At 38.8% G+C, this 72,089-nt stretch overlaps 2 protein-coding genes across 2 annotated transcripts in view; both read left to right on the top strand.

The window, feature by feature from the left end:
• LOC126814268 (uncharacterized) overlaps positions 1-7,375 on the top strand; it is a 10,017-nt gene extending 2,642 nt beyond the window's left edge. The window contains exons 3-9 of the mRNA XM_050539330.2: positions 271-397; positions 1,195-1,355; positions 2,722-2,793; positions 3,382-3,543; positions 4,298-4,418; positions 4,525-4,646; positions 5,637-7,375. Coding sequence (XP_050395287.2) covers positions 271-397; positions 1,195-1,355; positions 2,722-2,793; positions 3,382-3,543; positions 4,298-4,418; positions 4,525-4,646; positions 5,637-5,826 — 955 coding nt within the window. The 3' untranslated portion in view covers positions 5,827-7,375. The remainder of the gene's footprint in view (positions 1-270; positions 398-1,194; positions 1,356-2,721; positions 2,794-3,381; positions 3,544-4,297; positions 4,419-4,524; positions 4,647-5,636) is intronic.
• Positions 7,376-25,389: 18,014 nt separating this feature from the next.
• LOC130010306 (uncharacterized) lies at positions 25,390-66,399 on the top strand. Its single transcript, XM_056099671.1, has 4 exons — positions 25,390-25,941; positions 53,228-53,932; positions 56,292-57,128; positions 65,865-66,399. Exons 1-4 carry the CDS (start codon positions 25,905-25,907, stop codon positions 66,128-66,130), a joined length of 1,845 nt encoding a protein of 614 aa, XP_055955646.1. The 5' UTR covers positions 25,390-25,904; the 3' UTR covers positions 66,131-66,399.
• Positions 66,400-72,089: the final 5,690 nt, after the last annotated feature.

Genomic DNA, 72,089 nt, shown 5'->3' with positions numbered 1-72,089 from the left:
GCAGAGGTATAGGACATTAAACCCCATTTCATTTAATTTTGTCATCGGCTCATCTCCCTATTATTGTTATTATTTGATAGAAATGACCAAGTGTATGACTATTGTTATTATTTGATAGAAGTGACCAAGTGTATGACTATTGTTATTATTTGATAGAAGTGACCAAGTGTATGACTATTGTTATTATTTGATAGAAATGACCAAGTGTATGACTATTGTTATTATTTGATAGAAATGACCAAGTGTATGACTATTGTTATTATTTGATAGAAATAACCAAGTGTATACGAATGGTGATTATAAGGAAATCAAAATCCAGGATGAAAGAGATTCGTGTAAAAAGGAAGAAGAGGAACCCAGGAAGAAACGGGATTCAGAAGTTGGACGATTTGTAGAGGTGAAATATTTGATTTTTATTCGCTCTACAGGTTACATTGATATATGTTGAGAGACGAACAATCCTATTGAATTTTAACAGTGATTTGTAAAATCCCTTTCATAGTTGGAGCCACGGTGATTAAGTGAGTAAGACGCTGGCTCGCTAGTCTGGAGGTTGCGGGTTCGATCCCGGTATTGGCCGAGAAAGTCCATCGGGATTTTCCGGCATGGGTTCTCTTTGTCAGTGGTGCAGGACGGGGAGCCTGACAAGGAAAACTGTCTAGTCGTTCGGATGGGACGAAAACCGAGGTCCCACGTACACATTGACGTGAACCTAAACAATACCTTGGCAGTTGGCATTCGATAGAAGAGTAGGCCGTAGCGCCGCTGTCCGGGAAATGTTTCTCTTATAGCACACTGTATGGAGTATGCCCGTCTTCATTAGCCCAGTCGGAGCAGAACAGTAGGACGTTAAACCCCATTTCATTTCAGAGTTGTCGGCCCGTGAATAACATTATCATCCTTATATTAATATGAACAGTTTAGACATTATACTTTCAGACTTTGAATTGAATTATCTCTAATAATAATAATATGTAATAATTATGTAAGATTTAGATAAAGAGCTGAACGTTCTTGCTATAACAGGTTATATTTTATTAGCTATTAAAGAACGTTCTTGCTATAACAGGTTATATTTTATTAGTTATTAAAGAACGTTCTTGCTATAACAGGTTATATTTTAAGAATTATTAAACTGTATATTGTATTAGTTATTAAAGAACGTTCTTGCTATAACAGGTTTTATTTTATTAGTTATTAAAGAAGAAAAGTATACAAGAGAAATTGGTGTATGTGATATCTCTAACCACTATAGTTATACTGGTTCACGGTCTCTTCTCTGTTCAGTGGTTATTACCATATTATTATACCATTACTACACCTATTCTACTACTCATCAGAATTATCATATATTGGTAAGTCTGGAACACTTCGTACCACCTCTAATATATATATATATAGAGAGAGAAATGGGGTTTAACGTCCACTCGACACAAACTAGGTCATTTCGGGACTAACATATGGTTTAATTTTATTTCAATAATTCGCTTGCGCGTAGGGGTCTTTAGCAGTGGGAGGAAACCGGAGGACCCGGAGAAAACCCACGAGGTTAGACAGGCGACCCCACTCCTTGTCACGTACAACCGGGGATTCGAAACCACGCCAGTCGACTCAATGACAGACTTTATGATACAGCGCGCGCACGCTAACCATTCAGCCATCCAACCCCCCCCTCTAATATAGTACCATTACTACACACCCATTCGACACCAGGTAATTTCGGTTTAATTTTATTTCAATATTTCGCTTGCATGTAACAATATTAGCAGTGGGAGGAAACCTGGGGACCTGGAGAAAATCCACGAAGTTGGCCAGGCACCCTTACTCCTTGTCACATACAAGCGTGGAAATCGAAACCACGCCACTTGACCCAATGACAGACCTTATGGGTTCACGCACACGCGTTAAACGACTAGACCACACACTCTCCCACCCCACATAAGAGTCGTGGTTAATATTTGTAAACTATAAAACTGTAGATATTTTTTAACCTGGTCATTCTAGACTGTACAATAGACAAATTATTTCTGAGCTTCGTCAAATTCAAGGATGAGATAGGAGAAGATGGCTGCTCGATCCCTGAAGGTCGGGTGTTCGATCCCTGCATTGGCCGAGAAAGTTCATAGGGATTGTCCGACGTGGTTTCCCCTTGTCAGTGGTGCAGAACGGAGGGCCTGACAAGGACAACTGTCTAGTCCTTTGTATACATTGGAATGCACGTAAAATATCTCTTGGCAGTTGGAATTCTATATAAGAGTAGGCGATAGTGCCGCTGCCCGGGAAAAATTTCCCTCATAGCACACTGTATGGCGTATGCCCGTCTTTATTAGCCCAGAGCAGAACAGTAGGACGTTAAACCCCATTTCATTTCTTTGTTTGTGTTTTCAGGAATCATTCCGGAGTTATTTCCCTTTCCTTATAATATTGATAAGTAAAAATGAAATGACAGCTCATGTAGTCTACAACTTAATAATCGTTCGAATGGGATGAAAAACCGAGGTCCCGTGTACACATTGGCGTGCAAGTAAATGAATCCTTGACATTTTCCTTCATAGCACACTGTACGGTAGAACGTTAAACCCCATTTCATTTCATTTTCTATTATAAGGTTCCAGAGAAATAGATTTATTCCTTTTAAATGAGAGTTTTATATGTATATGTTTATTTTCAGGGGTTATAAATGGCAATATTTGAATTTTATATCTATATGTTTATTTTCAGGGGTTATAAATGGCAATATTTTTTGATAGATTTCTGTTACTATGGAAACATAATGTGGTATTCCTTTATATGGTGAGTACAGGGAAGGGGTTTTTATAAAGATCAAATTGTTTATAAGATTTTGATGAAACGTAAAATATATCTTTATATCACACAGAATAATTTCAGTCCCTTGCGATATTCGCGCATTTCGGACCGATTGTACGAAAAATAGCTTGTTCTCTATCTATCTCTTGCAAAATGTGGGCGTATCTTGACTGGCAACGGCTGGTTGAATGACATTTTGTTATTGAACATAATATAGCTATTTATTGTCTGTTTCAGGATGGCACCACATCAAGCTGAAATGTTTATTATCTGTTTCAGGATGGCACCACATCAAGCTGAACTATTTATTATCTGTTTCAGGGTGCCACCACATCAAGCTGAACTATTTATTGTCTGTTTCAGGATGACACCACATCAAGCTGAACTGTTTATTGTTTGTTTCAGGATGGCACCACATCAAGCTGAACTATTTATTATCTGTTTCAGGGTGCCACCACATCAAGCTGAACTATTTATTGTCTGTTTCAGGATGACACCACATCAGGCTGAACTGTTTATTGTTTGTTTCAGGATGGCACCACATCATGCTGAACTGTTTATTATTTGTTTCAGGATGGCACCACATCAAGCTGAACTATTTATTGTAGTGTTTGCGTTGGCTAATGGACCCATGGTGTGGGCGATGGTAGTATTCAGGAATTCTTTAGTTTTACACTGTATAGATAAAACTACCTCGGTTTATATCCATCTACTACCCGCTCTACTCTCTTTCGTGTAAGTAACATCCAATATCACTTCTCTTTCGTGTAAGTAACACTCAGTATCACTTCTCTTTCGTGTAAGTAACACTCAGTATCACTTCTCTTTCGTGTAAGTAACACTCAATATCACTTCTCTTTCGTGTAAGTAACACTCAATATCACTTCTCTTTTGAGTAAGTAACACTCAGTATCACCTCTCTTTCGTTTAACTAACACTCAGTATCACTTCTCTTTCGTGTAAGTAACACTCAATATCACTTCTCTTTCGTGTAAGTAACACTCAATATAACTTCTCTTTCGTGTAACTAACACTCAGTATCACCTCTCATTCGTGTAACTAACACTCAGTATCACTTGTCTTCCGTGTTAATAACACTTAGTATAACGTTTCCCTAATCTTGAGATCCCGTATTTGATCCCTTTGTTGACCTAGAAAGTTCAAGGTTCCCCCGTGTCTGGGTCTGACAAGGGACAATTTATAGGACTCCCAGTTTACTGAAATGACCGTGAAATGAACGCTGGAGTCCTGACACAAGGTCCGCGGGAGGAACATCGGGACTATTGATAGGACCTCGGGGATATTGACACGGCCATAGAATAAACTCCTGGATCCCTGACAGGCCTATAGAATAAACTCCAGACAGGGCCGTAGAATGAACTCCTGAAAGAATCCTCGGAATCGTGATCCAACGTTTGTTTGTATCTCAATCTTATTCATCAGTTTTATTTTCTAGTTTTCTGTGATGGTTATTTTTGTATTTGTTCAGAATACGTTGGTATCCACGGAAGTGTTCAATATACTGGTACAGTGAGTTTATACCCGTCATATTAGAATGGTCAATGTTGTGGATTATAATCATTCCTCTAGTCTGTTTCATTCTTCATAGCGTAAGTTATTTCCTTAGTTTTAAATACCCAGAGAGAGAGAGAGTGAGAGAGAGAGAGAGAGAGAGTTTGACCTAGTTTATCTAATTATAGAATGTTATATTTTCAGATGTTATATATAATTGTTATAAGTATAATGAAACCGTCTGATGAATATTTAACTAGTTATCGATACCTCACAGCTAAAACAACCAAATTAGTTTTTAAAGCTGTCAACATATTTGGACCCAGGTAAGATAATTGTAATCACGTGATTTAACTGTATTTTATTGATAAATTATTCACTCAAGTTTACTGGCAAACCATCTTTTACGGTTTCCTGATATTTGTGGAATATACTCGCATATTTGTGGAATATATCTGTACGTTATGTCTATAATGTTTCCTATAAAATATTCCTCATAGTCATCAGGAGAAATGAAATAGACATAGATCAACTATGGACCAATAGCTTCCCCATTGACTCTAATGTTAAGGGTTGAACCCTTTCTACCACAGATGGAGCAACATGTGTCAACCCCTTGTTCAAAACCAGATATGAGCTTTACTATGGAAAACTTCACATACACAAACTGAAAGTAGCCATACTAGTAAACATGCAATTTCTGCCCTACATTTCAACTTAACCAAACTCTCGTATCCTTCCGCCCCAATATCATGAATATTCACCAAAACCTGACAGACAATATAATAATATATTCAAATCCTTCTCTTCGATTCTACACCAAAAAGTCACCAAAAATCATCATGCAACAGGTGAAAAGGATGGAAAAGACAAAAAATAACTTTTGCACTAAATTCATTGGTAATCAGCGTAGAAATGGGGTTTAACGTCCACTCGACACAAACTAGGTGGTTTCGGGACTAACATATAGTTCAATTTTATTTCAATAATTCACTTGCGCGTATACGACTTTAGCAATGGGAGGAAACCGGAGGACCCAGAGAAAACCCACGATGTTGGATAGGCGTCCCTGCGTCTTGTCACATAAAAGCGGGGAATCGAAACCACGCCTTTGACTCAATGACAGACCTTATGATACAATGTGCAAAGTTTTGTTTTTCTGGATCAAAGATATTTCTCATAAACAGTGATTGAAAGTTGAGTAAATTCATAACTTAAAGTCTGAGAATACTTTATGAACACGGGGCCTGGTGTCTATTTTGATGTCACTGACTAATAATAATAATAATTATATTACAGTATTTTGTATTTTTCAGATGGCGATTGTTAATATATAATATATTCAACTGGTTGTTTTGTTTGATATGCGTTACCATGACAATCATATGGTATAACTATTTTATCGCTCACTGTGTCTTTCTTGGCGCCATGTTTTTAATCGTGTCCTACAATGGCGCCAGTTTTTATATGGACGTGTTCAGTGTCCGAGCAGAAGTATTTAAATGAGGAACAAACTAACTAACAAGTTAAAGTTTTACAAAGAATGATTCACTGTTTGAAGTTGTTACCATGACAAATGACGAACATGTTAACTGAAGACAAGAACACAAAAGGTTCAAGTTTTAAAAATGTCTTTCGGTTGGAAGCTGTTTTAAATCAAGGACTTACTGATGGAAGCTGTTTAAAATCAATGACTTACTGATAAAGCTGTTTAAACAACGACTTTCTGTTGGAAGTTCTTTGGAATCAATGACTTACTGATAGAAGCTGTTTAAACAACGACTTTCTGTTGAAAGTTGTTAAAAACCTCAAGAACATACTATTGAAAGTTGTTACCATGACAGTGAATCACGGATACACCACGCACTGGTTTTAGCCAAATCTTGTTTATTATACCACAGGTCGCCAGACTAACAATGACGGATTCAGGTGGGAAGCCTCTAACACCCACCCCACCCACACTAAATAACTGTATAAAAATTACATTTATTAGTATGTTTCTATGAAATGTGAACTGTTTGTATGGCGATGTTTTAAATGATGAAATTTGAACTGTCTGTATGGCGAAGTTGTTGATGATGAAATTTGAACTGGTTGTATGGCGATGTTGTTGATGATGAAATTTGAACTGTCTGTGTTACGATGTTGTTGATGATGAAATTTGACATTAAATACGACACCCCGATCTTGGAGTTGGACCTCCAAACCTAATACCCTGCCTCCGTCACTAACTGGGGTTACCATGGAAACACCCCCTTTATTGTGTAACATAATTGGTGGACAGTGTAAACCTGATACTCGATGTTTTAAGATAACTTGTTTTAAAGGAGCTATGGTTGAATCAAATCTGTATTCTAGAGAAGTCAATTGTTTGACTTAATTCCCTTAAACCTCTATGATTTAGACCATAATGAACTTTTGAGTTGGTCTGTTTCGATGGGGAGCCAAAAATACAATGACAAATGTCTGATTTGTAAAACAAATATTGATTTTAGTATAAAAATATCGAAATACGACAACAAATGAAGAAATAAGAATTAAGGACTATGGATTAAGAATTAAGAACATTGAATAAAGAGCTGTTTGGTCTTCCATACATTAAAAGTTGAATAATCAAGTTGAGTGTAATTTATCACGCTTCTACGTAAAAGGAGAAGGATTGACTAGGTCGGAAACGGGCGGTTATTGGGGTGTGGTGGGTTGGTATGTTTAGCAAGTATGTGTTTTTTGATCCGATTGTGGCAACGTCGACACCACCACCATTATGGATTCGCTTCTCTGACAGCCCCCTTCCCTCACCATTTATGACTTCTGACAACCCCCACTCGTCCAATATGGCTCCACTACGCTGGCAGCCCAAAGAAAAAGAGAAGAAAATTTGGATAGTTTGACTGCCGAAAACGCGTTGTGGAACCTAGCGTTAAGATGGTTGTATTAAGGGCAAGGTAAAGTGACACCATTTTGTCACAACACCTGAAAAGATGAAACATTTATTTCAAAAACCAGAACAGTGGCCCTTGGATACAAAAGTCTAAAATAAAAAACATTACTCACAGACCACTGAGGCGTAAATTTATGGTGAAAATATCGCAAAATGTCCAACAAACGCGGTTACACCTACAAGAATTATTTGAACTTTCTGACTTTACTTATCACATTCAACTATTGTCCCATGGTGTGTACAACAACCGTGGAGACTCGCTTTTTCAATTAACCTCTCTATTAATGTAATACATATTTCATTACGTTAGGTACATACTCGCATGTGCTTTAGCCATTTTGTTATTTCACCTCGCCCTTCTTCTCCAGTGACCCGCTGTTGACATATCACTGAAGCACGAAAAATCGCCGGGTTGATCGAACCTACTGACGGAATAAAATCGAGGGAAATCAATTATTTATATACCTATATATTTTTAAAAACCCTAACCCGTTGCAGTTTCTTTCTGATCACCCATTATATACAATCGTAGTTCCGAATACAGCTCAAACGACCTTCACCCTTTACAGGTATTACTCCACGTTCAATGAGTTTTTGGCTCAAGTTTATAATTTGCTGTAATAAGTGTCATATTATGTGGCATACTATTTGACACATATCAGTAAGAATATGTTGCTTGTATTAAAATGTGTTGGTGAAGTGTAGCTTATGGAATTTAAATTGGCTTTGCCGGACTATTGCCATTCGCTGCAGAATTTCTAGAATGTGTCATTCGGCCTCCAAATGTCAACAATTAAGAAATTTGGCAAAACTTTATTTCGTGAATATTTTGAGAGAAATGTTTTGTAAGGAGAAAATTTGAAAGGTACTGTGGCATTATGTAGCATCGATGTCATTTGTGATCGGATAGCCGATCTCTGGAGATGTGTTTTTTTTTTTAGAAAGATGGGACGAACTGTCAAAAAAGTTGGTACATGTGGTTTCGTCGTCAAGTGATCTCAAATTCGTTGAATAAATTTTATATTCATGTTGGTAAGTACACACTGCATTCTTGCATTGCAACTTATGTCGTGGTGGTATCAATTTGGAAAAAAAAATGTTTTTAATTGCTTATCCTGTATTTTGTTTGGGATAACGGAACGCCACAGGTAGCACATGCCAAAGACGACAGTCTTCAATTTATTTGCCTAATCATTTGGGCTTTTTGAAATTAAAACTTTGCCAAAATGCATTATTATCCATTGAAAATTATTGTTGGATATTTTCAATTTCTTCTAGTGATAAATTTTATGGGTTTATATATAAGTTAAAATTATCATGTTTTAGCCTAGGCCTATATTATTAAATTATTTTTTGTGTCTTACTTAATACTTTATTTAAGACATGGTTTGTTGGGTTTTTCATTTTTAAAATTATTATATAATAATTATACTATTATAATTATGTGTTGTTTATTTAGGATTTGTTTCATATAAACTTTTCACTGATATACCTTGTAATTTTTATTCTTATTTTACAGAATTGGACAAGATAATCTACGCAGATTATGGTGGCCGTGTTGCTTTAAAGTTAAAGGAGGTAAATCGCTAATATTTGAGACCTAGAAATTGACACAAATGGGTAGCAACGCATATAATAATGTAACTGATTTACATTCAATCGTTTCCGTTTTACTCAAATTTCAATTCAATTATGTTCAGCGAAATATGTCAGAAATCTCAATTGAATGACAATCTCTAGCGTCTGGTTATTCCAGTCTACAATAATAGTATTTATTGTGCATACTCTCCAGATAAGAATATGGCATCACCGCTTAACATGACTTGTGGAATATGTCTAGCCTCGTTCTTCGAGTACCTTATGGTACACGATACGTGTACCAATGGTAAAATGATTATTTTGTCTGAAATATCGGATATCAGAAGCCCATCTTTTCCCGGTAAGATCACAACGTCAATGTTGATTTAAACTGACAAATAATTTGTATTATCAAGGTGGAAGACTTTGGATGATATTGAGTTAGAGACTTGTGTAATTTGACAGATAAACAAGGAAAACTATGATTTCTATGGAATTTAAAGCAGCATTAAAATTTTGGGGCATTTATGATAAAAAAAAACCCTTTAAAATGGTACGTATTGTCAATTTATATGAAAAAACCCCTCAAAAACATTAAACATTCCGAGTCAAATAAAATAGGTGAATACATGTATGTGTGGATTTAAAATCCTCCAAACTGATGGTTTATGTATCTACAATGGTAGCTGTCTTTTTTTAAATCTAGCATACCAAAAGCAACCATTAAATACATGCCAATCAAAAACATTTCCTATCTAGACAGTTAAGTTATACTTTTGCAAAGTGATGAGTGTTGTGCATGGGCAAGGTATGCCCAAAATATCACTATTAATATTACACAAACCCTGTTGGCAAGTTTACAAATCTATGTAGGCCTTCTAGAAGACAGAAATATTGTACATCTGTGAATGGATGTGATTCATGTATGTCAACATCTAATTAACTAGAACATCTGATATCACTTCCCATTGGAAAGTTTGCAAATAATGCTGAATGTTTTACACATGTACATGTATATTGAGAATTTGTGTATGTGCTGGATTTAGAAAATGAATTGAAAAATACACCTTTACATTCTTATTATTTTTTCAGAAATATAGGCCAGGAACTGAAATGTGATTTAGGATTTGTTAACTTAAATATAATAACAGGTGGGTATAACAAATTGTAAATAGTGTGGATTATTCCATTTGATGTACATACATTAGCTGAATGCTTTTTAATTAAATTGGGTGGCCGAAAGTATAATGCGTGCACATTTGATCACAAGGTCTGTCATTGAGTCCAGTGGCGTAGTTTCAGTTGTCCACTTGTATGTGACAGGCAGTAGGGTCGCCTGTCAAGCCTCGTGGGTTTTCTCCAGGTCCTCCCACTGCTAAAGATCCCTGAAATGACCTAGTTTGTGTCCAGAAGACATGAAACCCCCCTCTCTCTCTCTGTCCCTCCCTTTCACACAAATAATACATTCATCATTATGGTATAACTATATACATGTAATAAGCCTTAGCAGACATACATACATTGTAGTATAGCCCTGTATTCAAGTCATGAAAAATCCCTGCAAAAAGGCTGCTATTATTGTAATTAGATGTCATATCCGGAATATGAAGGCTATTTGTACAATGTGTACCTCATATCATAGGGGCAATATTGCTGTCCACTGTGCCACTAGAGGGAGGGAGAGAGAGAGATAGAGGGAGAGAGAGAGAGAGGGAGAGAGAGAAAGAGGGGGGAGGGAGAGAGAGAGAGAGGGGGAGAGGGAGGGAGAGAGAGAGATAGAGGGAGAGAGAGAGAGAGAGGGAGGGAGAGAGAGAGATAGAGGGAGAGAGAGGGAGGGAGAGAGAGAGAGAGAGAGAGAGAGAGAGAGAGAGTTGTGTAATAATATTTGGTGTATTTAAAACAATAGAACATATTATTGTCATCAAATAATACAAGTCAATCATATTAACATTCCCTTTATTTATTTATTACAAAATGTCAAATATTTACTTTACATCTTCCATGGTTCATTAAATGTCATTTAATTTAATTAATTTGATGTTTTAACTGAAGATGTTAAAATGTATACATACTCGTCGGGCCGGGATTCCTTGGGTTGGTGGGGGGGGGGGGGGGCTGTAAGGGTAGAGACTCAAAATGGAGTTCCGAGGGCTTGTCCCTGGAAAGTTTTTAATGCTGAACTCTGTTTGTCGATAAGGTGTGAAGGCCTCGCATTACCTCACACGTAATTTGAAGGAAAATCGAAGTCTCTTTCGAGCTCATAAGGTTTTTGGAAAGGGGGGGAGGGGCATACGATAATCTTCAGTTTTCCCTTTTTTGTGTGTAATTAATAATTGATAACAATAATTTAAGTAAATCTATGATTCCTGAAAACACTTGACTACGTGGATGAAACTCAAATTAAAATTGCCACTTTGTCAAGAGAGAGGGGGTGCATGCCCTCAATGTACAGGTAAGTAGACTTATTTATCCTGAACATAATATAGAAACTGGATTATTTCATAGTATCTTATCTTTTTTTGTTTGATCATATTTTATTAATAAATAACTTTTGACTTTGAGAACGTTTAAAATCTCACAAGGTAATTTTATTTTCATAATGATTAATGTTAATATTCTTGGCGACACTTTAAATGGGTCATCTTTCAGTACTTATGACCGAAATAACGACGGTAATGCCAACAGAAACTGTGCTCTCCAATATGCTGGTGGGTGGTAGTTTAATGGTCTAAACGGTTGCTCCACAAATTCACTTACATCAATATTCACCTGTCCTATGGTCCAATGACAGTAAAACAGTTTCCAGATCACCAGTACATAAAACAATATTCAGTATGTTGAATTAGACATAAAAACCGACCAGTAAAAACGTGACTCGGGTCCCGCTATTTATAGACTCAGGTCCCGCTATTAATAGCTTCATTTATACTCCAATGACGAAGAGGTTTACAGAGTATTGACTATAATAATAGTAAACAAATAATGTATTAAACCAATTGATAAGATTAGGTTTACATCGAACAGGTGTAATCTTGTGTAGGTCTACTATAAGAAAGTCTATGAAACTGACCATGTTATAATTGTATATTTTATCATAATTTGACACATTATGTAAATGTAGATAGTTGCATTATTACTTCCTATGTTATTGTAAACATTTTCTAATTTTTATGTGTATGCTGATCTCTAGTGGTTCGGATTGGACGAAAAACCGAGGTCTCGTGTACACATTGGCGTGCACGTAAAAGATCCCTTGTCAGTTGGAATTGGATATAAGAGTAGGCCATAGTGCCGCTGTCCGGGCTAAATTGCCCTCATAGCTCACTGTATGGCGTATGCCAGTCTTCATTAGCCCAGTTGGAGCAGAACAGTAGGACGGTAAACCCCATTTCATTTCATTTCAACTTACCGTCCATATTCCGATGAAAGTACAATATAATTTAAGATAGGCTATTATCACAATAACTGTATCTCAATGACCATAGGACTGTATTATAATGACCATATGATAGTATCATAATGACCATTTGATAGAATCATAATGACCATATGATAAAATGACCATATGACTGTATCATAATGACCATATGATAGTATCAAATATCTCAATGAAAATATGATAGAATCTAATCGTAAATGCTCATTCGAGTCCTTAATGTTAAGTTTGGAGAAGAAAGCAATCTTGATATTGTTAAACTTTGAAGTAAAAAACGTAAATAATTGATTGTCTATATCCATTAGAATTGATAAATAAAAGTTCCCTAGATCAAAGGATTAATAAAGTATGTATATTGATAAACCCTATGTTTTTGTATCTATAACATTGTTCGTTTTAAACATTATTAATGTTAAACAATCCATGACAATCTGTGTTTTAAATTTATTGTTTTTATAACATTGTATTCCTCACCTTTCTTACACAATATACCACAATGTGATTATTTAATAAATGTAGATAGTCTAGACTCTTGTAAGGGTTGTCAATCAATGTTCTTTTGTTGTCTTTAAAATAAAATCATAGATGAATTTGCCTTGTGGTAGATCTAATTCATTTCATCATGAGAGCGAGAATAGGGGATTGAGGCTTGCTGCACAATATTGACTGTGATGTATTTTGTTTATACCAATAGTTTACTTGATTACCAGATATCACGGTTACTGAAGAGCAACAACTTCCATCTGTTGACGATCTATAAAACTTTAATGAAGGACAATAAAATATTACATTATATAAATTAAAGATAAACAATAGCTAAAAGTTATTAGATATGATTTACATAACACAAGGTACAATTTTATGGATACACAATTACTGAGTTTGATGCTAAGCGAATCAAAGAAGATGATTTACATAGTTAGTACTAGAGTTGACGTGTACAAACTACATGTATATCCGTACCCCATTCAGGAACTGTAGTGGTTCAGTGAGTACGATGTTGGTTCGCTTCCCAGTTCGGTCTTAATATTAGCAAAGAAAGTTCATCGCAATTTTCCGGCGTGGTCCCCTTATCCCCTTGTCAATGGTGCAAGGGGCAACGTTCGGATGGGACGAATATGAACACTCGGCAGCAGGAATTCGAATTAAGAGTAGGCCGTAATGCCGCTGCCCAGGCACAGTTTCTCTTATAACATAATGTATGGCATATACCTGTCATATAGCCCAGTCGGTGCAAAAAGACACCTGGTCCTTAGCATCATTTGGCGTATATCTGGGGTTACTAGACGTTATTAATTTGTTAAAACACATTGGTCGGGAAAAGATCCGCAATTAGAATCGATATTTTTAGCGCCTAATGAATCGAATACGAAAGTAAACGTCTCGCTTTCAGTTTCCTTTTTAATGATCGGTCATCAGATACCTCTTCAGCCTAGCTAGAGCGATCATTATAACCTTCTACAAGCCCGGGGTAGGATCGGATACCCTGACGATGACGATACCCTACAAGACCGGACTAGGCCCGGATACCCTGACGATGACGATAACCTCAAAGGGAACGAGGACGGGTCGGGGCTCCATAGCGCTAAGGCCAGAGCAGGTAACTTATATAGTTTTTAATTTACCATTTTTTCAACAAAAAAAAAAAAGTGAACTGACAGAATCCGATTCTAATTTTACTCATACAACTACCTTCCCATCTTATATAAATTGGGTCAACTGACTTGGTTTCGAGTTCCCTTGTTGTACGTGACAAGGAATAGGGACGCCTGTCCAACCTCGTGGGGGTTTTCTCCGGGTCCTCCGGTTTCCTCCCACAGCTACAGCGAATCATTGAAATAAAATTAAAAACCATATGTTAGTCCCGAAATGACCTAGTTTGTGTTGAGTGGACGTTAAACCCCATTTCTCTCTCTTTCTCTCTCTCACTTTCAGGAATGTCACCGGTTTCTTCTACTTCAGGAACAAGTAATGTATTACTTTATACCAACAATTCTTTTTTTAAAAATATCACTCGGCATATCTCCGGGTCCCTGGACAATTGTCCCAGCTGCCCCCCCCCCCTCCTCAAATCACGGGCCCTGGTTGTTTGAACTATTCTGTCGAATCGAGGGGGGGGGGGGTATGGATGTATCATGAAGTATGTCATTGCGTCAACTGGCGTGGTTTCGATCCCCCGGTTGTACGTGACAAGGAGTAAGGTCGCCTGTCCAACCTCGTGGGATTTCTTCAGGTACTCCGATTTCCTCCCACTGCTAAAGACCCCTACGCGCAAGCGAATTATTGAAATAAAATTCAACCATGTGTTAGTCCCGAAATGACCTAGTTTGTGTTGAGTGGACGTTAAACCCCATTTCTCTCTGTCTCTCTCTCTCTCTCTCTCTCTCTCTCTCTGGCTGTCAAATCTTGTTCATGATGTTGCTTTTAAACAATACAAAGAGTTGTTAGATCGCACAAGGATCCACCATGCACGATGTAAAAATCGACAACGTTTCAAACGCCACATTTCTCTCACCTAAAGACGGACTCATACATGGTACACGTGGCAAAATTTGACATGAATCTGATGTTTCTATCTCATGCACAAATTTAGCGTAGGCTATTCTTACAAATTCATCAAACCCGGAACTACGATGAATTATTTACTGCTTTAGATGACAACAAATTGACTCATTTGTTTATATATCAACCACCATGTTAGTTTTTCACAATGAGGTATTATTGGATGGTGTTTAGTTAGTATTGGTTAGTATTGGGTAGTATTTGGGTAGTATTGGTTAATATTGGGTGATGTTTAGTTAGTATTGGTTAGTATTGGGTAGTATTTGGTGGTGTTTAGTAAGTATTTGGTGGTATTGTGTAGTATTGGTTAAGAGTTAGTGGTGTTTAGGTAGTATTTGTTGGTATTGTGTTGTAGTATTCAGTTAGTATTGGATATTTTCACCTAGTATTGACTGATCATCCTGTCAGTTATTAATATTGTCATGGTTACGACTATTAACAAAATATGGTACCGCTATAATAAAGTCCATAGTGTGATAATTATAATTGGATCTTCTAAAAATAAACTAAATGTCAAACAAACCATGTTCTGTTTAGTTGCTAATTGTTTGACTAAACCCGGATGTACGGTTATTGCGGTTAATTAAGCAATTAAAATACTTTCTATTTGTTGAAAGGTCGATCTGCATTGTGCCTTTAAACACAAATAGCAGGTACAAGGCAGAAAATATAGTAAAGATATCAAAGTGGAAATTCAAGTCAGTGTCCAAATAATCTGCAAACTTGTGTAAAATCAGAGAGAGAGAGAGAGAGAGGGGGAGAGAGAGAGAGAGAGAGAGAGAGAGAGTAGAGAGAGAGAGGGAGGAGAGAGAGAGAGGGTAGAGAGAGAGAGAGAGAGGAGAGAGAGAGAGAGGGAGAGAGAGTAGAGAGAGAGGAGAGAGGAGAGAGAGAGAGAGAGAGAGGGTAGAGAGAGAGAGGGAGGAGAGAGAGAGAGAGAGAGAGGGTAGAGAGAGAGAGAGAGAGGAGAGGGAGAGAGAGTAGAGAGAGAGAGAGAGGAGAGAGAGAGAGAGAGAGAGAGAGAGGAGAGAGAGAGTAGAGAGAGAGAGGGAGGAGAGAGAGAGAGAGAGAGAGAGAGAGAGAGAGAGAGAGAGAGGGAGAGAGAGGGAGAGAGAGAGGGAGGGAGAGAGAGAGAGAGAAGAGAGAGAGTAGAGAGTAGAGAGAGAGAGAGTAGAGAGAGAGAGATAGGAGAGAGAGAGGAGAGAGAGAGAGAGAGAGAGAGAGAGGAGAGAGAGAGAGAGGAGAGAGAGAGAGGGAGGGAGAGAGAGAGAGAGAGGAGAGAGAGAGAGAGATGGCATTCACGTCCACTCGACACAAACCAGGTCATTTCGGGACTAACATGGTTCAATTTTATTTCAAAAATTCGCTTGCGCCTATTGGTCTTTAACAGTGGGAGGAAACCGGGGAACCTGGAGAACAGCCAGTTGATATAATGACAGACCCTATGATACAAGGCGCAAGCGCTAACCATTCGACCATCCAACCCCCTGGTAAAATCAGAATGAAATGAGGTGAATCAGCATACTTTTCAGCACCACATTCAGCTAATTAAGATGGGACTGTGGGGATAATTCGAATTAATGAAATGTCGTTTAATGACACAAAACATTCTCCCCCATAGTAAAATGTATGGGTTATACTCGTCTTCATTTGTCCGGTTGGTACAGAAAAATAGGACGTAAAAACCCATTCGTTTCATTTCTTCTTTAAATCACTGAAATGGGGTTTACCATGTTACTGATCAAACCGGAATAATGAATTGTAAATATGTTATCCGCCAATTACAAAGATAAGAAAGACCCCCCCCCACCGCCTCATACCCCCCCCCCCCATTTATCATGTTAAATCCAAATATTTAACTTAATTGAACTAACGACCAAGGCCAGCTGCAGATTTCACAAGGTCACGAGATGTAAACAGGGTTAGGGCACGTGATTGTTGCCGAGGGTTAGGGTTAGCGCTAGTCCTGTTTAAATCTCGTGACCTCGGGGAAATATGCAGGTGGCCTTCTGAAATAGACCTGTGTTGTATGTGGGTGGGTATGTGAGTATATTTTACATTGTTGTCATAGTGACGTTTAATACAATTTGTCACTTTTGTTTCATAGCACACTCCATCACATATGCCACTCTTCAATAGTCCAGTTGGGTCAGAGAAGTCGGACTTTGAACCCCTTTTCATTTCATTTGGTAAAACCAAATCTTTTGACAAGGTCTGGCTTTCGATCGTCTTTCTAAGCTCTATGCTGTTGGTGTGCGTGGAAAATAGTCACAGGCTTCAAGAATTGTATTTATGATATAGATCCCAACGTGCAGCAATCAAGCGAGTATCTTCAAACACACGGAGGAGTACCCCAGGGATGAGCATTGGGCACATTACTATGCATCATAAACAATCTTGCTAATGATTTAAATAAAATATACTATTTTTTCGCAATCGATACGTCGTGTTATCTTGTCAAATCTAAGAGATATTTACACCTTGATCTCCGAATTTTTACCAAAAAGACTTCTCCAAGGACAGGTGATTTTAACGTTGATAAATCACCATTAGCATCTCTGTAATTGTTTAGATAATTAAGACTTATAAATTTTAAACAGGATATTTATATTTTTGATAACTAATTTATATCAGCTCCGACTGGTTTTCGGATTCAATTATTGAATTGTGTATAAATGGATAGCGTTAAAAAACGAAAACTCGCACGGGTTGCACACACCTAATGAAGGATGTAACTGATACCTATATTGGCCAAGTGTTGATATATAGAATTCAACACACACACACACCCCCCACACACACCCACACACACTCGCGCACACGCACACTGCGTGCATTGAGCTGAAATGCACACTTTGCTTTTCCAGTCGTGTAACTTATTCCCGCAGCATACTTACAATAACTCTACAGGACAATTTTCATCCTTAGAGCTTAAAACTCCGAGAAAGCGACATGAAAAGTTAGGTTAATGGTGGAGTTTCCGCACACAACCGTCCTTTGATCACTTGCCGAACCGTATCGTAAAACTCCTTTACGCAAATGAATTATTGGCATACAAATATAAATTGATGTAAACAAATGTTTCGATGTATTCAACAATGTATTCAACCGATTGAAACTTAATCTGGTATTCATTTTTAATCCCCTTGAGAACGGCGGTGTTTTATGTACGTATTTGAGTCTTTCTGCTAATACAATTTCAATCTTTTAAGATATTATAAAAACTATTTGTTTATAATAATAAGTCGATTGTAACAAATAAAAAGATGAATACCTCAACTTATCAACCTTGCCCAGTTTTAATCATCGTTTCCATTTCTATAGATAGAATGGGGTTTAACTAGGGCATTTTGGGACGGGTTGTCGTCCCATCCGAACGACTAGACAGCTGTCCTTGTAAGTGGGAACCACACCGGAAAATCTCGATGAACCTTCTAGGCCAGCGCAGAGAGAAATGGGGTTTAACGTCCACTCGACACGAACTAGCCCATTTCGGGACTAACATATGGTTCAGTTTTATTTCAATAATTCGCTTGCGCGTAGGGGGTCTTTAGTAGTTGGGTGAATCCGGAGAACCCGGGGAAGGCCCACGAGGTTGGACAGGCGATACTATTCCTTGTCACGTACAACCGGGGAATCGAAACCACGACAGTTGACTCAATGACAGACCTTATGACATTATGATACAGCGTGTACGTGCCAACCATTCGGCCATCCACACCCCCTGCCCTCCATCTTTAAAGCGATAAATGGGGTTTATTCGACACAAACAAGGTCATTCCATAAGTATATAACATATCGGTCAATATTAATATAAGAAATCGTTAGCTCGTGTGGATCTTTAGCTGTATAGTCCCGAAATGACCTAGTTTGTGTCGAGTGGACGTTAAACCCCATTTATCTTTCTCTCTCTCGCTCTCTCTCTCTCTCTCTCTCTCTCTCTTTTTAGCTGTGGAAGGAAACGAGAGGACCCGGGCGTGAGAAAACCCACGAGGTTGAATAGACGACCATAGTCCTTATCGTTCACTTCACACAATGCCATACCATTCGGTCACCCAACCCCCTGCTTCTCGTCATATCGCTAGTCTGGAAATGAAATGAAATGAAATGAAATGGGATTTAACGTCCTCCTGTTCTGTCCCTAAACTGGGCTAATGAAGACGGGCATACGCCATACAGTTGGAATTCGACATAAGAGTCGGCCATTGTGCCGCTGCCCGGGTAAAATTTCCCCTCATAGCACACTGTATGGCGTATGGTCATCTTCATTAGTCCAGTCGGAGTAGAACAGTAGGACGTTAAACCCCATTAGTCCAGTCGGAGTAGAACAGTAGGACGTTAAACCCTATTTCATTTCATTTCTCGTTATATACCAACATGAATATTTAAAAGGGCATTATAGAAGTCAAATTGCTCCACTTTGAACCGAGATATTAGCTTTGGAATTTTAGGCCTAGCCTCGATCATCATTATTAAAGTCGGTACGTTAAAAAACATAGTCTCGATTATCCATTTTTGCATTTAATCACCAATGAGCGTTGAGCAGCAGATCGGATTCAAATCCAGTAAATATTGTATCCTCGCGATGGCATCGAGAGTTGATCATGGTCTGGATAAGTTAATTAGTGTCTAATTAATAATTTAGATAACATTTCAGGCCTTAAGAAAGACCTAAAATAGGCCGATTTAGCTCTTGCATAATGCATAGAATGCCCCAATCTTTATATATATGTACCTAAAGCGCAATCTGTATAAAACGATACGCCGACATTCCTTCTAGGAAAAATGATGCAAACATAATTTGTGAGCAGTCATTTGAAAAGTTCAAAAAACGTATTACTAATCATCAAAGGACTGAACACAATGGAATACAATTATCGTTAAATTATTAGATAAACACGCACCGTTCAAACTAAAGGGATGGATGACGTATCAAAGAGGGTTTTTTTTTTTAATGATGAAAGTAGGAATGTGTTGATGTATTGAAATTAAACAGCCCATAACCCCTCCACATCCGAACGCAATTTTTGCTGTCATTCTGACGTAACGAGGGACAGAGAGAGAGAGAAATGGGGTTTAACGTCCACTCGACACAAACTAGGTCATTTCGGGACTAACATATGGTTTAATTTCATTTCAATAATTCGCATGCGCGTAGGGGTCTTTAGCAGTGGGAGGAAACCGGAGGACCCGGAGAAAACCCACGAGGTTGGAAGGCGACCCTACTCCTTGTCACGTACAACCGGGGATTCGAAACCACGCCAGTTGACTCAATGACAGGCATTATGATACAGCACGCACGTGCTAACCATTCGGCCATCCAACCTCCCATACACCGAGGGAGAATGAAATGAAATGAAATGGGGTTGGGTTTAACGTCCTACTGTTCTGCTCCGAACTGGGCTAATGAACACGGGCATACGCCATACAGTGTGCTATGAAGGACATTTTGTCCGGACAACGGCACTACGGCCTACTCTTATATCGAATTCCAACTGTCAAGGGATCTTTTACGTGCACGCCAATGTGTACACGGCACCTCCGTTTTTCGTATCATCCGAATGACTAGACAGCTGTCCTTGTCAGGCCCTCCGTCCTGCATCATTGACAAGGGGGGACACGCCGCAAATTCTGGATGAACTTTCTCGGCCAATGCAGGAACCGAACACTCGACCTCCAGGCTAGCGAGCCAGCGTCTTACCCACTTAGCCACGTGACCTCCATACACTGAGAGAGAATTTGACATTGGCAATATCGCTATAAATCAAGGTAATATTCTTCATAATTGAAACTCAGAAAAAACCGTGGACCTACACTACTCCAACATCTAAAGGCCTGGACCGACACTACTCTAACCTCTAAAGGTGTGGACCTACACTACTCCAACCTCTAAAGGCGTGGACCTACACTACTCTAACCTCTAAAGGCGTGGACCTATACTACTCTAACCTCTAAAGGCGTGGACCTACACTACTCTAACCTCTAAAGGCGTGGACCTACACTACTCCAACCTCTAAAGGCGTGGACCTACACTACTCTAACCTCTAAAGGTGTGGACCTACACTACCCCAACCTCTACAGGTGTGGGCCTACACTACTCTAACCTCTAAAGGCGTGGACCTATACTACTCTAACCTCTAAAGGCGTGGACCTACACTACTCTAACCTCTAAAGGCGTGGAACTACACTACCTCAACCTCTAAAGGCGTGGACCTACACTACTCTAACCTCTAAAGGCGTGGACCTACACTACCTCAACCTCTAAAGGTGTGGACCTACACTACCCCAACCTCTAAAGGCGTGGACCTACACTACTCTAACCTCTAAAGGCGTGGACCTACACTAGTCCAACCTCTAAAGGCGTGGACCTACACTACCTCAACCTCTAAAGGCGTGGACCTACACTACTCCAACCTCTAAAGAATCCCCCATCTTCATTAGCCCAGTCGCGAAAACATTAGGACGTTAAACCCCATTTCTTTTTATTTTATTTTATTTTATTTCTAAAAACTCCTACATTCAAGCCATTTTTTGAAACAAAAATATATTTCAGTTTATTGATTTTTCGTTGAAGATTTGTTTTTCAAATAAATTTCTCATTTGTATACTAAATATTGATTTTAAGATACAAATGTTAATTTTAGTATACAAACGTTACAGTAAAGACATAAGAATATAAGGACTTTGAATCAATAACTAAACGGTACGAACACTGTGGTTTAACGTCCACTCGACACAGACTAGGTCATTTCGGGACAAACATAATATGGTTCAATTTTGTTTCAATAATTCGCTTGCGCGTAGGGGTCTTTAGCAGTGGGGGGTGGGGGTGGATGGCCGAATGGTTAGCACGTGCGTGCTGTATCATAAGGCCTGTCATTGAGTCAACTGGCGTGGTTTCGAATCCCCGGTTGTACGTGACAAGGAGTAGGGTCGCTTGTCCAACCTCGTGGGTTTTCCCCGGGTCCTCCGGTTTCATCCCACTGCTAAATGAATCAACGCGCTCGCGCTATCCATTCGGCCATCCACATCCACCCCCTTAATTCATAAAGGGCGACTTTATCGTGACAAAACTTTGTCTTCTTAATAAACCGAATTCAGCTATTCTCAGATTTCGCTCTATATGGGTCGCAACGCATATAATAATGTAATATATATGAATGTATATAAACTGATTTACATTCAGTCGTTTCGGTTTTTACTCTAATTTCTAATCAGTTACGTTCGGCGAAATAAGCCAGAAGTCTCACTCGAATGGCAATCTCTATTACCTAATTATTCTAGTCTACACCGATAGTATTTTTTGCGCATGCTCTCCAGATAAGAATATATGGGTCATGACATGACTCGTTCTTCGATTCCCTTGTTACAAATGGCGCTGAAACGCATTATGGTACACGAATGATAAAATGTTTATTTTGTATTAAATATTAGATATCAGAAGCTCATATTTTCCCCGGTAAGATCAAAATTGACAACTAATTCGTGGAATATGTTTAGCCTCGTTCTTTGAGTCCCTTGTTACAAATGGCCCTGAAACGCATTATGGCACGCGATTCCTTTTCCCCAGATTAAAATGTTTATTTTGTTTTACATACTGGATATCAGAAGCCCACCTTTTCCCCGGTAAGATCACAGCATCAGTGCTGATTTAAATCGACAAATAATTGATGTTTTCAATGTCGAAGATATTGAGTTATAGACTCAGCTACTTTGAATACAAGATTTGGTTGAGTATTGAATTAATACCGCATCATCAATATATCCAGGAATACTATTCCCAGTTCAATCACTAAATGCCATTCAAACAAAATATTATTCTCATATAAATACACAAGTAAAGTATTTATGAAGATATCAGGAGTAAAATCCCGATTGCACGGCTCAATTTGCTGTAATACCGACGTGTGAATCCATTCAGCAAGTAATTGATTGTCTCCGGTTGGTTACGGCTGAAATTCGTTAGGTTTGTTACTTCGTCATATCTAGGGATAAACGGAGATAAGCGAGGACAAGGAGATGAAGGTAAGTCATGCTATCTTTTCTTTTGTCTTTTTTTGTCATTTTCTTTTTTTAAACCTTCTCCACCGATTAGTGATGTATTAAAAACGAAAGTATAAAATTGTTTTGTTCCATCTGCATATTGTAACCATTTATTTATTTGTTTTTTTTGGGTTTTTTTTAGGGGGGGGGGGGGTCCCCTTGTCAGTCAGATCTGATGTTGAGTAAGTAAGTTTGCATAAAAACGCCCATACAATTACAAAATGAAAGAAAAAACACATAAGAACAAATATACATGAGTATAGATAAACTTTTACTTGTTCACTACTGATTCAAGGGCAACGTGTAAGGATGCCTAAATCGAACATGATACCTAATTCAATGTTACAATGTAATTTAGAAAGTACGCTTATAACAAAAAGAAAGAACAAATATACATGACTAGAATCTATACGAATACATATAGAATATATTAGAGCATTCAATATATTTAGTGATATTTAAATACACATTCGGAAAGGTCCTGTCAGGTAACATCTCTTGAATTAAGAGCAGAACACACAAAGCGGCAGATTTCGCGAGATATACACCTTGGGGGGTTAAATAGACTGATGAAAGAGTAGTTGTGGTCATCAACTTGATATTGTAACCTTATAAAAAATAAAATGAAATGAAATGAAATCGGGTGTAACGTCCTATTTTTCTGTTCCAAACGGCAGTGTGAAGTTAGCTCGATTTTCGTTTTTCGATATTGGCGAATAATGAAAAACAACTAGCTCGTTATTCGATATTGGCGAATGTCGAAAAACTCGCCACTCGTTCACTGGCTCCCTGTTTCTTTTCGCAACGATTTCAAAATTTTGTGTCTTACATATCTGTCAATCAACTGTCCTGAATCGCCTGTATATCTCAAAGATCTTCTTAACCATTATAAACCATTATAAACCCTTACGCCAACATCGTTCTTCAAATCTTCACCTCCTAGAGATGCCAAAAAGTAAAACACTCTTCGCCCAACGCTCCTTTTCGGTAGCAGCACCGAAACTTTGGAACGACATATCCTTTAAAACAAGGACCAGTTCAAGTTTCGACGTTTTTAAAAAGAACAGAATTTTTCCAAAAAGCCTTCACGTAATTTATCTATTTTACTAATTACTTTAATGTTTTATATTTTATCTGTACTCTGCTATTTATTTGTTTTACCGAATAGTTTAATTTTAATTTGTTATGATTTTCTATCTATATTTTATCTGTACCCTGCTATTTTATTTTTTTAAAATCCTATTATCTTGTTTTACCTAACAGTTTAATTTTTTTTATGATTTTCTATCTGTATTGTTTTATATTGTGAACTCATAATCATATATTTTGTGATACAAGTGCCACAGAGTAGCTTTACAAGCTGGATTTTGGTGCTATACAAGTTCAATAAATTATAATTATTATTATTATTATTATTATTATTCAAACTTGAATCTCAAAAAAGCAGATTTGATGGATGTATATCTACAGAATTTTTCCAAAACACATTTGATTAAATACGTTTTCTAAAACGAACTAAAGATATCATAAATGACGATGCCTGTGCAGTGGATTCACATAAAACTGATATTTCTCCTTGTTTTTTGATATTGGCGAAATCTTGAAAAACGAGCTACTCGTTTTTCGATATTCAAACTTGAATCTCAAAAAAGTAGATTTAATGGATGTAAATCGACAGAATGTCTCCAAAACACATTTGATTAAATCAGTTTTGTAAAACGAACTAAAGATATCATTAATGAGGATGCCTGAGCAGTGGATTCACATCAAAACTACTCTTTCTACCTGTTTTTCGATATTCAGGCGTGAATTTCAAAAAAACAGATTTGATGGATGTATGTCTACAGAATTTCTCCAAAACACATTTGATTAAAAACGTTTTCTAAAACGAACTAAAAATATCATAAATGAGGATGCCTGAGCAGTGGATTCACATAAAACTGATATTTCTCCTTGTTTTATGATATTGGCGAATCTCCAAAAAACGGGCAACTCGTTTTTCGATATTCAAACTTGAATCTCAAAAAAGTAGATTTTGATATTGGCGAAGTTGGTATGTCTATGATTCATTCAATGATTGTTGGTGGCAAAAGTTTCTTTCAACCCAACTGATCTGTCCTTTTCAGCCCTCAAAGATACCACTCCCCCACCCTCCCCCCACTCATGGATTCAATAAGCGTATCAATTCTGCTCGTCCACGAAAAAGTGGGGCAGTCTTATAATATAGCCAGGAGCACATTTCATTGAATTTTTAATTCAGCATGTTTGTTAATACTGATCGGAACTTATCATTTTGGCTAAGTGGGTAAGACGCTGGCTCACTGGCCTGGAGGTCGGGTGTTCGATCCCTGCATTGGCCGAGAAATTTCGTTCCAGATTTTCCGGCGTGGTTCCCCCTTGTCAGTGATGCAGGACAGAGGGCCTGACAAGGACAGCTGTCTAGTCGTTCGGATGGGACGAAAAACCGAGGTCCCGTGTACATATTGGCGTGCACATAAAAGATCCTTTGACAGTTGGAATTCGATATAAGAGTAGGTCGTAGTGCCGCTGTCCGGGCAAAATTTCTCTCATAGCACACTGTATGGCGTATGCCCGTCTTGATTAGCCCATTTCGGAGCTGTCCAACCTCGTGGGTTTTCTCCGGGTCCCAAAATGACCTAGTTTGTGTCGAGTGGTTTTACTATTACAATAGTATTTCCGACAATAAACATTCGTGTGTATTTTCTATTTTCCTTAGTTCAGTTGGAACAGTAAGGCGTTAAACACAATTTTATTTGTGTTGTTCTTCTCTCTACAGATGGTATCCCATGGTAACACAATGGAGCTCAGGCCTCTATCTACGGATAGTATCCCATGGTAAGACAACGGAGCTCGTGTCATTATTCCTTATAGCTTCATTAGCCGAGTAGGCAAAACATTAGGACGTTAAACCCAATTTCATTTTATTTATACATGTAGACTTTAAATGAATATAGACGTTTATGTGGGTTGTTCTTCTATCTACAGATTGTATCCCATGGTAACACAATGGAACTCGTGAAACTATTCCTTATCATTTCGCTAGGTAAGTTGATTATGTTGTATTTTTTGTGTTTTTCTTTCATTAGTTATGCACATTGTTTTCAACTACCGTCGTACAGAACGGTGTTGCTATTTTTGTATCCGTGATTTAACACATATTTTATCCTGATTTAATTTCAATAATTCCATTTGTTAAAAATACATTATGACGTTACATTAATAATGACGTCATTGTATTAATCATATTAAACATATATTATACAAGAGCTAAATCTGCCTATTGCAGGTCTTTCTTTAGGCCTGAAATGTTTTCTAAATTATTACTTAAACATTAATTAACTTATCCAGGCCATAATCAACTCTCGGTGGCATCGGATTTCTCCGATATTAAATAGATTAGAACAGTTCAGCCATATTTTGATTTAAGCTAAAAATGGAGGAGCGAGACTTAGCTTCGAACAACAATTATGGTGGTGAAATTATTGCACACGTCTTGTCAAACCTTCAAAGGCTAATATCTTCGCTCGCAATAGAGTAATTTGAATGAAATTTTCAAATTATTCATTTTACATTATCTATTTTCAAATTATTATAGCACGAATGGCTAGCTCTTTCTCTAAATCTTACATAATGTATCTTTAAGGTGACTTTAGCAGCTGAAGAACAATACGAGGCTAGACGAACATCTGGAACAATTTTCCAAAACATTTTCAACCTATTGGTTGGCCGAATGGTCAGCGCGTGCGCGTTGTATCATAAGGTCTGTCATTGAGTCAACTGGCGTGGTTTCGATTCACCAGTTGTACGTTACAAGACGTAGGGTCGCCTGTCCAACCTCGTGGGTTTTCTCTGGTGTGGTTTCGATTCCCCGGTTGTTAGTGACAAGGAGTAGGGTTGCCTGTCAAACTTCGTGGGTTTTCTCAGGGTCCTCCGGTTTCCTCCCACTGCTACAAACCCCGGCGCGCAAGTGCCCGAAATGACCTAGTTTGTGTCGAGTGGACGTTAAACCCCATTTCTCGCATTCTCTCTGTTAATATGTAAGAAACGCGTAGATATATAGAAGAGAATTTATTATTTTCATATTACAAGTATTCATTGTGACGTATTAGCTGGCCTACTAGATTTCTAAGGTTTCAATTCCGGTTTTGTTGAACGACACTGCTATTGAACCGTCCTAAATCTGGTCCGCTCTCTCTTCTAGATGATTGCTATCTACATCTACACAGTACTTAGAAACTTCCATCTGGTCCGCCCTCTCTTCTACATGATTCCTCTCTACACAGTACTTAGAAACTTTCATCTAGTCCGCCCTCTCTTCTACATGATTGCTATCTACATCTGCACAGTACTTAGAAACTTCCATCTGGTCCGCTCTCTCTTCTAGATGATACCTCTCAACATCTACACAGTACTTAGAAACTTCCATCTGGTCCGCTCTCTCTTCTACATGATTCCTCTCAACATCTACACAGTACTTAGAAACTTCCATCTGGTCCGCTCTCTCTTCTAGATGATACCTCTCAACATCTACACAGTACTTAGAAACTTCCATCTGGTCCGCCCTCTCTTCTAGATGATTGCTATCTACATCTACACAGTACTTAGAAACTTTCATCTGGTCCGCCCTCTCTTCTAGATGATTCCTCTCTACACAGTACTTAGAAACTTTCATCTGGTCCACTCTCTCTTCTAGATGATACCTCTCAACATCTACACAGTACTTAGAAACTTTCATCTGGTCCGCCCTCTCTTCTAGATGACTGCTATCTACACCTACACACTACTTAGAAACTTTCATGAATTCATAAAATCGTTGAAATTATGATGCTAGATGACCTGGCGCCTGGTACGTTCGGGCATTTTTATGCGCGAACTCTTAGGTTTTTTTTACTGGCATGCGCACAGGTACTATTTCTTTTTCTTTTAACAAGTACCCAAATCGGGGATTTCGTGCGGAGGTAGTTCGGAGGAAAACAGTCTGTGAAGTACAACACTTGCCACTGTACCTGTGTATCGCTAATTATAAACCGAATGTGTGAAGACAGTTCATACATATCACTCAAAAATTTTTCAGTACAAACTCAGTTGATTCACGCTCGATTTGCTACTAAACAAACCCATCGGTTTATTTTCTCAACAGTGTGACCCGAAGTGACCGCGGATTTATTGACCTTGTATGAACTTATCCATAGCTATATCCTTACACCGAGAGAAATTATCTAGTCTCGGTGAAAAGAACCATGGTCATCTGGTAGAAAATTACTTTTGTATTTTTTGGAACGGAAAACAGTGTTTTTAGAAGCAAACTAACCTGCCGCACATGAGGAAGTCATTATACTAATAATAAAAGGGGAGACCTCTTTTTGCGGCGCAGGCTTATCACTGAGTAGTAAACCGTCCACAAACAATAATATAGGAAGCCTAGTGACGAGTGTAGTTAGTAGGCTATAGACTATAGGTTTGAGTCGAGATTACTCGCTTTCAGTTTACTCTGTTTTTGCGATAACCAATTATGTGAGAAATACCATACTGACATTCGGTTTTTAAAAGTTGTACGCGAACTAAATGCGTTTGTTAGATACTGACAGAGCAGCCCCGAGTCGAACAATCGCCGCCCGAGCTGTCTTCGTCAGCTAGTTTCACAATATCGTGCAATAGGTGTATTAATGTGATTTTTAGGTTTAACCCCGCTAACAATGCCAAAATAGTGTTTTCACTGCTTACAGAAAACTGAAATTTAAAAAAAAATTTTTTTATGAGGGTGACCCTCCCTCACACTCCCTATCGAGCTGCCGCTCGGTCTGCGCAGCCTCATGCCTGGCACATACTGTCAACATTGTATATTTTTCCGTTTCCGCCCTTCCCCCCCACAATATATATTTCACGGCTACGTTGCGACGGTACCAGCATACCCAGTTGTTGACACCCATTACATCACTCCTGTCTAACAAATCATAAAGCTGTGGTGTTACGGTGGCGGCATAGTATTTCACCGTAACACCACAGCCACTCTAACCATTCATAATACATCTAACTATCCCTTTACAGCACTTCACTCCCTACACATTTCCCCTCGTCCTACTTTCCCAAACATCAACAACACATCTCATACATCCAGTTCGCTGATTAACCCTTGTACCACGTCTACTGGATAAACATTGTTACGTTTAGATTGTGAACTTTTATATTTACGAAACAAATATCAGATTGTTTGATGCATTTTTAACAATCATTAAATAAAATAAATACATGTTTGTCACGATAATAAAATTATATTGATATTAAGCTATCTTTTAGAGTGGGACGATTTACCCAATACTACCCAATACCACCCAATACCACCCAATACCACCTCAATGCCCAATACATGGTTGTCACGATAATAGAATTATATTGATATTAAGCTATCTTTTAGAGTGGGACGATTTACCCAATACTACCCAATACCACCCAATACCACCCAATACCACCTCAATGCCCAATACATGGTTGTCACGATAATAGAATTATATTGATATTAAGCTATCTTTTAGGGTGGGACGATTTACCCAATACTACCCAATACCACCCAATACCACCTCAATGCCCAATACATGGTTGTCACGATAATAGAATTATATTGATATTAAGCTATCTTTTAGAGTGGGACGATTTACCCAATACTACCCAATACCACCCAATACCACCCAATACCACCTCAATGCCCAATACATGGTTGTCACGATAATAGAATTATATTGATATTAAGCTATCTTTTAGGGTGGGACGATTTACCCAATACTACCCAATACCACCCAATACCACCTCAATGCCCAATACATGGTTGTCACGATAATAGAATTATATTGATATTAAGCTATCTTTTAGGGTGGGACGATTTACCCAATACTACCCAATACTACCCAATACCACCCAATACCACCTCAATGCCCAATACATGGTTCTCACGATAATAAAATTATATTGATATTAAGCTATCTTTTAGGGTGGGACGATTTACCCAATACTACCCAATACTACCCAATACCACCAAATACCACCCAATAACACCTCAATACCTAATACATGATTGTCACGATAATAAAATTATATTTATATCAAACTATTTTTTACATCAAATAATTGTACGGTCGGTAACCCCGGCGATTCACTGAGGTCCGTGCAATATATATAGCAGAAAGCTAACTACATGAATTATTGCTTGTGATTCGGAAATAAGGAGAACTCTCGAACCCTGTCTGTATCTCCTGGTTAGTGAAAGAAGGGGCTGGCGCATGGTTCTTTAATAATGGATGACAACCGGGAAAACCCCATGAGGTCGGGCAGTTGAAATGAAATGAAATGAAATGGGGTTTAACATGCAGTGTGCTATGAGGGGAATTTTGTCCGGACACGGTACTATAGCTTACTCTTATATCGAATTCCAACTGCCAAGGGATCTTTTACGAGCACGCCAATGTGTACACGGGACCTCTGTTTTTAGTCCCATCCGAACAACTAGACAGCTGTCATTGCCAGGTCCTCCGTCCTGCATCACGTACAAGCGAGAAATGGAAACCACGTCACCTGATTCACTTGCAAACCTTATTTATAGCGCCAGCGGTTAACCACCCTGCCAAGTTATTGACCCAACCTCTTCCTCATTGAGTCACGATCTCTTATGGCCAACCCTCCTTTAACTTCAAGCTTCTGTTTTATAATCTCTATATTCTATAAAAAAAAACAACAACTTCAAACCCGTTTATTCAAACAAGCTTTTAACTGACTCTCTATATACAACTCTTTTGTTTTACTTATTTTCTTTTTGGTGAGTATATCGTCACTTTGTAAAGTGCCCCCGATCACGGGATGTGAAGAGGCGCAATATACGTATTCTGTAATAATAATAACAATTTATAAACAACATTTCATAGCTTAATAAGATTAGTTTAATATTTGTTTTAGCAAATGAAACAAGACTGTCAATATTTGAATTTGGGAAACATGTTTTGTTTTGTGTTTTTATTTATCTCTCATTAAGATTTTGACTTTTAAAACTTTTAAAATTCAAGATACGTTTCTTGAATAATATTCCCTAGACTCAACATTTTTTTTTAATTTAATTGGGTAATTTCATTCAATCCGAAAACTTATTTAAACAACAAATGTGGGTTTTCTTATGACCCGAAAAATCGAACCATAGACGGAAAGGGATTAGTACGTTTACCAAAAATAATTTAAGGGGAATCAATATCCTTCATAGGCCGTTATTACGAGTTGGGGTGTTCTAATATCGTTTTGAAATTGTCGCGTGGTTTTCAGGAGAATCAATAGTGTGTATATGGCTATATCCTTCATAGGTCGTTATTATGAGGTAGGGTGTTCTAATATCGTTTTGATATTGTCGCGTGTTTGCATGTGGTGTTATGGATTCTTTAGATAAATTACTGGAAGATATCGCAGTCTACAGAGTATGTCTGGAGCATTTTTTCTGAGATCGATGGATCCAAATTTTTTTAGATTTGCACAACATTTTTATCGACTTTAATTAATTGTCGTGTCTTCCGTTGTCGATCCGCAGTTATAGTGTTAATACCCAACATCCACGATCTGGCGGAAGGGGAAGGATTTCAAATTTTGATTCAACGTTTCTGTTGCGTTCGACTATATCGATTAAAAGATATGTTCCCACAAATGTACTTATCTGGTTGGTTATTTCCAATAAAAGTATGGCAGTGTTGGTATATATGGAAAGTAGAGGCACCCAATCTTACTGGATTCCTTGAAAATCACATATGGAACGCGCACAGGACAAACATGTCCTATGTTTTATAATGTGTATGCTTTGTATTGTCTGGTGTGGGGGTTGGGTGTGTGGGTTGGTTTTCGAATGGTTACCGCGTGCGCGTTGCATCACAAGGTCTGTCATTAAGTCAAATGGCGTGCTGTCTATTCCCAAGTTGGACGTGACAAGGAATAGGATCCCCTGTCCAACCTGGTGGGTTTTCTCCGGGTCCTCCGTTTTTCTAGCAAGCGAATTATTGAAATAAGAATGAACTATATGTTACTGTCTCTCTCTCTCTCTCTCTCTCTCTCTCTCTCTCTCTCTCTCTCCTGTTTGTGAATTTGTTCCCATGCATAATTTTTGTACTTTTATGTTATGTCCGTCCTTGTATATTGTATCCTGTCCTCAAAGGGCGTTTCGATGCAATGAAGTTGTATTATATATTTTATAGTCTCTTAGATAAAGTTGTTTTGTGTCGCTCTCGGATAGGACATACATTTGTAACTCAAATTTTCATCTTAAAACGAGAGCCTCAGCCAGAGTGTTAACACTGTCCAGTTCCTTTGACAGTTAAGCACATTCTGATTGAGTGCAAGCATCTCAAAGATGTTAGATCCAAATACTTCCGTTGTCTGTCATTACAGAATTTATTTGCCCAGCCGGGTCTATATTGTAAAGCGTAAGATTTTTTAAAGGAGACACATTTTTATAGAAAGTTTTAATTTGTATATATACTGTTTTTCGATATTTTATTTTTTAAATATTTGATATACATACAATAATATTATTTAATTTTAATAGTGTTAATATTTATGTATATTAATATTTTGTGATTTCATTTAATGTGTCTCGTAAATATCACCAATATAGCCCGATTGGAGCTGACCTGCCATAAAACCACATTTCATTCATTTATTCTATAGTCACTTGGCACAAAAGCCAGTGACCGAGAGACGGTGTAGTACATAAATGACAAGACTAAACAAGTACTACTCATCTTCGATCGCACGAATTAATGAAACGAGACACCGTGCGAGATTACGATCTAAAGTAGATCTATAATAAAATTATATTTATATCAAACTATTTTTTACATCAAATAATTGTACGGTCGGTAACCCCGGCGATTCACTGAAGTCCGTGCAATATATATAGCAGAAAGCTAACTACATGAATTATTGCTTGTGATTCGGAAATAAGGAGAACTCTCGAACCCTGTCTGTATCTCCTGGTTAGTGAACGAAGGGGCTGGCGCCTGGTTCTTTAATAATGGATGACAACCGGGAAAACCCCATGAGGTCGGGCAGTTGAAATGAAATGAAATGAAATGGGGTTTAACATGCAGTGTGCTATGAGGGGAATTTTGTCCGGACACGGTACTATACCTTACTCTTATATCGAATTCCAACTGCCAAGGGATCTTTTACGAGCACGCCTGTGTGTACACGGGACCTCTGTTTTTAGTCCCATCCGAACAACTAGACAGCTGTCATTGCCAGGTCCTCCGTCCTGCATCACGTACAAGCGAGAAATGGAAACCACGTCACCTGATTCACTTGCAAACCTTATTTATAGCGCCAGCGGTTAACCACCCTGCCAGGTTATTGACCCAACCTCTTCCTCATTGAGTCACGATCTCTTATGGCCAACCCTCCTTTAACTTCAAGCTTCTGTTTTATAATCTCTATATTCTATAAAAAAAAAAAACAACTTCAAACCCGTTTATTCAAACAAGCTTTTAACTGACTCTCTATATACAACTCTTTTGTTTTACTTATTTTCTTTTTGGTGAGTATATCGTCACTTTGTAAAGTGCCCCCGATCACGGGATGTGAAGAGACGCAATATACGTATTCTGTAATAATAATAACAATTTATAAACAACATTTCATAGCTTAATAAGATTAGTTTAATATTTGTTTTAGCAAATGAAACAAGACTGTCAATATTTGAATTTGGGAAACATGTTTTGTTTTGTGTTTTTATTTATCTCTCATTAAGATTTTGACTTTTAAAACTTTTAAAATTCAAGATACGTTTCTTGAATAATATTCCCAAGACTCAACATTTTTTTTTTAATTTAATTGGGTAATTTCATTCAATCCGAAAACTTATTTAAACAACAAATGTGGGTTTTCTTATGACCCGAAAAATCGAAACATAGACGGAAAGGGATTAGTACGTTTACCAAAAATAATTTAAGGGGAATCAATATCCTTCATAGGCCGTTATTACGAGTTGGGGTGTTCTAATATCGTTTTGAAATTGTCGCGTGGTTTTCAGGAGAATCAATAGTGTGTATATGGCTATATCCTTCATAGGTCGTTATTACGAGGTAGGGTGTTCTAATATCGTTTTGATATTGTCGCGTGTTTGCATGTGGTGTTATGGATTCTTTAGATAAATTACTGGAAGATATCGCAGTCTACAGAGTATGTCTGGAGCATTTTTTCTGAGATCGATGGATCCAAATTTTTTTAGATTTGCACAACATTTTTATCGACTTTAATTAATTGTCGTGTCTTCCGTTGTCGATCCGCAGTTATAGTGTTAATACCCAACATCCACGATCTGGCGGAAGGGGAAGGATTTCAAATTTTGATTCAACGTTTCTGTTGCGTTCGACTATATCGATTAAAAGATATGTTCCCACAAATGTACTTATCTGGTTGGTTATTTCCAATAAAAGTATGGCAGTGTTGGTATATATGGAAAGTAGAGGCACCCAATCTTACTGGATTCCTTGAAAATCACATATGGAACGCGCACAGGACAAACATGTCCTATGTTTTATAATGTGTATGCTTTGTATTGTCTGGTGTGGGGGTTGGGTGTGTGGGTTGGTTTTCGAATGGTTACCGCGGGCGCGTTGCATCACAAGGTCTGTCATTAAGTCAAATGGCGTGCTGTCTATTCCCAAGTTGGACGTGACAAGGAATATGGTCCCCTGTCCAACCTGGTGGGTTTTCTCCGGTTTTCCTCCGTTTTTCTAGCAAGCGAATTATTGAAATAAGAATGAACTATATGTTAGTCTCTCTCTCTCTCTCCTGTTTGTGAATTTGTTCCCATGCATAATTTTTGTACTTTTATGTTATGTCCGTCCTTGTATATTGTATCCTGTCCTCAAAGGGCGTTTCGATGCAATGAAGTTGTATTATATATTTTATAGTCTCTTAGATGAAGTTGTTTTGTGTCGCTCTCGGATAGGACATACATTTGTAACTCAAATTTTCATCTTAAAACGAGAGCCTCAGCCAGAGTGTTAACACTGTCCAGTTCCTTTGACAGTTAAGCACATTCTGATTGAGTGCAAGCATCTCAAAGATGTTAGATCCAAATACTTCCGTTGTCTGTCATTACAGAATTTATTTGCCCAGCCGGGTCTATATTGTAAAGCGTAAGATTTTTTAAAGGAGACACATTTTTATAGAAAGTTAATTTGTATATATACTGTTTTTCGATATTTTATTTTTTAAATATTTGATATACATACAATAATATTATTTAATTTTAATAGTGTTAATATTTATGTATATTAATATTTTGTGATTTCATTTAATGTGTCTCGTAAATATCACCAATATAGCCCGATTGGAGCTGACCTGCCATAAAACCACATTTCATTCATTCATTCTATAGTCACTTGGCACAAAAGCCAGTGACCGAGAGACGGTGTAGTACATAAATGACAAGACTAAACAAGTACTACTCATCTTCGATCGCACGAATTAATGACACGAGACACCGTGCGAGATTACGATCTAAAGTAGATCTATTGAGTTTACTATATGATTATAGTTTATCGTTGATGTTTATATAAATAAAACAGGGAGAATAAAATAATTAGATGTTTGAATAATATTAAATTATATTGTATTAACAACTTGTTAATCCTTAAATTAAAATAATTATCCTTCATGACATTGCACAGAAGTGATGTAATAATAAAACAAATACCATGCTGATCTCAACATGACCAAAGCGTTCTCTAAATCCCTATTTCATTATATTGCTCCGACTTCGTTTCCTATGAATAACCTTTTCAAAATTATTCGTATAATTTCCCTTTCTTGACGTGATATGAGTCACGGAGGTCCCGTGTTCTAACTTCCGGTGTTGGCTGGAAAAGTTGACTGACAGGTCACGTGTAGGTTACACAATGTCGTGAACGTAAAATGACACGTGACAGTTGGAATTTGATGTTTGGATAGGACAAAAACCGAGGACCCGTGTACACATTGGCATGCACGTAAAAGAACCCTTGGCGGATGGAATCTGATATAAGAGTAGGCCGTAGCGCCGCTGTCCGGACAAAATTTCCCTCGTCGCGAACTGCATGGCGTTTACCCGTCTTTATAAGCCGAGTCGAAGCAGATCAGTAAGGCGTTAAACCCCATTTAATTTCATTTTCTAGACGAGGCATTGATGATACATACGTATCACAGGTGGGTGGTGTTGATATTTATTTACAAGAATCTATTGATGGTAAACATCGCCTATAATAGAATAGTTCTAGAAGTCACACTGATAGCATTCAACCGTCTGATACAATCGTAACACGAGTATTGAAGATGGGGATACACACGACTTTAACTAACAAACTTACAAGTTATATAATTAAGTAAGAGATAAATCCACGTAAAGACCATACAAGAAGAATGTTAATCAATCAATTCTATTTCATGCAAACCGATTTTCAGAAACAACTATTTGCACTAGTGTTACACCGGAGACATTTGTAATTACTCAAAGATACATTATGGGAGATAAGATAAAGAGATGGCAGTTCTCGCTATAATAGTTAAAAACTAGATAGTGTAAAGGTAATTTGCTGAAAATTTCAGTCAAATTGATCCACTATGAGCCGAGAAAGAAGCGGGTGAAATTTTTTGCATAGTCTCGGTCATCATTACTAAAATCATTAATATAAACAGCATAGTCTCGATTATCCACTTTTTCTGATTTAATTATCTTTGGCCGTTAGCGGCATATAGGAATCTATTCCAGCCTACATCGAAGGCTAGCCTTGACATCGAGAGTTTATTATGGTCTGGATAAGTTAATTAATGTCTAATTGATAATTTAGATAACATTTCAGGCCTAAAGAAAGGCTTGTAATAATCAGATTTTGCTCTTGCATAATGCATGTTTAAATCTACCTATTGCATGTTTTAATTTTGGCATCAAATCTTATATAAATTACTATTAAGACATTTAGTCGCATGACGAGCCTGTAATCAATTCTCTAGGCCATCGGATAGTCGATATTTAAGTGTATTTATTGTCCAGTGTCTGAAAATGAAATGAAATGGGGCTTAACGTACTTTGTAATGCTCCGACTGGGCTAATAAAGATGGGCATACGCCATACAGCGTGCTATGACGGAAATCTTGCAGATGCACTATGACCTACTCTTGTATCCAATTCCAACTGCTAAGGGATAGTTTACGTGAACGCCAATGTATACACGGGACCTTGGTTTTCGTCCCATCCGAATGACTAGACAGCTGTCCTTGTCAGGCCCTTCGTCCTGCACCACTGATATGGGGAAACCACGTCGGAAAACCCGATGAACGTTCGCGGCCAATGCAGGGATCGAACACGCGACCCACAGGCTAGCGAGCCAGCGTCGTATTCGTACCCACCGGGGCTGTTGTCCAGTGTCTAATTTGGAAATATTATATCAAGAACGACCAGCTCTTTATCTATATAACATTGGAAGCTTAGAAAGACCTGCAATATATATACTCTTCAAAAAAAAGTAGAGGATATTCAGAAACAATACAAAACTGCGGAAATTCACTGCTGTTTTCATTAGAGGTAACCAGTATATGTTAATAACAGGCCAATTGCCTACACATGAACATAAACAGTTCATATGGGCGGCTTATCTGACGGTCCCATTTCACTCGCAAAGAGATACACCATCAAAAGTGAAAATGGACGTTTTTGATTTTTGTCTTAATAATGAGTAATTGCATGCTGTTAATCAACCGCCCAATCACGATTTGGGGCAATCTGACCCACTCCTCTGACGTCTGACCCACGTTGACGTCCACAAACACGTCTCCCGATCAAATTAAGCGTAACACACTAAAGCAAAGATACGCTAAACAGTAAATCTTATGCATGAACCGATAGGAAAGCAAACATGGATAGATAAACCAGCACGCGGCAGTTTCTATCAACCCTTCCTTGAAGTGTCAAATTTGACAATGAACCCCTCCCACGTGTATGGCGCTATTGCGTGTCGCATGTGCAGCTCAGTGGTTCTGTTGGGGCAATACGTTCTTCATCTGTGAACATACTCTCAAAGCATGTCAAATGTCCATGGCAATTTATCATATCGCGACCTGCATAGGTATTTGCATTTCAATATGCCCTACTTTTTTTTGAAGAGTATATATTTGGCTCTTACAGAAAACATCATCCAGCCATCAACATTGTTGAACTTTTTACACCTGTCTGGATTCCAAAGCCCGTGGGGACAATCTATTGTAGTTCACCGGGAACAATCTTTCAACAATTAACTTCACAAAAAAAATTCACAATTACCTCTGATGAAATCATCTGTTAGGGTCAGGATTCAGAATAAACGACTGCACTCAATTAACTGTTGAAGGTAATAACAAATGCATACCTTTGTAATAACAAAACCAGCATCCATATATGACATACGATCTGTATTCATTGTAGTGTATTGTATTCCGCTTAGATAGAAAAAAAACCAATCATTTACCAATGGTTCTTGCTAAAATATATGCCAGAGAATGTCAGTAATAAACAACAGTTTTATTCTATAGAATTGTGACTCGTGTAGTTTCAGTTCAACTACTACAAAAAAAACCCCATTGAAACAGTTCAATTGTCAATGAGATAATTTTAAATATCGGGAGAGTAATATCGACTGTCTCCGAAGCTTAATATACTTAATGCATTTTCCTGTATATCTCTTGAAATTCACAATGCATTTATTTGACTAAGAAATGAAATGAAATGAAATGAAATGGGGTTTAATTACCTACTGTTCTGCTCCTAAACTGGGCTAATGAAGACGGGCATACGCCATACAGTGTGCTATGAGGGAAATTTTGCCCGGGCAGCGGCGCTACGGCCTACTCTTATATCAAATTCCAACTGCCAAGGGATCTTTTACGTGCACGCCATACAGTGTGTTATGAGGGAAATTTTGCCCGGGCAGCGGCGCTACGGCCTACTCTTTTATCGAATTCCAACTGCCAAGGGATCTTTTATGTGCCCGCCAATATGTACACGGGAACTCGGTTTTTCGTCCCATCCGAATGACTAGACAACTGTCCTTATCTGGCCCTCCGTCCTGCATCACTGACAAGGGGAAACCACGCCGGAAAACCTGGATGAACTTTCTCGGGCAATGCCGTATGCCCGTCTTCATTAGCCCAGTTCGGAGCAGAACAGTAGGACGTTAAACCCCATTTCATTTCATTTCACCTTTGGTCGTATATTTTGTTGCCTGGTTACATAACTTTTGTCTTGTTTTTATTTTTTTAAATGTGTAAATGACACCCTCAAAGCAATTAATAAAAGACTGAAAACGATTTTGTCCAATTAATTTATTCATTCTCTGGAGATATGCGCGTAGGCCTGCTTTGTCGTCATGTTGTACCGATTTCGTAAAATATGTTTCCAAATACTGTTTATATTGGTTGCGTAATGTTACACAATTGGGGGGATATATAATTGCATACCCTCACGAAATCAATTAGCAATCTTATCACAGGGCTAGCAGACAGATCACAGGTGGTCAAAAGATGGCAGTAAACATGATAAGTCTAACAGACAGACAAAGGTCGTTAGGAAGTCATTAATCATCACAGCTGTCCCGAGTTACGCAAGATCTTGAATAGTAAAGCAATCTGCACGGGAAGCTTAATCTGTTATTATATAATGACCAGCTGCCAATCCCGGTCATAATATAATCTGAAATATAATACCTGGAATTAGTTGATTGGCCAATAACTATATGTCCGTCCAGGTTATTAACCCACCCCGACCGGATACTGACCAATCAGGTTACGGTACATGGGTGTGGTATCGAGACTGCAAGGCTGGACATAGATTCGGCCCAGTAATTAAAAGATCAGACAAACCGTTTTAGAAGAGTCGAGGCCAGAGAGCCGAGCTGGGAACAAGACGGCAACCAGACGAAAAACCCGGTCTATATAAGTAATGTAGTAGAACTGTTGTATATGTGAAAAAGAAGAAATAAAACCATTGTTTGAAGTTATACCAGTGTTGTCATCAAAGAACCCGATTTAAGAACCAATACTGTCACATATTAATTGGTGCCGTGACCAGGATAACGATTGAAGTCCTAACCACTAGAAGTTCACAGATCACAGCTATTTGTATATAAAAAGGTGAGTCTCTTTCTAAATTCTAACCATGGCTACGGCGAATTCTGACATAAGTGCTATGTTTAACAATTTAACTGGGGAAATAAGCGGGTTGTCTTCAACACTTAAGCATCATGGAGTTACTCAGTTGGTTCCAACATTTCCTGGAAATCCCGAATTTTTTACTAGTTGGATCAAAAGTATTGAGAAATATGCCCTTTTAGCTGATGTCCCTGACGACAAAATTAAATATGTTGCATATCAAGCTAGCAGTGGAACAGTTAGTGATTATTTATCCCGTCATATCCCTCTACACCCTCAGGCCCCCTGGAATGACGTAAAAAAAGAATTAGCTACCCGTTATGACGTCGTAAATGATGCTCAATTCGCCCTAAGTGTTTTACAATCAGCTAGGCAATTAGGTGATGAAAACGTACAAATTTTCGCCGAAAGAATTATCTCTTTGGCCACGAAAGCGTTCTCCACAGCGGAAATGGACCTCCCCCCAATTCAGCGTCAACTAGTTACCACATTTGCAAATGGCTTGAACAAAGACTATCTAAAGCTCAAATTATTACGTAATAATCCCACCACACTTCAGGCAGCTGTTGTCATCGCTATGGCAGAACAAAATATTAGGTCTAGATTCGCATTACGTTCTGATGCTTTCCCTAGAGAAACCCAAAACTATCCTGTTCCCATGGAAATTGACCATGTCCGCCCCCAACACCGTTGTTCATATTGCCATAAATTAGGTCACCATTCAGATATTTGTCGATCGAAACCACGTGCTGATATTAATGCATTTTCAAGTAATACGCGTTCCCCTTATAACTCCCAACGGTACCGCCCAAATTCTGACGAATCATCCTTTCAACAATATAATCAGAATCACCGTTTTCAACCAAATCGTCAAGACTCACGTTTTTCAAACAATAATCAGAGTATAATCTGCTGGAACTGTCAGAAACCAGGTCATATTCGTAGGGATTGTAATGTTCCACAATCAAACCCGTACCGTGAATCAAGACCAAACTTTAATCAAAGACGTCAAGGAAATAATTTCAACACACGAGCACGTTTAAACTAATAACGCCGACTCGCTTCGAGGCTAGTGACGCCGGCTCCCACAGAATTCCTAGTACGCCTTTATTTAACTTAAATTTGTCTTCAAATCCTAGTTCTTGTCTAATTAAGCTCCAAAAACAACGTTATCGTGCCTTAATAGATAGTGGCGCCGATTGTAGTATTATTAATTTTAAAGTATACAAACGGCTCCGTAGCCAACCACCACTGCAACAGCCAGATATTAATTTACAATCCGTCAGTGGAGGCTCCTTGCAAATACACGGGTATGTTTTATTATCTTTTCGCGTCGGTAGTGTCCTGTTAAATCAAAAATTTTACGTCGTCTCTAATATTAATCGTAATTTTATATTAGGTAGAGATTGGCTAGTAGGCCATGGTATACAACTTTGCTACAATAACGGTCATTTTAAAGTTCAAAATGAGTATATCCCATTCGTCCAAGATGCACATGTGTCATCAATTCTCCGCCTGACTAAATCCGTCAAAGTTAAGCCGCAGGCGTCCGTTCTTTGTCCCGCACGTGTAAAAAATTCAGCTAATCTGATCGTAGCTGGAATATATGCAGTGGCACCTGTCACTCAGGGTTTTATGAGTTATCAACCTGGTTTAAAGTTACATGACAGTATCAATGTCGCAAAATCCAATAACACATTTTCTATCGCAATTACCAATAATACTAATCGGAACTATTATTTACGCAAAGGCTGTGTTGTAGGTCACGTCGCGGCACTTGAGTCGAATAATATTAATTCTATCAGTGACACGTCAACTCTCCCTCACATCTCTACCTCGGAAGATACGTTAGATAATATTAATGTTCCACAAGAACACAATTCAGTTATGCGACAGTTTCTTGCCAAAAATTTAGATTTATTTGCCAAAACAGATCAAGATTTAACTCAAACCGACACCGTCAAAATGAAAATCGATACCGGTTCCCACCCTCCCATTAAGCTCCGCCCATACCGTACTCCTCTAAACCAACGTGATACTGTTGACAGAGCAATTAACGAAATGCTTGACGCCAAGGTCATCCGTCCATCTCAATCGCCCTGGAGTTTTCCCATTGTCATTGTATCAAAAAAGGACGGCTCAAAGCGTTTTTGTGTCGATTTTCGGAAACTAAATCAAGTCACTAAACCTAATGCATACCCCCTACCATTAATAGACGATATTCTTTCGCAATTGCATAATAAGACTCATTTTTCTACCCTTGATCTTAAGTCCGGATATTGGCAAGTAAAGATGGACGAGGCAGATCGCGAAAAAACCGCATTTACATGTCATCGTGGCCTATTTGAATTTAATGCCATGCCTTTCGGGATCGCCAATGCGCCTGGAATTTTTCAACATCTTATGCAAGTCGTTCTTAAAGACCTTAATGCGTTTGCTATCGTGTACATAGATGATATTCTAATTTTTTCCTCTAGTTTGGACGAGCATTATGCACATATCGAGACCGTATTTCAGCGTCTCCGTGATCATAATTTAAAATTGAAATTATCCAAATGTAAATTTCTTCAGCGGGAGACCAATTATCTAGGTTTTGTAATTACCCCGAATGGGATTAAGCCTGATCCAGAAAAGGTGTCAGCTATTAATAACATGACTGAACCTAAAACTGTCACCGATATTCGAAGTTTTATAGGTATGTGTGGATATTACAGGCGCTTTATCCCAAATTTTTCTTTCATTGCAGACCCCTTAATCGCACTTACTAAGAAACACGCAAAATTTGATTGGACCCAAAAATGTCGTTTGTCCTTTAACAAGTTAAAAGATCATTTAGCTTCAATACCCCTGCTTGTTTACCCTGATCCCAACAAACCGTATCTTCTGTATACGGATGCTAGTAATTATAGCATAGGTGCTTGTTTAGTCCAGAAGCAGATGTCCGCAAGTGGCGACGAATTTGAAGCCCCAATTTATTTGCTTTCGCACAAACTGTCGGATACGCAAACACGATGGTCAACTATCGAAAAAGAATGTTTTGCTATTCACTACGCACTCCAAAAGTTTGATTACTATCTCCATGACGCCAGTTTTGTTATTCGCACTGATCATAAACCACTCAAATACATTTTGGACTCCCCAATGCAAAATAAAAAAATCCAACTTTGGGCATTAAACATCACCGGCTACAACTGCTCTATTGAATATCTTCCCGGAAAACAGAATGTAATAGCCGATTTTCTCAGCCGAATGACATACAAACCAAATAATTCACCTGAAGTTCCCGTAGAGCCCGATATTAACGACCATACTTTCGAAATTAATGTTATTAACTCCAACAAATTTTCCCCTGCCGAATTTGCAAAGTGCGAGGTTGTTCCGGAAGTACGTCCCCAGGACGACATCTCGGTAGACGGTTATGACATGTACCAAGAACAATGTAAAGACAAAGAAATTTCAAAAATTATTTCGCAATTGAAAAGTGATAAAGACCTTCCCGGTATTCACAAGAAATTTATGTTAATTAATAATATATTACATTATATCTCTAACACCTATGATGAACCTAATCCTCGTTTGTACGTACCAATTCACATCAAAAATGAAGTCCTTAAGCAATATCATGATTATTTTCACCTTGGTATTGATAAGACATATAGCATGGTAGCGCAGAAATATTATTGGCCTAACTTATACAAACAAATTTACCAATACGTCGCTGAATGTGTACCCTGTCAAACACGTTGTTTACAGAAAGTCAAACCTCCACTCCAAGAGACCGACATACCGCCTTACCCGTTTGCAAAAATCTCACTTGATCTTTCCGGCCCATATCCAATCAGCCTTTCCGGAAATAAATACATAATCTCGTTTGTCGACTGGTATAGTGGTTGGCCTGAAAGTTTCCCGGTTAAGGATAAATCGGCTGCAAATGTAGCACACCTTCTTTTGGAAGAAATTTTTCCGCGTTTTGGCACACCGCTTCAATTGGTCAGTGATAACGGTACCGAAAATGAAAACAAAATGATGCATGAGACACTGGCTGAATTAAACATCAAACATGTGACTACTTCGTTCTACCGTCCACAATCAAACGCCCGTGTTGAAAGATTTCACAGAACGTTACATGATATTCTTTCAAAGAAAATGGCAGACAATCTTGAAACTTGGGACTTATATATCAATCAAACTTTGGCAGCAATTCGCTTTAATATCAGCGAAAGTTCACGATTTTCTCCATTTTACTTATTATATAATCGCGATGTTGTTTTGCCGATTGATAACTTACTTAAACCGCGTCGAAAGTACCTTGGTGATGATTTCCATAAAATTGCTCTAGAAAACCAGCACAAGTCATTCATGCTCGTGCACAAACACATGAAGCAAGCCAAACGTCGCCAGGCACATTATGCGGACAGAAATTCGAAAGTAGTTAATTTTCAAGTAGGCGATCCGATCTATGTTAAAAATCACATGCGCTCTAGTAAACTTCAGGGCAAATGGAAACCTTATTTTAGAATTATCGAACAAACCTCCCCGCTAACTTTTATTTTAAAAAAACAACTCGATGGCTCTATTTTGAAATCACATGCTGAGCACATGCGTCTAGCCAAAATCGATTCCTGGAAAATACCCAGACCCGACGATCAGCATCCGCAAAGAGCTGCCAACTACGTCATTCCACCAGACTCCGACGACTCCTCCGGGGACGAGAGTGACGTGGAATCCAATTTTGATATTATCGAAAATACTCGCCAAGCACGTGACGATTCATCCTCAGAAGATGATATTCCTTTAATGGAATTAGCCAATAGAATTCGTGCCAAACAAACCCAGTCCCCCGACAAAGAACACCCCATGGACGTTGACGCTGTAACGCGAGAACCTGTCCACACGACAGACGAATCTGCACAAACGGAGCGCGAACCCGACATAATTGCCAATTCTCAACAAACTGATCCCCTGCCCATCTCTACTTCCGATGACCCACTCCTTAAAACCCAAACTGACAAGAACTCGGATTTGAAAAATCTTTTATCAGGCATACTAGGAATGCTTGGAAATTAAGTCTCCCCTTTTTAAAACTATGTGTAAATAGGTTATTAATAGATGTTTAATGTTGTTTAATTAAATTTTTCTTTTGTTTATTTTCATCCTAGATGCGTAGTTTCCATTTTCTTCTTGTATTACTGTTTGGCCTTACGATTGGATATCACGTGTATGAAAATGTCATTTTTAGACCTGTTAGTGATTTTTCGACTTCCCGGTCTCGTTGGTTAGTTACGTTTATGGTGGATTTAAAACCGTCCCAAATTTTCATCGCTTCTTTTAAAAAGGATGCAAAAAGGGTGTTCACTACCTTATATGACACTATAAATAATTATTCTCGCGCTTCCGACGATATATTTTTTACGAAACTGTTGGCAAATGATTTCCAAAAGGTGCGCATTGTGGAACAACACTATTATAACTTGATTTCGAAATCTTCCCAGTTTCCCTTATTAAAAAGTAAACGTTCAAAACGCGCATTACTTCCCATAATTGGCAAAGCCTTAAGTTTCCTTTTTGGTACCGTCTCCCAATCAGATTTTAATGCAATCAAATCTAATATAAATAAACTTGCTGCAAACCAGAATAATGTCATCCATATTGTTTCTAAAAGTTTATCCATTTTAAATACTTCCCGGATCGCGATTGCTAAAAATAGAGCCACCATTAATAATTTGATCTACAACTTCAAATCGTTCGAGACACAGGCTCAACTCATGTTTCAAAATGTCACGAATGAGGTGATAAGAATCAAAAAATTTTTCCACCTTTCATACAAGATCCAATATTTATTGGCAGAACTACAAAATGTTATCACTCAGGGCTCAAACTATTTCGACCAACTTAGCTTACAGCTTAATATGCTATCGCTGGGACATATTTCTCCCAGTACTATATCCCCATCTGACCTTAAGTCATTACTATTCACTATTCGATCCCATCTACCGCGTAGCGTACATCTTCCCGCTCTTATTTCGAACCTTTGGCAATACTATAAACTCCTAACTTGTTCCGCTTTAATTTCGGACTCAAACATTCTTATTATATTAAACATCCCACTTCTTGATTCCAATCGCAAACTTCAAATTTTCGAGGCTCATAATTTGCCTGTCCCATTCATCTCTAATCACTCAATTACCGATGATCATAATCTCAATCAAATGGTGGCAAATTACAAGTTAGAAAGTCAATATTTAGCAATTAATGCCGAGCGAACCCAATTCGCCCTTCTTTCCCAAAGTGAAGTCGACCGATGCTCCCATAAGGTGGTCCATTTTTGTTCAATTAGGAGCTCTCTCTATCCAATTAATCTTAGCCAACTATGTATTACATCCCTCTTTATGAGAAATCACAAATTAATAAAACGTGTTTGTGTCGTAACTGTTCAGCCAAAAACTATTCTTCCGATAGCAAACTATTTGATGGACGGGGTTTGGGCCATTACGTCTCACGAGACGCTCCATTTTTCTTTGGTCTGTTACCATAATAAACATTCTACCTCTGACTTTCACGTCACTGCAAATCCTCCGATTGATCTGTTTAAACTGAACATGACCTGTTCAGCATCTAACACTTTCATCACCTTATTGCCTTATTTTCAAAAAGAAAGCCGTTTTCATTCGACCCAATCCTTTCGAAATTTGAAATACCGATTCAATTTAACTAATCTTCATTTATGGCGTCCTCTAACGGTTGCGTTTCCCAACCACTCATTTCCCCCACTGCCGCATCACCTGAGGGATCTTAAATCTGTTCCACTTGTTAGTTTAATAAACCAATTGAGTTCACTCCATAATGTACAAGTAGATGATAAACCCTGGGTACATTGGCCTATATTATTAACGGGGATAGGGATCACTATAGGGATAGGGGTTATTATATTTTTCATAGCACGACATGTCAGTAAACACCGTTTGGCCAAACGGTATGAAAAAAGAAAGGACTACCGGACAAAACAAATGGTGGCAAATAATGCCAATAGTGGATCTACACAAAGCAGGGAAAATTCTAACCCCTCGCCATTATCGGAACCGGAACCTGGAACAGAAGAAGTAGAAGTAAAAGAGGAAGGGCATCAATTGTACCCTTCCCTACAGTTAGCTACGACAGCGAAGTAGCGGTCAAAGAAGACGAATACTCTTTGTACTTCCCTGCAATTAGCAAGTGAAGTAGTGAATAAAGAAGCATACTTCTCCCTACAGTTGGCTTGCAGGATGGTGTTTTGCGCCTTATTCGCGCATCTATCTGCGTGTGTGAACATCAGACCAGAGTGCCCCATAATATGTGAATAATTAGAATAGTGTGTGTTCGTGGTTCCAGAGTGCAAAGTAGTTTGTGTTCGTGATTCCAGACTCCACCATATATGTGAATAATTAGAGTAGTTTGTGTTGTGTGATTCCAGGATCTCGTTTGATTTTTTGTTTTTTGCATCGACCCACGTGTGTGACGGGTGTTGTATATATAACTTTTACGTTCGTGTGTTTATCATTTTCCTTTTGTTTATAGACATTTTTGGATATTATGACATTTTACAAATGCATATATAACTGTTAAATTCGTGTGTTCATTTACATTTTCCTTTTGTTTATAGACAATTTTGGATATTATGACATTTTACAAATGCATATATAACTTTTAAATTTGTGTGTTTCATTTACATTTCCTTTGTTTTTTTTTTAAACATTTTTGTATACATTTTACAAATGTTTATCTTCTTTTCTTTTTCTATTTTTTAGTTCCATTTTATTCATATTGTAATTAATATTGTAAACAGTTTTAAAAAGTTATGCAAAATAACTTTTCTTTGGCAATGTGAGGAATGTTACACAATTGGGGGGATATATAATTGCATACCCTCACGAAATCAATTAGCAATCTTATCACAGGGCTAGCAGACAGATCACAGGTGGTCAAAAGATGGCAGTAAACATGATAAGTCTAACAGACAGACAAAGGTCGTTAGGAAGTCATTAATCATCACAGCTGTCCCGAGTTACGCAAGATCTTGAATAGTAAAGCAATCTGCACGGGAAGCTTAATCTGTTATTATATAATGACCAGCTGCCAATCCCGGTCATAATATAATCTGAAATATAATACCTGGAATTAGTTGATTGGCCAATAACTATATGTCCGTCCAGGTTATTAACCCACCCCGACCGGATACTGACCAATCAGGTTACGGTACATGGGTGTGGTATCGAGACTGCAAGGCTGGACATAGATTCGGCCCAGTAATTAAAAGATCAGACAAACCGTTTTAGAAGAGTCGAGGCCAGAGAGCCGAGCTGGGAACAAGACGGCAACCAGACGAAAAACCCGGTCTATATAAGTAATGTAGTAGAACTGTTGTATATGTGAAAAAGAAGAAATAAAACCATTGTTTGAAGTTATACCAGTGTTGTCATCAAAGAACCCGATTTAAGAACCAATACTGTCACAGTAATTACAATTTTTTTCCCCAAAAAATCTTTTGAAATTATTCGTTATTTGTTTGTCCTGAATTAGAAAACAGGAAAAAGGAAACTTGAAATTAATTGATTCTCAAAATAAAGGAATCGATATTTTATATCATTGGATTGGATTACACAATTCATCGGAGCGTAACCATCCCTTCTCGATAATGTCGTAGAATTGTAAACAAACGCTAATTCATCCGAGCGTGACAACCCTTTCTCGATAACGTCGTTGGCTGCAAACTAATTTCAGATCTGACGAAAATGTAGGATATACTTGGGGGTGGGGGATAAATCTATTGGTTAAGAGAGAGAGAGAAATGGGGTTTAACGTCCGCTCGACACAAACTAGGTCATTTCGGGACTAACATATGGTTTTTAAATTTATTTCAATAATTCGCTTGCGCGTAGGGGTCTTTAGCAGTGGGAGGAAACCGGAGGACCCGGAGAAAACCCACGAGGTTGGGCAGGCGACCCTACTCCTTATCACGTACAACCGGGGATTCGAAACCACGCCAGTCGACTCAATGACAGACTGTATGATACAGCGCGCGCACGCTAACCATTCAGCCATCCAACCCCCCTATAAGGCCAACTCAATTTCGCTGAGATGTAAATACGGTTAGGGCACGTGTTTGTTGGTGAGATTGTAGGTTAGGGTAAGCATTGGGGCTACGTCCAGTGTTAGGGTTAGGGTTAGGGTTTGGATTAGCGCTAGCCCTGTTTACATCACTGGAAATATGACGAAAAATTGAGCTGGCCTTATCATTTAGCACTAACCATAGTGAGGCATGATTTGCTTTATATGGATGGGAAGGATTGGCCGACGTGTGCCGATTGGTTTAACACATGCGCTTTGGATCACAAGGTACGTAATTGAGTCTCGTGTTAACACCCACACACCCCACCCACCCTTAGGTATTCAACAAGCCCCCCCCCCCCCACCCGTTTATCCCCAGTGCTAACGAACACGAAGCCTAAGCTACGCTCAAGCAAATTATTGAAATAAAATTAAATTACATCTGAGTTTTGATATGGGCTACTTTATGTCGAGTGGCCGTTAAACCCCATCTCTCTCTAGGGTTATATGATTATAAAACGGACGAGTTACACGAATGTTTTCACTATTTATACAAGGGAGTACAAGTAGGAATTTTTAAATCATGCAATCTGGTTAAAACACAGATCCTATTTCGTTTCGTTTTTTATAGTTCAAAACTTCGTTTTACTTGTCTTTACTACACTTGGATCTGGAAGAGTTGTTATTTAACTCGTGTTCTGAATGGTGTCAGGGATAAGCCAATGAAACGGTCTGTCACGTCGAGCTTTAGGCGTGTTTTACGCGGAACTGTGGGTAATCCACTAGTAACATCAATGCTGATTGGTTAATCAAATGTCTGACATCATAGGGTCACAAGTCGGTCTTTTGACCCCTGACGTGACCTATGGCTATAACTTGTTAGATCTTCATGTAGTGTAGGCCATCGAAAGTATAAAAAACCGAAACGAAATATAGATCTGCATTTTAATAAGCTTGTAAATCATGCTGCTGTAATTTATATTCACGAGAAGGTCATCAATAACACGGAATTCACATTAATAATCAGACAAAACCTAAAAGCATACCAATGAAGATAATTTTTGTAACAGCTTTTAGATTCATTGATTTCTAGGAAAACAGTGCAGATCATATTTACAACAACCCACAGCATAAAATCAAATGGGAAAAGGCGGAAGTTCTAGCCAGGAACCTAACAATCTGATTAAAACACAGATCCTATTTTGTTTCGTTTTTTTTATAGTTCAAAATCTCGTTTTACTCGTTTTTACTACATTAGGATCTGGAAGAGTTGTTATATAACATAGTCGTTCTAGATAATGTGAGGAAATGGCCAATGAAACGGTCTGTTACGGCGATACCTTGGTGTGCCATGTACGGAACTGTGGGTAAACCGCTAGAAACGCCAACGCTGATTGATTAATCAATATCTGACGCCATAGGTCAAATGCCGCTCGTACGACCCCTGACACTACCTTCGAGTACTAAAACAAAAACGAAACGAAATATAGATCTGTATTTTAATCAGATTGGGAACCTAACAGTGTGGAAAAACAGAATTCTCCGAGAAGCCCTAGTAATCCAGAAACATAAGCCCAAATTAAACAGATATTCAGGAAATTTTCTCCCAAATCTATGGGTAGATTTACTTAATCCCTAATTAGTGTATGGTTGCTGTTGTCTCCCCCCCCCCCACACACACACACCCCTTTCGTTACTTTATGATGTTGCCAAACACTCCCATCTTGTTGATTTATCCGTCAAATGTTTTTTTTATTGTTATCTATATATCACATCTTTCATCTGGTTAATTAATTGCTGTTATTGCTTCATCTGATAAATACTAAAGTTTTATTTTTAGTGCAGATCATATTATTGACTCCCACTTTGTTCTATAGAAATAGACGATATTTATTTTATATTTAAAGACCAAATAAATCCCTGTTTTCTGCATCTCTGGATATATTTCACATATCAATCCCCGGTTGTACGTGACAAGGAGTAGGATCGCCTGTCCAACCTCGTGGGTTTTCTCCGGGTCCTCCGGTTTCCTCCCACTGCTAAAGACCCCTACGCGCAAGCGAATTATTGAAATAAAATTAAACCATATGTTAGTCTCGAAATGACCTAGTTTGTGTCGAGTGGACGTTAAACCCCATTTCTCTCTCTATATATATATATATTTCACATATCAAACACTTGTTCTGTCGTACCTTGGTTTAAAACATCACATGAACTAACAGATAAACTGACGAGTCATCACAGAATATATTGTCATGTTCGTTTAAATTAGTAGTCAACTATATTCGTTACTTGGTTGTCAGAAAACTATGTCATTTCGGGACTAACATATGGTTCAATTTTATGTCAATACATCACATGCGCGTCGAGGTATTTAGGAGTGGGGGAATGCCCACGAGATTCGACATGCTACGCTACTCCCTGTCCCGTACCAGCTGGGAAACGAAACCAAGCCACTTGACTCAATGATAGACCTTATGATTTCACGCACACGCTTTAAATCACTAAAGCACACCCCACCACCACACACACATATATATATATTTCACATATCAAACACTTGTTCTGTCGTACCTTGGTTTAAAACATCACATGAACTAACAGATAAACTGACGAGTCATCACAGAATATATTGTCATGTTCGTTTAAATTAGTAGTCAACTATATTCGTTACTTGGTTGTCAGAAAACTATGTCATTTCGGGACTAACATATGGTTCAATTTTATGTCAATACATCACATGCGCGTCGAGGTATTTAGGAGTGGGGGAATGCCCACGAGATTCGACATGCTACGCTACTCCCTGTCCCGTACCAGCTGGGAAACGAAACCAAGCCACTTGACTCAATGATAGACCTTATGATTTCACGCACACGCTTTAAATCACTAAAGCACACCCCACCACCACACACACACATACAGCTTGGTACAAGGATAAAAGACACAGAGATTCGACACATGACTACCTGTCTGCGATATCACCCTAGGTGTAAGTGGACGTACAACCCCAGGAAAGAACTAACACTTGGCTAGAAAATGAAATGAAATGGGGTTTAACGTCCTATTTATCTGCTCAGACTGGGCTATTGATGACGGGCATACGTCATACACTATGCTATGAGGGAAATTTTGCCCGAACAGCGGCACTATGACCGACTCTTATATCGAAATCCAACTGCCAAGTGATCTTTTACGTGCACGCAAATATATACACGGAACCTCCGTTTTTCGTCCCATCCGAACCAGGCCTTCCGCCCAGCACCACAGACAAGGGTAAACCACGACATGGCTAAAGCAAGAATAGAAAACCTAACTGGTTGGTGGTAGATCCAGTCTGATTATTTAAACACAGATACTATTTCGTTTCGTTTTTTTATAGCTCAAAATTTCGTTTTACTTGTCTTTACTACACTAGGATCTGGAAGAGTTGTTATATTACCGGCGTTCTAGTTGAAGTGAGGGATTAGCCAATGCAACGGTCTGTTACGACAAGTTCTTGGCGTGTTCCGTTCCGAACTGTCGGTAAACCACTAGAAACGTCAACGCTGGTTGATTAATCAATGTCTGACGTCATAGGGTCAAATGCCGGTCAAAAGTCGCTCGTACGACCCCTGACACGACCTCCCACTACAACCGGTCAGATCTTCATGTAGTAGAGGCCATCGAAAGTATAATAATCTGTATTTAATCAGAGTGTGCTAGCTCCCGCTCACTAACCAATTTGCGATTTAAATGAAATAAAATGAAATGGGGTTTAACGTCCTACTGTTCTGCTCCTAAACTGGACTAATGAAGATCGGCATACGCCATACAGTGTGCTATGAGGGAAATTTTGCCCGGACAGCGGCACTATCGCCTACTCTTATATCGAATTCCAACTGCCAGGGGATCTTTTACGTGCGTTCCAATATATACACGGGACTTCGGTTTTTCGTCTCATCCGAAGGACTAGACAGCTGTCCTTGTCAGACCCTCCGTTCTGCACCATTGACAAGAGGAAACCACGCCAATTTGCGATTTAAAAGTTTGGTGATGATGCTGATCGGTCATTTCTTTATTTTCAGGAATTCCTAATACCAATGGTGGACCCAGTCCTAAATTTACATGGCCTCTATGTGACAAGTCATTGGGATTTGAGGTGATAGAGAAGCACGATGGTATTTATCCAACATCTACGGATTGTTTTGAGTATCATAACGGACCGCAGTTCACATCCACAACTACTACTAGAGCTTTACATTTTAACGGTTGGTCAGCATCGAGTTATGTGGAGCTTAGTATTCCATCAGGCTTTATTCCAGAAACAGAGTTTGGAATATCGCTATACATATATCCAGAGGAACTGCGTGGAACTTTATTATACTATAAAGCAGATTCAACAGCTGCTTCTGACGTCACGGATGTGATGCTTAGTGTGGAAAGCGACGGTAAATTGCATTTTGAGCTGAAGGACAGCTCTGGTACAAGTTTAAGTTCCATATCACATGGCCCAGTTTCTATAGATTCATGGACTCTAGTGCAGTTCGGATATTCACAGGAAAATTCAAAGACATATCTTAACGTTGGTGGATCCTCGGCACAAAATGCCGGAAGTGGACAATTCAAGACGGGCGGTACCATGTATTTTGGACGACGAAATGACGCAACAGAACCGTATCATGGCAGCGTCACGTGTGTACTTATGTTTGACAAGGCAGCGGATTTCCCAACCACTTCTGAAACCAATGACTACTGTGAAGATCCTGAAGAATGGGCATCACGCCCACCAAGTAAGGATATATTAATTTATAATGCATGACTTAAAACTCGAAATCTAGACGACTTTTATTAACTTTATCTCATATGATTTTAAATTCAAGTAAAACAATGAGGGTTTGTTTCCGTCAATAGAAATGAAATGAAATGAAATGGGGTTTAACGTCCTACTGTTGTTCTGCTCCTAAACTGGGCTAATGAAGACGGGCATACGCCATACAGTGTGCTATGAGGGAAATTTTGCCCGAGCAGCGGCGCTACGGCCTACTCTTATATCAATTTCCAGCTGCCAAAGGATCTTTTACGTGCACGCCAATGTGTACACAGGACCTCGGTTTTTCGTCCCATCCGAACGACTAGACAGCTGTCCTTGTCAGGCCCTCCGTCCTGCATCACTGACAAGGGGAAACCACGCCGGAAAATCTGGATGAACTTTCTCGGCCAATGCAGGGATCGAACACCCGACCTCCAGGCTAGCGAGCCAGCGTCTTACCCACTTAGCCATCGTGACCCCCCTTCCGTCAATATAGTTCGAAATCTATGTACTACTGTCATTATGTTTTTCAATATTTTGATCATGTTTTATTTGAGTAAGGGGGATGGGGTGGTTGGATGGCCGAGTGGTTAGCACGTGCTAAGGCCTGTCATTGAGTCAACTGGCGTGGTTCCAAATCCCGGTTGTACGTGACAAGTGTAGCACTTTGGCCCTTGAGACAATTTTGGGTCTTTATAAAATTGTCTCTTCAATTTTGTCTATGAAGTCAAATCACACGTACATTATGAACGTGGGTATAGTTATTCGTAAAAAACAGTGATATTTTGGTCAAATTAAAATCATTGTCAAAATAGTCATCAAATTCTGGCTGTTTATTGACCTATGGTTGTTAGGCCAAATAAGTTAATATCTATCTCTGTTAGTGGTGGGAAATAAACAAGTTTATTACGTATTTTCAATGGAAAAGTACCAAAGACCTGCTGAAATGAGATACGTATAAATTGAAGGGTTGAAGTGAGTTTTAACTAGACTCTCACCAGATCATTCCAAGAAGCCATTATATATTTGAGAACGAGGAACCTGCAAAGTTATTTCCAGTTTACCAATAAAACTGTGAAACTATTATTACAGTAGTATTATTTACGATCACAAGGAAACACAACAAATAAAGAAGTCCGTAGTGTTACACAAGGAGTAGGGTCGCTTGTCCAACCTCGTGGGTTTTCTCCGGGTCATCCGGTTTCCTCCCACTGCTAAAGACCCTACGCACAAGCGAATTGTTGAAATAAAATTAAACCACATGTTAGTCCCGAAATGACCTAGTTTGTGTGGGTGGACGTTAAACCCCATTTCCATCGCTCTCTCTTTATTTGAGTAGTTTACTTCATTAAGAAATGGTCTAATACACTGAACCCATTTATATACTTTCAGTGTAATTCGGTCACACACTCATGGTTGAAGTGGGAGAGGTATCTAAATGGGGTTTAACGTCCACTCGACACAAGCTAAGTCATTTCGGGACAAGCATATGGTTCAGTTTTATGTCAATAATTCGCTTACGCTTAGAGGACTTTAGCTATGGGATGAAACCGGAGGACCCGGAGAGAAACCCGGAGATTGGACAGGCGACCCTACTCCTTGTCGCGTACAAGCGGTGATTAAACCAGACCTGGTGATCTAACGCCCAAATTTCGCATGTTTGAAAATACTTGTACTGACAGGTAAAAGCAAATGAAACATACAGATAGCAATTCATTTCGCGATCTTTGGAGAAAAATAAGTCCAACTTTATTTGATGTTGTCGATATCTAAAATAGCACTGTAATTCAAACTTCTTGACATTTTTGTAGGGCCCAATTTTATTACTTTCTTGTCAAAAATACATGTATTGGATTCGCCGAACCCTGTGCGGGGCACCATGAATGCGGGGAAAGTATTGTATTTATTAGCATACCCGAAGTGCGGGAGAATCGCACTGCACACACACACACACACACACACGCACAAGCAACTTGAAGTTGGCACGTCACTTGGCATTCGAATAACGAATGACGAATAACTAATAACGAGCCAGCACGTTATTCGGGATTTGGCAATAAAACAGACCAGCCTAACTTGCATCCCGGTAGAGGACTGTCCCTTACACGCCAACAAACTAGCCAAGACCCTACTCGCTTGACAAACGGTCGTCTTAGTGCTAGTCGGCCATGCGACGTTCACTTATGCCAACGGTTGGAAGTAGCGGTGAAATGGTGGGATGCAAGGTAGGCCGCTCTGTTTCATGGCCGAATCCCGAATTACGTGTCAAATTCATCTAGTTTTTAATTCAGGTAAGTTACCTTATTCCGGTAAGTTAACTAATGACTCTATTTTTTCAGTTACCCCTGATTGCCATTATCCACCGACTCACAGTCCACCTCCTCAGATCATAACAGAAGCTGTCACGACACAAGACGCTCCTACCACCCAAATATCCACAGAAACTCCCACAACACAAGGTATTCCCGCGCCTACTACCCAGATAACAACTGATGTTATGACAACGTTGTCTCAAAGTACTCCAGTACACCTATGGCCATTAGACGACAAAGCTTTAACACAAGAAGTTATATCACAGCAACCTCCATACTCTTCTGCACTATCACTCTGCCCTAGAATTCAAAGGAATAATTCAGTGTTCCCCTTTCCAAGTCTTTATTTTGACGGGGCTTCAATTTCTTACATCAGAACAAATTTAAATCAAACATTTTTACAAAGAAACTTTACAATTGGACTGTTTTTGTGTCTGGACGAAAGAGATAGTGGAACGGTTCTTTATGTAAACGATAACCAAGTGTCTGGAACATCAAGGCTTAAGATACAAACAAATTGGAACAATGTGACCGTAACAACATCTAATATAGACGGAGCAATATGTGGTGAGGTTCTGGGTACCAACTTGGAAATAAGGCAGTGGAATACTTTGATAGTAACCAGAAATACAGCAACCGGAACTCTACAGCTGAATATAAATGACGTCACTTCCTCTACGAACGATAACTGTGCAACTGGTGATACAAGTCAACCATCTGAGATATATATTGGTACAGATACATGGAAGGAAGATTCGTTCCGTGGTTATTTACGATGTTTAACGATATTTGACGATGTTGTTGATTCACCAGATTTAGCAGGGGTTTGTCAAGCTACAACTGTAACAGCATACTCTGCTCCAGGTATGTAGGATTATATTATCTCCTTAGATACATGATCAAATTATCGCTTAAATGACAATTTTAAGTCTATGAATGAAATGAAATGAATTGGGGATCAACGTCCTACTTTTTTGCACCGACTGGGCTAACGGAGACATGCATGCGAAATACACAGCGCAATGGGTACAGTGTTGCCCGGCCAGCGCTGCTATGGCCTACAGCCGAGATATTCTTTGCTCGTAGGCCCAGTCTGTGAAGGGGGGGGGGCAGGATTTTGTGACTAATGGCACTTTATCACAATTAAATACGTTAAATTAAATAAGTAAGTTAAAGTGAAACTGCTTCTTAAATGATTCAGAGTACTAGGGGGGTGGGGCGTAAGTTATGCCAATTGCCACAAAAATTGTCCTAGATTCCAAAGTATCCACTATTTCCTGCCAAAAATGGTTTTAGAAGTTGTTCATCATCAATAAACATTATCCAGTCAAATTACTATGCGGGAATAAAATGGCGCGGTCCCAAAAATGATACTGTGGCTAGTGGATAACTAAGAGTGACAAGTTAGTTCCTGAAGCCCCGAGCATCAAGTGCACGAATATGATTCGAGAGAGTGAAAGAGAGAGAGGGAGAGAGAGAGAGAGAAATGGGGTTTAACGTCCACTCGACACAAACTAGGTTATTTTTGGACTAACACATGGTTCAATTTTATTTCAATAATTCGCTTGCGCGTAGGGGTCTTTAGCAGTGGGAGGAAACCGGAAAACCCGGAGAAAACCCACGAAGTTGGACAGGCGACCCTACTCTTTGTCACATACAACCGGGGAATCGACACCACGCCAGTTGACTCAATGACGGGACCGTATGATACAGCGCGCACGTGCTAACCACTCAGCTACCCAACCCCCCAATTGGAGTGACAAATAAGATATAGGGGTATCGGTACGATAGTGCCTGTCTATTATAATATGGTTTCTTATATTTGGTTAGCGGATTTTAACACCGAACCATCTATTGAATACTTAACGGCCAATTCCTTCTGTGTAGGTCGTGGAACATTTTAAAAATCTGCTATAAGTTGCAGCTTGACATCCATTCCAATCCGTTCGGGCACGCTTTGATGGACGATCATACATTAGGAACACATTAATTATAATGATAGTGATTCTTCGTTTAGGCAATTTATATATACTCTTCAATAAAAGTGGGGGATATTGAAATGCAAATACCTATGCAGGTTGTGATATGATAAATAGTCATGGACACTTGACATGCTTTGAGAGTATGTTCACAGATGAAGAACTTATCGCCCCAACATAACCACTAAGCTGCATGTGCGACACGCAATAGCGCCATACACGTGGGGGGGGGGAGTCGTTGTCAAATTTGACACTTAAAGGAAGGGTTGATGAAAACTGCCGCTTGCTTGTTTATCTATCCATGTTTGCTTAAATTTCCTATCGGTTCTTGCATAAGATTTACTGTTTAGCGTATCTTTGCTTTAGTATGTTACGTTTAATTTTATCGGGAGACGTGTTGGTCAACTTCAACGTCAACCGACAACACTGCAAGAATTGGCCGTGGCACTGCCAGAGGAGTGGGCCAGATTGCCCGAAATCGTGATTGGACGGTTGATTAGGAGCATGCCACGACGAATTGCTGAATGTCTGAGGATTGGTGGAGCAATTACTCATTATTAAGACAAAAATCAAAAACGTCCATTTGGCCTGTTATTAACATACACTGGTTACCTCTAATAAAACTTCAGTGAATTTCCGCAGTTTTGTATTGTTTCTGAATATCCCCTACTTTTTTTGAAGGGTATATATTGTCGCTGTATTTGACGTGGAAACCCCAAATGAAATACCAAGCACTCTCTTATAATAATAATGGATTTGTATAGCGCCTCGTATCCAAAAAGTTTGCTCACTGGCACTGAGTTAGTCCGTCACATTTACGACAGTTTCCCATCATCTGAATGTACACAGTGATTGTGCATCCTTTATATATGATGGCAGCCTGTTTCACAGTTTAGGAGCAGCAACAGAAAAACTTCTGTCTCCAAGAGATTAAAAAATCCGGGTAATCAACAAAGACCGACGCGTGTTTTAAGCTCACCGGTAATTTTGTTTTGTTTTTTATAAGAGAGAGAGAAATAGGGTTTAACGTCCACTGGACACAAGCTAGGTCATTTCGGGACCAACATATGGTTTTAATTTTATTTCAATAATTCGTTTGCGCGTAGGGGTCTTTAGCAGTGGGAGGAAACCGGGTTTTTTATAAGCAATATTTTATCTGAATAGGGATTGGGGAACAGGCATAGCCTTTATTAAACCCTTCTCCCTGACCGAAGGTCGGATTATCCAATGTTAATTCAATGCAAATCATGTGAGGGGACCGCTGATTTATGTCGTAATTCGCAATATGGATTACTCTAAAAATTTTTGGTTGATGTAATAAGGAAATAAATCGGACATGAAAATGATGAAGGATTTCACAGAGTACCGTAGTATTCAGATGTCGGAAGTGACAGTCATTCACATGCAATTAACTCGTGTATTAACAACACCAACAAAACATGGATGACTAGGCTATATATTGAACATTGCTGAATTGTCCTTAATCAGAGTATTAAAGATATTGAAAATCCGCTCCTCACTATAGGCTAATTAATGGGTGTAAATATCATTACTATATACCAGGTAGTTACGGTCAGGTACACCTGTAGTTACAGTAAGCTAATTAAGATACATCTGTAGTTAAAGTAGGCTAATTAAGGTACACCTGTAGTTACGGCCTGGTACACCTGTAGTTACGGTCAGGTACACCTGTAGTTACAGTAAGCTACTTTAGGTACACCTGTAGTTACAGTAAGCTACTTAAGGTACACCTGTAGTTACAGTAAGCTAAATAAGTTACACCTGTAGATACAGTAAGCTAAATAAGTTATACCTGTAGATACAGTAAGCTAATTAAGGTACATCTGTAGATACAGTAAGCTAATTAGGATACACCCGTAGATACAGTAAGCTAATTAAGATGCACCTGTAGTTACAGTAAGCTAATTAAGATACACGACTTCATCTGAAATAAGATCAAGTACGACTGTATCTAAACAAAAGTACACTCCACCCATGATCCTCAATATTAAATCAATTTAATCATTTTTTATTTTTAAATAGATAGAAACATGGGGGAGGGGGGGGGGAATAAACATGATAACGTCATTAAAATCAACTTATATCGTCTAATTGATTGTCAATAATAGACGACACATTCTTCGTTATGTTTACAAAAATCGATATCTTCTGAATTTCCTGTTCTTGCAAGTTAACAATTCATTGGTTCTTTTCGGGTTTTTATTTTTTTTTTTTTTTTGTAATTTTTGTTAACTTTTTAAACATGTCTTTCAAACCAATGAACCATAAATTATGGTTCATAAACAGTCAAACCGACAGTAACATGGTTTTAAAATCAAGTGACGTTATCATGACCAGTTTCGATACATTGGACACACAGCTATCCTAAATATACAGGAGTACATTAATGTTTTCGTTCACGATTCCAATCTTATATAATTAATTTGACTTGTAATATATATTTATTTTATGCTAAAGACTCGGTATTATCTGTTATATCTAATTAAAGTAAAATGTGTTGAAACAGAATATTTGTAGTACTATCGGACTTCTTTTCTTGTTGTGTTTTCTTCGTGATCGTAATATATACCAACCATAGGTCAATAAACAGATAGAATTTGATGAATATTTCAACAATGGTTAGAATTTTACCAAAATGTCACTGTTTTTTTTATATATATAAATATGTCATTCACGTTCATTAAGTACGTGTGATCAGACTCTATAGAAAGAGTGAAGCAACAATGTTTCAAAGACCCAATATTGTCTTAAGGACCAAAGTGCTACTTAATAGCCCCTAGAGTTACGAGCGTATATCCGACGCAGTATTCAATCTATTGTCTTGATAAACTGTTTGAACTGTTAAGATTGTTCTTGTATTTAAAAGAATAAAACAATCGCTCTACGTGGTGATTTTATGTTGTTATACAAAACAAACCATGTAGAATGGCCACATATACAATAGTAAGGAATACAGAGGTCATACGTTGTCTGGTGAATGACTGATGAGCCTTACAGTTATGAAGGAATGATATCCCAAAGGACATTAAGGATGCATTATGCATGGTCATTAAAGATGCATTATGTAAGATGTAGATACAGCGCTGACAGTTCTCGTTATAATAGTTTAAACACAGATAATGAAAAATGAATATATTGAACATTTCATTCAAATTACTCTATTCTGATCAGCGAGGTTATCATTGTTTGAAATTTTGACATAGATGGTTTATTATCGTAGCAACGGTACTTGTTAATCGAGACTCGGTCATTTAATAGCGATCATATTTTAATCCGTATATATCTGCGTCACGCGATGTCCTAGAGAGTTGATTATATGAAATGAAAAGAAATGGGGTTTAACGTCCTACTGTTCTGCTTCGAACTGGGCTAATGAAGACAGGCATACCCCATACAATGTGCAGTAGAGGAAATTTTGCTCGCCCGGACAGCGGCACTACTGCCTACGCTAATATCGAATTCCAACTAACAAGGGATCTTTTACGTGCACGCCGATTTGTACACGGGCCCTCGATTTGTCGGCACATCCGAAAAACTTGGACCGCAGTCCTTGTCAAGCCCCCCGTCCTGCATCACTGACTGTTGAGTATAGGCCTGTCATGTGTATAAATCTATGAATAATAATGTATATAACATTTGAAGCCAAAATAAAAACCTGTAATACCCATGTATACCTATTACATCATGCTTCTTTACACCTGTAACACCCAGGTATACCTCTTACATAATGCATCTTTACACCTGTTATACCCATGTATATCTATTACACCATGCATCTTTACACTTGTAACACCCAGGTATACCTCTTACATAATGCATCTTTACACCTGTTATACCCATGTATACCTATTACATCATGCATCTTTACACTTGTAACACCCAGGTATACATCTAACATAATGCTTCTTTAGACCTGTTATACCCATGTATACCTATTACATCATGCATCTTTACACTTGTAACACCCAGGTATACCTCTTACATAATGCATCTTTACACCTGTTATACCCATGTATACCTATTACATCATGCATCTTTAAGATACCTGATTCCTGATAATAACAACAATAGTGACGAGAAAGTCAAATATCGACGAGGAAAGATCAACAGATTCAAGTTTGATAAATATTATCTTTTTATTCTAAAGAAATATTGATCACAATGTACCTGTCTAGTATACTGGGGACATTAAACAAGCAATCCACATCCGTCAACATTAAGAGAGAGGGAGAGAGAAATGGGGTTTAACGTCCACTCGACACAAACTAGGTCATTTCGGGACTAACATATGGTTTTAATTTTATTTCAATAATTCGCTTGTGCGTAGGGGTCTTTAGCAGTGGGAGGAAACCGGAGGATCCGGAGAAAACCCACGAGGTTGGACAGGCGACCCTACTCCTTGTCACGTACAACCGGGGATTCGAAACCACGCCAGTTGACTCAATGACAGACTTTATGATGCAGCGCGCGCACGCTAACCATTCAGCCATCCAACCCCCCTAACATTAAGAGCATGTTTATTATTTTAAACATGGCACATACACTTGTTACCAGTTAGTACACTCAGTACGCTCCATCTGAACGACGGGGTCACGGTGGCTAGGTGGGTAAGGCGCTGGCTCGCTAGCCTGGAGGTCGGGTGTTCGATCCCTGCATTGGCCGAGAAAGTTCATCCAGATTTTCCGACGTGGTTTCCCCTTGTCAGTGATGCAGGACGCAGGGTCTGACAAGGACAGCTGTCTAGTCCTTCGGATGAAACGAAAAACCGAGGTCCCGTGTAAACATTGGAATGCACGTAAAAGATCCCTTGGCAGTTGGAATTCGATATAAGAGTAGGCGATAGTGCCGCTGCCCGGACAAAATTTCCCTCATAGCACACTGTATGGCGTATGCCCGTCTTCATTAGCCCAGTATATGAGCAGAACAGTAGAACGTTAAACCCCATTTCATTTCATTTCTCCATCTGAACGAACTTTTTCCACTCAATATATTAAAGATACATTATGGGAGATTAGATAAAGGGCTGGCAGTTTTCACTCTAATATACTAATGTCCAAAAGAAAGTATACACTGTGCATTTTGTGCTGCATCAACCAAAGTCGTTTTTCCATGGTATACGGTATTTGGGTAGAATGTCAATCTGTTTCACATTTTTATTTTGCTTATAGAAATGTTGAGTTTGGACGCAAGAGACAAACTCGATAATGCTTTATCAAATGTTTTTAATCTAAACAAAACTTAGTCATACTTTTAGTGTGTATACTTTCTTTTGGACATCAGTAGTTAAAAACTAGATATTTTAAAGGAGAATTTGCTGAACATTTCAGTCAAATTGATCCACTCTGAACCGACTATTGATCGATTGAAATTTCGGCCTAGCCTCGATCATCATTACTAAAGTCGGTATGATAACAAACATAGTCTCAATTATCAATTTTATGAATAAATGAAAGTTGCGCAGCAAATCTGATCTTATCCAGTAAATATCGCAGGCTAGTATGGAAAGTAAAAATATCCAATTTACTAGAAAAGTGCTGGATTTCCTGAAAAACACTCAGTGAGCGCATACAGGACAAAAATATAAGGGTTTCCCTATCGGCAGCCCGACGATTAGGAATTTCTGCTCGCGTGACGTCAAAGGTTTGCACGCGGAGATTGCATGGGCGCTTGATGTACATGTTGATAAACATTATGAAGAGTTAGGCGTACAACACTTTCTGAGATAAAAATCACAGAAAAACGCGGTGCAGTGGATAATTCAAGAATTTAATTAGGCTTTGATATTTGTAATAAATAGTCAGCGAATAAAGTCAACATCGTCTTGCGTATGCAATGAATTCTCCTCCGACTTCGCACCCGTTGCTAGGTACCGAGAGAGGTAAGTCACGTGACACAAACATGACCTGTTTATAGCAGGAGTAATCCCCGACAATTGCAATGTTTTGAGAAGGATTGAAGCAAAACTATGATAAATTAATTAGTTTGAATATGTTTTTAGTCCAAATATATCATCAAATCACCCATTTTGTACGCGGGAATGTATCTTTAATGTCTAATTAATAATTTAGATAACATTTCAGGTCTAAAGAAAGACCTGCAATAGGCAGATTTAGTTTTTGCATAATGTATGGTAAATGTTCGTGTTTGTCATTTCCTTTTGGAGGGGGGGGGCGGAGCGTGGTGATAGTGAGTTTGCGAGTACAGATATTCATGCGCCATTTGATTATTTGCGTCACTCTTGGTTTTCGCGCCACTACTTACCCTCATAGATTGTTTTATTTCCCGAAGAATTTTGCCAAAGACAAAAACGTTTTGAAGAAATTTAGAAAGGAAAATATAGTGGGCCAAATCTGAGGAGCTTTCAGAATGTAGAGAGGTCTGGGGTGGGTACATGATTCATAAACAGAAGTCTTGTGCAATTTTCACATGACCCCGAATATCTCGAAATCGCCCCAACGGTGGACTGATTACCACTAGGCATCGTAATCTACGCCAAATTTTACTGTAGAAAAGTTGTGTCTGGTTTTGTGCCCATTTGATGGAGACCCCCGCGCACCACTGAGCCTCCGGTCTAGGTCTCATTGTTGTTTTATAAAAGGATGATCAATGCTTTGTATTTATTATGGTAATCCCCCTTGTCAGTGATGCAGGACGGAGGGTCTGACAAGGACAGCTGTCTAGTCCTTCGGATGAGACGAAAAACCGAGGTCCCGTGTATACATTGGAATACACGTAAAAGATCCCTTGGCAGTTGGAATTCGATATAAGAGTAGGCCATAGTGCCGCTGCCCGGGCAAAATTTCCCTCATAGCACACTGTATGGCGTATGCCCGTCTTCATTAGCCCATCATAGGAGCAGAACAGTAGGGCGTTAAACCCCATTTCATTTCATTTCATTTATTATGGTAACTGTCTAGAGGAATTTGTATTATCGATTGTGGGTATTGTAGTTAAGGTGGCAATAACAATACAAAAGTTGTTATTAGAGAACGTTACATGATTACAGAGTAACAGTTATCAATACGATTTACAGACAGCTATAGATGAGTGAAGTGCTAGGTATCCTCGAGGATGGCAGCTTCCGATGATTATAACCTGTTTGAATATTTACATGATTGCAGAATAACAATTATGAATAATATTTACAGATAATACCCCATGTCTATTGTTTGTATTAAATAATCTTCTACATCGATTTAGTTCACATATCAATTATATTATATCAGGGGTCTGTTTCACGAAATTTTAACTAAGATAGAAGTATCTACTAAAAATTTGATTTTATCTTTAGGTCAGATTTCTTATAATTATTTCAACTTCACCGTGTCCAACACAATCAGTGGAAAGGGAGTTTATTTCATGTGTTCTTCAATTGAAATCTTATAATGATTTCAGCTCCACCGTGCCCAACAAAATCAGTGGAAAGGGAGTCTTTTTCATGTATTTAACTTTTATCTTGTTATGATTTCAGCCCCAGCGTGTAGAAAGGGAGTCTATTTCATGTATTCAACTGTTATCTTGTTATGATTTCAGCTCCACCGTGTCTAGCAAAAGCTGAGACTATATCATGTATTTAACTGTTATCTTATTATGATTTCAGCTCCACCGTGTCCAGCAAGATCTGTGGAAACGGGAGTATATTTCAGAAAGTCAGCAACCAACAAAAAGCCAAATGACGGTGTTATATACTCGACTGTTGAGGGTAACAAGAAACGCTGTGGTGGTCTATGTTCTACTTTCAGTTTGTGCAGGTCGTTTGTATTTGAATTGCAGACAGGCACGTGTCATCTCTATGATTATGTAACAAAACAAGGATTGGTGGAGGCCCCAGGATATTCATATTACACCATCGTTGACAGAACTTGATTCAATATGTAGTGAGGGTGGGAGAAATGGGGTTTAACGTCTAATCAACACAAACTAGGTTATTTCGAGACTAACCTATGATTCAGTTTTATTTCAATACTTTGCTTGCGCGTATGAGAAAACCTCAAGTGGTTGGACGGGCGACCATACTCCTTGCCACCTACGTGTACAAACGAAAGAGAAAGAAATGAAGTTAACGTCAACTCGACACAAACTAGGTCATTTCGGGACTAACATATGGTTCAATTTTATTTCAATAATTCGCTTGCCCGTAGGGTTTTTTTTAGCAGTGGGAGGAAACCGGAGGACCCAGAGAAAACCCGCGAGGTTGGATTGGCGACCTTACTCGTTGTCACGTACAACCGGACAATCGATACCATAACACTTGATTCAATGACAGACCTTATGATCGTTTATGCTAGCGTTAAAGCATTCACTCTACCAATGGCGGGGGGTGGGTGGCCGAATGGTTAGCACGTGTGTGCTGTATCATACGGTCTGTCATTGAGTCAACTGGCGTCGCCTGTCCAACCTCGTGGGTTTTCTCCGGGTCCTCTGGTTTCCTCCCACTGCTAAAGACCCCTACGCGCAAGCGAATTAATGAAATAAAATTAACCATATGTTAGTCCCGAAATGACCTAGTTTGTGTCGAGTGGACGTTAAACCCAATTTCTCTCTCTCTACCAATGGAGATGCTGTGGCTAAGTGGGGGAGCCATGGGGGCTAAGTGAGTAAGACGCTGGCCCGCTTATCTGTAGGTTGCGGGGTTGATCCCGAAGTTCGTCGTGATTTTCGAGCGTGGTATACCCTTGTCAGTGATGCAGGACGGGGGACTGACAACTGCGCTGTCTAGTCCTTCGTATAAGACGACAAACTGAGGTCCAGTGTACACATTAGCGTGCTTGTAAAATGTCCCTTGTCATTTGAATTCAATATAAGAGTAAGCCGTAGCGCCGCTATCCGGGCAAAATTTCCCTCTTAGCACACTGTATGGCGCCAGTATGCCCGTCGGAGCAGAACAGTAGGACGTTAAACCCCATTTTATTTCGGCCAACCCCGGTGATTTGTGGTCATTTCTATACAAATTGCAATGCACTTTAGTAAGATATTCAGCACGAGGACATGGTAAAATGCAATCAGATTAAAACACATATCCTATTTCGTTTCGTTTTTTTATAGTTCAAAATGTCGTTCAACTTGTCAATACTACATTAGAATCTGGAGGATTAGCCAATGAAACAGTCTGTTGCGGCGAGTTCTTGGTGAAACGTGTACCGAATTATTGGTATCACATTAGAAACATTTGCGCTGATTGGTTAATCAAAAGTCGCTCGTATGATCCATGACGCAACCCTCCACTAATTAAATCCGGTCAGACCTTCGTGTAATAGAGGCCATTAAAAGTATAAAGAAAACGAAACGAAATATAGATCTTTATTTTAATCAGATCTGGTCAAATGTCAACATTTGAGTTGTTTCCCCTTTCAATGAGAATGCCGAGTACCTTCCTCAAAACACAAAAAAAGATTAAAGGAGCTAAATCGCTAATATTTGGGACCTAGAAATTGACCCAAATGGGCCGCAACGCATATAATAATGTAATCTGATTGTATATAAACTGATTTACATTCAATTGTTTCCTTTTTGACTCTAATTTCAAATCAGTTATGTCAGCGAAATACAGCATGTGTCTCAACCCTATAGCAATTTCTAGCGTCTGGTCATTCCAGTCTATTAAGCAGGTTCTCTAGTTGAATATGTCTAGCCTCGTTCTTTCTGGTCACTTGTTGCAAATGACGCTAAAACGCACTATGGTACACGATTCGTGTACCAATGGTAAAATGTTTATTTTGTCTTAAATATTGGATATCAGAAGCCTGCCTTTTTCTGGTAAGATCACAACGTTAATGTTGATTTGAATTGACAAATAATTCGTATTTTCAACGTGTAAGACTTTGGATGATATTGAGTTAGAGACTAAGCTACTTTAAGACTGACCTATGTTTTTAAAAATATAATTTGTATTCATTCAACATTCCTTTATGATTGCTGTAATGTGTTTTTGTTTATCCTGGACACCGTGCCTCACGACAAGTAGTTATGTCCTGTATATTGCTAAGAGTGGCTATTTCCCGTGCAGCACGACTTGTGATTATTTCGCATACATGGCGACAAGTTGTTATTTCCCACAACTCGTGCAAGTAGAATATTTAACGACAGAGAGAGAGCGAGCGATCATTCCCCCATTGCTCGTGTAATGAGGTCTACTTCCGGGTAAATCAATGAAGGCCCCGTCACACCAAAGCACGACCCAAATTAATTTGAGTCCCATTGTAAAGCTAGAGAAATCATGAATAGACTGTGAGATGCATTATGTAAGAGCTAATATAAAGCTATATTACGTCAGATACCATTTGGCACACATAGATGCACCTACTTCATTCCTCAAAAATAGATCTCTGCCCTAAATGGCCGCCATATCCCAAAAATTAGTATACAGTTTTGTAATGCGTTTCTACTCCGTTTCACATCTGTCATACACACAAAGATGAAATAAACTTTTTTAATTTTATTAAATGGAAGTAGAACAAATACTCAACAACTTTCTCAAAGTATACTTAGTGTTTTCAACTAAAATCGTCGATTTTGGATTTAAAATGTCGGTAAACTAGCTTAGTGTCTGTTCTGAAGCGGAGCTAACTGTAGACAGCCAGCCTAAGTTTTAAGTATGTTCAGCTACGCTATAGCTATGTTGCCATATCTACTTTATAGATAGACCTAAATATGTTACTTCAGACACTTTAAAATATAGGCCATAATATATTACTTTGGCCACTTTAAAGATAGGCCTAAATATATTACTTCGGCCACTTTAATTATAGGCCTAAATATATTACTTCGGCCACTTTAAAGATAGGCCTAAATATATTATATAATACATAATTTTCATATCGGTGTGTTTTGTATTTGTATGCCATATGAAATCAGCATCATCTTGCATTTAACAAAAAACGAACACAGTTTATTTTGCAACTGTAAAAAATACCTTTCTTCAAACAAAATATAATGGTGCGTGTCAAATAGATATCCTGACGCTGAATCAAAATATATACCAGCATGTGATATCACACGTGACATTAAACACAACCCTGTGACGTCTGTGTAACTTTATTTAGTCTTTTTGAATGACACATAGATGTTGATATTAAATCAGACATACTTTAAAGGGACAATAACACTCTTGCTGGCTTGAAAGCTCTAGAAAATAAATAATATCTCTATCTAAGCACTAGATGTTTAAGTGCCCTACCTGTTGTGTAAATTATCTATTACATCCTATTTTACTTGTCCAGAGGGTTCGAATATATTTTAAATCGAAGTTTCATTTGAAAAGGTTTACGTTAGACGTTTCAAACCATTATGTTGAATTTTTCAAAATTTTTAAATAAGGTGTGTTAAGATAAAATTTGTATCATCAATTAATTGAAATATTCTAAAATAGTACAATTTGTTGACCAGAATAAAGATTGGGACATATTATTCAGTTACAACAAGAGTGGTATTGAGTCTTTAATTATAGTAATTTATTGTTTATTGAATTGCAATTGTAAGTATTAAATTAACTATATATAAAATATTGTTATTTATCTTGTGTCTGTGTTCTTTTTTTTTGGGGGGGGGGGGGGTGGCCAACCAAAAACTATATCCGTGAGGGATTAGCCAATGAAACTGTCTGTTACGGCAAGTTTTTCGCGTGAGGTGCACGGAACGAAAATAAATCTGTATTTTAATCACATTGACGTCCACTTGACATAAACTATGGTTCAATTTTATTTCAATAATTCGAAGGGGTCTTTAGCAGAGGGCGTGAAGTGGAGCACCCGGAGAAAACTTACGAGGTTCGACAGGAAACCCTACTCCTTGTCACATTAACTGGTGTTGTTTCGAATTATGTCTAATAGAGGTCTTATCGATTATGCTGATCTTCTCGTAACTTTAGAGAGAATTTGAAGAGCTCAGGGAAAGAACAATCTAAGTAAAATTTTTGTCTTTTCGCATAAAAGGCAAAATAGAATTTCGGACGAGAATGCTTGACGCGAACAGAACAACGAGTGGGTTTAATTACAACTTCAAAATGATGTTTAATACGAATCATAATTACCAGTAAAACAACTGACTTCCACTTTTCAGCCACATTAAGGTCAAATAAAGGGTACGATGGACTTGTGTTTGTCCAGGATGCCATTTCAGAAGGACCTTGGTTCGATGTGACTCCGATCGTTTTTACCTGAAATTGATTGTTCCACAGAGAGCTTATACAATTTGCTACCAGATGGCGCCATTAACTGGGGTTCGTTGAAAAAGTGACTTAGATCGTTCTTCCCCGGGTCTCTTCATTTGATATTCTAAAGTGTTGGAATGATATTGATGTCTTTTACTAGTACTTATCCCTTATAATGTCCAACCCTCGTGGGTTTTCTCCGAGTCCTCCGATTTCCTGCCACTGCTAAAGACATCTACGCGCAAGCGGATTATTCAAATATAATCGAACCATATGTTATTCCCTCTCTCCCTCTCTCTCCCTCTCTCTCTCTCCCCTCTCTCTCTCTCCCTCTCTCTCTCCCTCTCTTTCCCTCTCTCTCTCTCCTCTCTCTCTCCCTCTCTCTCTCTCCCTCTCTCTCTCCCCTCTCTCTCCCTCTCTCTCTCTCCCTCTCTCCCCCTCTCTCTCTCCCTCTTTCCATCTCTCTCTCCCCTCTCTCTCTCCCTCTCTCTCTCACTCTCTCTCTCCCCCCCTCTCTCTCTCTCCCCTCTCTCTCCCTCCCTCTCTCTCTCTCCCCCTCCCTCTCCCCCTCTCTCTCTCTCCCCTCTCTCTCCTCTCTCTCTCCCTCTCTCTCTCCCTCCATCCCTCTCTCTCTCTCTCTCCCCGTCTCTCTCTCTCCCTCTCTCTCTCCCTCCCTCTCTCTCTCTCCCTCCCCTCTCTCTCTCTCCCCCTCTCTCTCTCTCTCCCCTCTCTCCCTCTCTCCCCTCTCTCTCCCTCTCTCTCCCCCTCTCTCTCTCTCTCTCCCCTCTCTCTCCCTCTCTCTCTCTCTCTCTCCCCTCTCTCTCCCTCCCTCTCTCTCTCCCTCTCTCCCTCTCTCCCTCACCCTCTGTTTTATAATCATCTACTTAGGATCCCACGAGAAATTAACATGGCAAGGGTCAAAATGCAACTGCACCGCAATCACAGTCATCCTGAATCTTTTGATCCTTAATATGTATGTCCTGAGAAAATAATATCGCACCCAAGAGAAACTTATTACGTAAATAAATACATGCTAAAGTACACTGGAGTTTGGCGTATTCTATCACAAGTGAGAGCTGCCAGTGCAACATGTAACATACCAACAACACACCTTTATTCATCAAACGCATGTATGGTAAATCCATAATTACACCGAGGCAAGTTTTTAAACCGCTGTGTTTAATGTCGGTATTTCACAACAGGCCTTCGACAACTCACAACGGTGAAAAGATGACATGTGAATAAGACAATACGTCTATTATTGCGAAGGTATCCACATCTTATTAACGTAAAGAACCGTAAACGTTCTGGTAGACCACCGTGTGTCAGTCACAGAGAACATATATAACAGGTCTTGTAAGAATCGTTCGACGCCACCCGTTTGCGCCAAGCACTAGGTTGAAAAGTAATTGGATATCTCAACGATCATATCCTACAGAATTGTTCGTAAACTACTCAAATAATAATGCAAAAATAGATAATGCCCGAATAGATAATGCAAAAATTTGATAATGAAACAGTGTAATCACGATTGTCATTGCTATCGTTGTTAGGGGGGTTGGATGGCTGAATGGTTAGCACGTGCGTGCTGTATCATAAAGTCTGTCATTGAGTCTACTGGCGTGGTTTCGAATCCCCGGTTGTACGTGACAAGGAGTACCCTCGTGGGTTTTCTCC

This window comes from Patella vulgata, chromosome 3, assembly GCF_932274485.2.
Source record: "Patella vulgata chromosome 3, xgPatVulg1.2, whole genome shotgun sequence".
Classification (NCBI taxonomy): Eukaryota; Metazoa; Mollusca; class Gastropoda; family Patellidae; genus Patella; species Patella vulgata.
Note: the sequence above shows the minus strand (reverse complement) of the source record. Positions and strands in the feature narration are given on the sequence as shown.

Excerpts from the sequence above, each read along its gene's own strand:
- LOC130010306 (XM_056099671.1), top strand. The coding sequence starts at position 25,905 with ATGGAACTCGTGAAACTATTCCTTATCATTTCGCTAG. Across the intron at positions 53,933-56,291 it reads ATGGGCATCACGCCCACCAA|TTACCCCTGATTGCCATTAT; the intron begins GTAAGGATATAT and ends CTATTTTTTCAG. Across the intron at positions 57,129-65,864 it reads AACAGCATACTCTGCTCCAG|CTCCACCGTGTCCAGCAAGA; the intron begins GTATGTAGGATT and ends TTATGATTTCAG.